Source organism: Adiantum capillus-veneris, chromosome 17, assembly GCF_014529385.1.
Source record: "Adiantum capillus-veneris isolate H3 chromosome 17, ASM1452938v2, whole genome shotgun sequence".
NCBI classification, from domain to species: Eukaryota; Viridiplantae; Streptophyta; class Polypodiopsida; order Polypodiales; family Pteridaceae; genus Adiantum; species Adiantum capillus-veneris.
This window is the reverse complement of record NC_140947.1, coordinates 64,632,394-64,704,482: the sequence shown is the minus strand read 5'-3', so window position 1 is coordinate 64,704,482 and position 72,089 is coordinate 64,632,394. Positions and strand designations below refer to the sequence as shown.

At 43.8% G+C, this 72,089-nt stretch overlaps 2 protein-coding genes and 2 pseudogenes across 2 annotated transcripts; 3 read left to right on the top strand and 1 right to left on the bottom strand.

Moving 5' to 3' along the window:
- Positions 1-16,301: 16,301 nt before the first annotated feature.
- On the top strand, positions 16,302-17,165 carry LOC147437395 (flotillin-like protein 2 pseudogene; annotated as a pseudogene).
- Positions 17,166-17,190: 25 nt separating this feature from the next.
- Positions 17,191-17,889, top strand: LOC147437394 (cell number regulator 6 pseudogene; annotated as a pseudogene).
- A 5,699-nt stretch (positions 17,890-23,588) lies between these two features.
- LOC147437393 (uncharacterized) lies at positions 23,589-26,795 on the top strand. The gene has a single exon (XM_086486936.1). It carries the CDS (start codon positions 24,718-24,720, stop codon positions 26,611-26,613), a length of 1,896 nt encoding a protein of 631 aa, XP_086343062.1. The 5' UTR covers positions 23,589-24,717; the 3' UTR covers positions 26,614-26,795.
- Positions 26,796-29,338: 2,543 nt separating this feature from the next.
- STT3B (staurosporin and temperature sensitive 3-like b) lies at positions 29,339-64,922 on the bottom strand. The gene is made up of 6 exons (XM_086486935.1): positions 63,699-64,922; positions 62,957-63,487; positions 62,413-62,867; positions 62,204-62,326; positions 30,250-30,309; positions 29,339-29,904 (listed from the first exon to the last, which is right to left on the bottom strand). Exons 1-6 carry the CDS (start codon positions 64,602-64,604, stop codon positions 29,775-29,777), a joined length of 2,205 nt encoding a protein of 734 aa, XP_086343061.1. The 5' UTR covers positions 64,605-64,922; the 3' UTR covers positions 29,339-29,774.
- Between the last annotated feature and the right edge of the window lie 7,167 nt (positions 64,923-72,089).

Here is a 72,089-nt window from a genome sequence, read left to right as displayed (position 1 = left end):
ATGGTGCAACTTTCCCATGGTAGGTGGAAATTCTAAAACAAGATCACCATTGTAAGACCTTGGAATCTCTGTAACTTGTTCCACTTGTTGTATTTGCATTAAAAGCTTTGTCAATGTGCCCTTCTTTTCAGCCTGTAGGAGTTTTTGTCTTGTACTCCTTTTGAAGCTATTTGAAAGCAAAACTCGAGGCGGGGTGCATAGATCTATTAACTCCTTTTGAGCGAATTGCACCTGTGTGACGGACTATCCACAATGGCAATGGGAGTCGTGCTAGGTGAGCCTGTATATTGTGTTTGATGGGATACGTTGACTTTGTATTTACGTGAAAGTTGTTCATCCAATACATAGATAAATTCACCCAAATTGTTGAGCGTCCTTTCAAGAGGCAAATGACTGCATCTAAGGTTGTAAATTGCATTGGAGAAATTAATTTCAAAAGAAATGATTCAGATATTATAAATTTACCATTGTAAAAGGATAAGAAAGCTCTTTACCCAGGAAAAATAAAGAGCAAGCCATAATAATATGCTAAACAAATAATTAAGCACAAGATCACATTATATAAACTAACAAATTGCTTATATACTCACGTCTAATAATATAGCCGTTATAAATTTTAAATTTAATAATATTTTATTATTTTAATAAATTTATATAAAAAATATACAAAATATTCAATTAAAAAAATATTTGTATGTGACTGTGTGACTATGTGAGCACGTGAATATTAGTCTAGTGCAATGAATAAAAGGAAAAAATTCGTCCGAATAATTCTTTAAAAAAATTATTTTGAACGTTTGTGTGTAGGGGGGGGCGTGTGAGCGGTCAGTGCTAACGACCGTGGGGGGGGGGGGGGGGGGGGGGATGTGCCGCGAGGCGGAGGCATGTGGACGGGCTACCGGGGAACGGGGGCGTGTGATCAACAGTACACCCCGCCCCCCCCCCCCCCCATGCAGGCAGCGAGGAAGGGGGGGGACGTGTGTGCGGTGCTACCGGGGGTGGGGGTGTGTGTGCGGGCACTACCGAGGGTGGGGGCCTGTGTGTGCGAGGCCCGGTAAGGGGGGAGCTATGTGCCGACGACCTGTAGGGGGGTCCTGTGTGTGCGGACAGTCACGCGTCCCTGGCCAGCACGTTGGCCATGGGCGGCCACATTCCCCCACGCAGAGACGTGTGTCCGTCCCTGGCCAACGCATTGCCAATGGCAGTCCACACACACACACACACACACACGCATGCCAGCGCGCACGCGTGTGTGTGTGTGTGTGTGTGTGAATACACGCGGTAGTCCACGTGGCCACGGAGCGACCAGGCAGACCGCCTCGTGGCCATGTGAATTTTCCACGTATATCGTTGTCAATCGACGATACACGTGGCATGCCACGTGACCAAGCGAACTGCCATGTAGACAGTGCGCAGACCACATGGGGTGCCATGTGTATCGCCATTGGGCGACAGTACACATGGCACGCCACGTGGCCTACGCATTGTCTACGTGGCAGTCCGCTTGGCTACATGGCATGCCACGTGTACCGTCGGTTTTGACGACGGTACACGTGGCAAATCCACGTGGACACGAGGTGGCCTACGTGGCTGCTCCGTGGCCATGATGACTGCCACGTGTGTGTTGTACACACACAAACATGCGCGTTGACGTGCGTGTGTGTGTGTGTACGTGTGTGTGTACCCACACGTACGTTGACGTGTGTGTGCTGTGTGTGTGTGTGTGTGTGTAAACACACACACACACACGTTGGCATGTTCGTGTGTGTGTACACACACATGCGCATGATGGCGTATGTGTGTGCATGTTGGGTGTGGCACACACACACACACGAATGCACACACGCACACACACACGCACATGCACATGTACACGCACACACATGCATGCGTACACACACAAACACATGCGTGCATGCACACACACATACACACACCCTCACCCACCTCTCTCACACACACACACATTTCAATAAAATTAAATTGAAAAATAATTTCAATTAATAAAATTTAAAAGCTTTATAAAGAGCATTGACAAACTCTTTTCATTTCTCTATCTTTCCTCAGCTCTACTTTCTTGTATTACACATATTTCTCTCTGTCAGGTTCTCTTTTGCTCACTTGGCTATAATTTCTCATAATCCATACTTATATCTATCTTCTCTAATTCTTTAGCTCAACTATGAGAACAAGAAATCAATCCTAAAATAATGGTGCCGTGGATGAGGTTTATGTTACTACGTCACAAGAAGTCCCTCCGTGATGCACTCAAGAGACCAAGCAATCTCAAGCCCTGAGTTCTCTAGATCGAATTGTGTCCATCACAACCGGTGTGGATGGAACAACTTAATCAATTGGTGGATTGAGTCATCGTGTGGAAACTACTACCACAAGTGAAGATGTAAGAGATGAAGCGTTTGGAAATGTGGCCGACAAGCACATTTCTTTGGGATGGGTGGATTCTCATAGAGCTCCATACGATGGTAAACTTCCACGCTTGCCTCTATGTCGACTTCTTTCAAACCCCGCCATCCGCACGCATGATGACAATGTGGTGGATTTGCAACTCCCCATTGCAAACAAAAGCTACCAACCAACCATGGCAAGATTTATTTTTAGTGAACGGATTCCTCGGAGGATCATAAGCAATTTTCTTGTCGTGGTCACACTTCGAGAGATCTTGCAATGTCATATGATTTGGATGAGGAGCTTCATCAAATCCCCGAGCTTAGTCACATGGTCGAGAGATGCTTTGTGGTTTGGCATGGAAATCACAGATTGGAAGCATGAATGCACTGGATGAACGAGAACGACATCCCAATTGAGAAGGCACCAAAGGTGGAGTGCGTTCTTGTTGATTTTCAACCCCAAGAGACAGCAGAGTTTTTATTGGTTTTGCGAATAATCAATAGGTAGGTCCAACTGTTTTTTTGCGAACATAAATGCATCTTACTTTTTTGACAATGTAAATTACAATCGAGTGTTAAACAGGGCCACAAGGGTTTCAGTGTCTCACACAACTGCTCATGATATATTCATGATGAGAAAGCTAGGGTTGGCGGACCCTACTTCACTTCTGCAAAAATTTTCGGAAAGAGCGCGTCTGGCAGATAGCAGAAAGGGCTTTGAAATTTAGGGGTCCAAACAATCAAAGTGGCTAAAATTGCCAATGGCTGTCCTTGCGCAACTCATTTGGAAGGTATGCTTGAAACCAATGCTAAACGAGAATATGTTTTGATTGCGAAATCTTACTGTGTGTATTTTGATTGTGTCCTTGTCAAATGATAGGAAGAGTTTGATGCTATTTGTATAGTAGTAAAACGGAAGGGCTGCAAAAGGGAGTTTTGACTATGAGTTGGCACCTGACGCATATGAGGAAAGCATCAATCTAGTGCTATCTCAAACAGAGCAATATTTCACGTGCAAAGGGCTTGAGATAGCAACCATTTCAAATCCAAAGAATGGAAACGATTTTTTCCAAAAATGTATCTCATTTATAGATTGGGGCGAGAAGACCACCAAAATGACACCCTCGAGAGTGGCAGAGGTTGCGTGTGCATACATTAGCCTGAAAGAGTAAGTAAATGTCATTTAAATCATTCGATATCTTTCTCTTTTGATTATGTAGCAATGAAAAATAAGTCTCGCTTTTCCTTTGCTAGGAAGTGCCGCGTGATTGATTCGCTCCAAGGTGGTGATGCATCCTTGAAGGAGAATGGCATAGGGTTGACGGAGAAGGCTTGGATCCAGTGGCTTCGATATCACGTGTATTGGTGGCAATTGGAAAGGTTAGATTTAGTGATTATGTGTACAAGATAGCAATTTGTTGATAATCTATTCTTGTGACCTATTATTTGCTATGCAGGAGAGTGCTTGAGATGGCCGAGAAAATGGAGGGCGAGAATCATCATGTTGCTATCCTACACGAGAAGGCTAAAGAGAGGATGGTTGCACACTTGCCCACACATTACAGACATACAGACGGGAGCACTTTGACAAAGCCTTCAAGAAGTGGAGTGCACGGATCAAGTCCACACAAGATCCCAAAGAGCAACCCCACTTTGCTTGCACGGCACGATGCTTGTTGTACAGGTTTGAAATCTTTGATTGACAAATTAAGAATGTAGTAGAATACACTAATCTTGTTCTCGGTGGCTCAAAACATTGTGGTCTGCCTTGTAGATGGTGGAGAGATGCTCTTGTCTTCCCCATTTCCGAGCATCCCAGTGATGCATGGTGCATGTCGGAGAGAGAGGAGACGGGCTTATATCCTGACGCGTGGATAGAAGACTTGCAGCCAAAGGGAGTGTGGCTCAAGTGTCCTTGGTGGTTGGATTACCCGGACAAGGAGTACCCACCCGAAGAGGAAGCTCTATACATAGGTATCATACTATGTAGTTTTTACCTTTGCCATGCAGCAATACAACATGGGCACAATAACTGTTCTTCTTTAATTAATAGTGGAGCATACGACTTCACGGAAGAAATCCATTGTGATAGAGGATGCTCTATCTCTAAACACAACAAAGAAATCGGACAAAAAGAACAGGCCTCAAAGAAATACTTGCAAGCACCATTGGCTGACCGGCAACGTGGGAAGAGAAAGTAGCCTTGGTGGTATGAGCCACAGTTTATTAACACTTTCCTTCACTCCAAGACCAGTAGGGGGCATCCATGATTCCCCTCCATGTTCACCATCACATGGCAGGGCTGCAGAGGACCTCATGGCCAAAGTGGTGGGAGGAAACCCTCCAGGTACGTGAAAATGGTTAATGTTGTGTTGTTCTCTTTAGCATTTCTTGAAAGATATATTTGATCTTATGTTGAGCATACAGATATGCATGTAGATCCATGCCACCTTGCAGTGCATGCTAGTGTCAAGTGCTTCGCAAAAGCTATTCCAGATGTGTTGTGCAATGACAGGTAAGCCACGCTAATTTACATTCAAAGTTATGTCCACAATTTTAGTGCTAGCAAAGATTGCATGCAGTTCTATGCAGTCACTACGTAGATTCTTGGGCTCTCTAGCAGGAACAAGGTAGATGAACCCCAGCTTGAGATTGGGTGGCGTACGTTTGATGTACATGGACTTTCCCTTCCACACTAGGCCACATGCAGCTAGCACGGGTGGGGTTCTTTTATGGAACCAATGGGATAGTGAGCTTGTGGATGTTGCATTCCTTCTGGAAACCGAGTTTCTTTTGGTTGATGGCATGGTTGTGGAGACATGTCGTGCAAAACATCTATCCATTGTCACGTCGAAGGCAGAGGAGCTCATTTCCAGTTGTTGAGGATATTGTACATATGGTTGTCGGAGTCTAGTTGCACGACTGTTCAGGACTATGTAGTAACTTCGATGTTCGCATTTCAAAACCTACTTTCACGGCCCCAGTTTTGGCATGGTGTGCAACTGGACCATCTCCCAGTGCATTCATTGCCTCCACATCTAAGGCCCCGCCCGGAGTTGATCCATTGCCTCTTTCACTACCTACAGCGCCCCCCCCCCCCCCCCCACATATGGTTTGTACCCTCTGCCATTTGGAGGAGTACCCGCACCATTTGGTGCATTGCCCCCATTGGCACGACCTTTGTTTCCTCCCAGATCATATGGCCCCCCACCGCCCTTCTTTCATCCACCTCACCCATGATGTATCCCCCCCCCCCCCCCCCCATTATGTATTTACCTTTGATGCAATGGAACACATAGATTTGGGATTTGCTATATGAAATAGACCATAATTGTGTGTAAGGAACTTCTGTTTGCCTTATCAATAGTGTATTGAATGCATCCATAGTGGTTTTTGTTTGAATGTAAGTTGGTCATGAACCGACAATCAAATTTTAGTTGAAAAGAGAGAGAGAGAGAGAGAGAGAGAGAGAGAGAGAGAGAGAGAGAGAGAGAGAGATAAGTAGATTATCCCTTCTTTTGGGAATTCGCTCGCCCAATTCTTAAAAAGAGCTCGCCAAAAATTGCTCGCCCAAAAATTGCACCCCATGCACACTAGGTGTTATGGGCCCTAGTGTTTAGCAAAGGCATATTTGGGATGACATTCAAATTCATGAATTTAATAGCTTCTACATCCTCTCACTCTTGAGCTTCCACTATAGAGGTTGAGTATGTTGTTGTATCATTGGAGGCTAGAAAGGGGAGACTTAATGGTTGGCACATTTAGTGCAAGGTCTGGAGAAGAATCATCAGATTCTAGTGCTGCATTTTGATATAGTTAGAGTTCCATTACCTTAACAAAGAATCAGGTGTTTTAATCCAAACAAAAAACATTGAGGTGAGGTATCACTTTATACAGGGTGTACTCGTAGAAAAACGGATTGAGCTTGTAAAAATTTATCCAGATGGCGACCCTACATATGCTCTTATAAAGAGCTTAGCCAGAGAGTGGTTTGCACATTGCATATATTTGATGGGTGTGGGTGAAGACAATTTCGTGCTTCATAGTTTTACAAGCTTCACATTGCACAAAGTTGATGGGTGTGGGTGAAGCCAATGCCATGCTTCATAGTTGTACACGCTTTGTACATAGTTTTGTTGTAGTCCACTTAGGTCACATTGGCCGGCAAGTGCGAGTCTTGCTTCTATGAAATCAACTAAAAAGTTAAAAATGGTAAATATTTTGAAAAATGGTAAGAGAAAAGAGGGACAGGCGAAGTGGGAACAATGTAACATTTAATGGTCTAGTAACTTGTGTGTAGCAGAAAATAACATTGGAGCATTTCATTAGAATAGATTCCTAATGAGCATAGCAAGAGTGCTTGGATGGAGAGAGAGCAACATAAAGCATAACACCTAGTTAGATAGGCATGAACAATACTTCAAAAAGAGAGAGAAATTAAGCTATTGACAATAGTTGAGGATCGGATTTTCATGGAGCCGCGGTCCCCCCTCCAAAAGGCTTTGTATTATAGGTTTCCCCCATCAAGGTAAACAATTTACAATACAACACTTTGTGTTACTTCAATAACTTGATGGTGCAATGAAGATGGAAGCTTCAAGCACCAAACTAACACTTGTAAACCACAACATCAATTCCCTCACGGTCTCAGACCCAAGACCTCACACACCTTCAAAGATGGTGAGAGCTAGCAAGGTATGAGAGTAGATTGAGAGGAAGAAGGAGTATTCTTACAAGAAAGAGGTATATCTCCTCACATAATCACTCATAAAAGCGTATCATAGCTTAGTAATTAGCATGGTAGAGGAGATGAGCATGCATTGGAGCTTGGCTCTTGGTTGGATTTGCATCACAAAGCCAAGAGTTGTTGGTGTAGGCCTCCCTTCTCACAAGCTTGGAGTAGGTCATGAGATTTCCATTAAAGCTTGATAAGGAGAGAGTGTCTTCTTTGCTTCACACATTAGATTGTGTGAGTGTGTGTGTGTGTGTGATAATGCCTTGCCAAAATCAGCCCCCTCTCTCTCTTGGTCGAGCCCTCTTGATTTTTACTCATGATGGCATCCCATTGGACCCTGCAAAGCTTAGCCAATGATAATTAAGAAGCATAAGTGATAGCCTTGTGACATGTGTTCTCTATTTCCCTTTTGTGAGAGCTTTAGGTAATTAATTAATGTGATTAAACTCTCATTGGACCACTTAGTCTTCTAGCCAATAGGAATCAGGCAAGCCATTGGGCTGTTGAATGCTCATTGGACCACTTGGGAGATTGTCCAATAGTCTTCTAGAGAGATTAATTTCTATTGGTTTTTTATCAAGTGTTTTAAAATGAATTAAACTAAATGTACTCTAGCCCAGTTCTCATTGGTCCACCTCTATAGCCATCCAATAGCAGCAGCCTTTTTCCTTTGCTATGAGGTAGAGATAGCATCCTTAATCTTTTGGAAAGATTCTTGTAGGTCTCGGCTATACTCATCTATGGGCGAGAATCTTCCCGTGTACCTTAAGTAGCAGGGGACTTTTGGATCTTCCTTCAATTACCTGGAAAGGTGCTTTTCCCATGGAAGTATGTACAGTGTTATTGTAGGCATACTCCACTAAGGGTAAGTACTTCTCCCATTGGGACCTTTGATCTACTTCCGTTACATAGTCTTTTAGTAGATCAAGAATTTTTAGGTTAGCTATTTCACTTTGGCCATCCGTTTTGTGGGTGATAGGCCGAAGAGAAGTTTAGCCTTGTCCCTAAATTCTCAAAGAAACCCTTCCAGAAATTACTGGTCATTCTAGGATCTCTATCCGACACTATAGACTTTGGCAAGCAATGGTATTTGAAAATTTGTGATATGAAGAGGGTTTCCATTTGATGGGCTTTGATAGTCTTTTTGACAAGTATAAAATGAGCTTGTTTGTTGAACCTGTCTACTATCGTCTATATTCCCGTATTCCCATTATGGATAGACTTGGGTAATCCAAAGATAAAATCCATGGATATGCTCTCCCATGGTGAATTAGGGATTGGAAAAGGTTGAAGCAATCCAGGTTGCTTCCCTCTATCAAACTTCATCTTTTGGCATACCACACATTTAGAAACATACTTGTATGTTTGCTTTCATGGCAGGCCAATAGAAATATGTTTCAATCCCTTTTAAGGTGGATTGAATCCCTCTATGCCCGCATAAGGAGGAGCATGAGATTCATACATTAGTTTCTCACGTAGTGAGTTAGTAACGCATAGTCTATTTCCATAGAGAAGATAACCATCTTGTAAAGTAAATGGTTCATCTTTCTTCCCTAGTGCAAGGGATGAAATCACATCTCTAAAATCACTATCAATAGCGTACTCATCTATCATAGAAGATAGATCATTGTGAGTTGCTTTGGAAACCGCATTCACTCTCGGCCACCTTGAGAGTGCATCGGCTACTTGGTTATGCTTGCCAGCAATGTGACCAATATGAAAATGAAATTGCGAAAGTAAATTTGCCCACCTCATTTGTTTGTCAGAGAGCTTGGTCTGCGTCATGAAGTACTTAAGGCTTTGGTGATCCGTCTGCCGCAGAATGAAAAGAGTCCCCAATAAATAGAGGTTCCACGAGTCTAAGGCGTGTAGAACTGCGTGTAGTTCCTTTTCATATATGCCTAGAGCTTGCTCAACAGGGTTGAGCCTTCGACATTCATAGGCTATGGCGTGCCCTTCTTGGAGCAAAATAGCTCCAAGGCAATCCCCACAAGCATCACATTGGACCTCAAATGGCTTTGAGAGATCCGGCAGTGTAAGCACAGGATGAGAGATAAACTTTTTGAAAGCATTTTTCTCCTTGGTAGACCATGTATACCTAGCATTTTTCTTTGTTAGGTCATGTAATGGTCCCGCGATTTGTGAGAACTTTTCTATGAAGCATCTATAGTATGCACACATACCTATAAAGCTTCTTAGTTCATGAAGATTCCTTGGATTAGGCCATACTTTTATTACCTCTAGCTTTGATGGATCCATTTGGATGCCATCTTGAGAGATAATGTGACCTAAATATTGAATCTCTTGTAAGAAAAACTCACTTTTCTTTCGATTAATATAAAGTTTATTCTCTCCATAAGACTTGAAATATTACCTGGAGGTGTTGCTTGTGTTCGTCTCGTGAATTAGAGTAGATGATTATATTCATCAAAGAACACTCCAGTAAAGGTTCGGTGAGGCTTGAATAGCTTCTTCATCAAGCGCTTAAATGTGGCTGGTGCATTGGTCAAGCCAAAAGGCATGACAATGTATTCATAAAGACCACACGTAGTGCGAAATGCGGTCTTTACAATGTCTTAATCAACTATCTTATTTGATGGTAGCCACTTTTTAGGTCAATCCTACTGAAGTAGGTTGACCCTTGCAACTTATTAAATAGGTCTTCTACCCGTGGAACGGGAAACCTATTTTTGTTAGTGATCCTATCTAGTGCTCTATAGTCGACACACATATGATACGTGTCGTCTTTATTTTGCACTAATAACATGGGTGGAGATGAGCTAGGCCTAACCATGCCCTATTCAACTAACTCATGCACTTGCTGCATAATCTCCTCTTGTTGAGCTTGAGAAACTCTATAAGGAGGTTTATTAGGCGGTGAACTTCCTGGACCTTGGTCAAAATACAAGAAGAGGAAGCTCACCACAAAGGATCTCCTCTATGCCATGCTTTGGGAAAGGTAAGAGAACATGATGCCTTTATTCTCTTTGACCCTGGTTCTACTCACAATTTTATATCCACAGAGTTGGCCACCAAGCTAGGCATCCAAGCCTATGAGATGGGAGATGTCCTACCCGGCGATGGTGCTTTCAAGGGACAAGAATCTTCAGTCACTCCCTTAATTGGGAAATTGAGGCTCCATGTCCAAAGCTATGTGGACAAAGAGGACTTCTTTATCTTAAGCACGAGGATGTAATCCTAGGGGCACCATGGTTTGATTGCATGGCTGCCAATGTTAATTCACTGAAACAAAAATCTACTTTAGGTTTTGGAAAAAAGATATAGATGCTAAGGAATTGGGTAACACCATACCCATTGTACATATGGAAGATTTCAATAAGTCAATAAATAGCTCTATTTTTGTGTACATGGTTTTGTTAAAGATTCTCAAAATGAACCTAATGCTTTAGCAAAAGAAAATATAAATAATCACAAGGAATTAGAGTTATCCAATTTTCTCAGGGGATTTCAAGATGTTTTTATTGACGACATCCCTAAACTACCTCCTAAACGAGGTCATCATTTAGGAGACTTTTGGACATTGTCCTTCCCCTTAGGCTCATTGTTACGGTCCTTGTTCTCCATGGGCTTAAGATTTTTCTTGGTCCCTTGTTGGAAATGGATTTGTGAAGCCACCATGGTATGGTGTATGACCGCAGAAATGGTGTGTGGCCTTTGGGAGTTGACATACTCTGCCATATCTTCAGTTAGACCCACACAAAATTATTGTTTTCGCTCTCCAAAATCCACCTTTTTGAAGACAGTGGCCTTGAGATGTAAGCTCCAAAACGTGTCTACATATTTGTGAATAGATTTGTAGGGAGAGAGCTTCAAGCTTCGCCATTCAATGAGTACTTTGTCTTTGGCATCGGTAGCCAAAAACTGCTTCATGATGGAAGCTCTTAAAGCTTTCCATGTCCGTGGGGCTTCACCATTTGCCCGTAGGCTAGACCACCATTGCCTGGCAGACTTTTGAAAGTGCATAGCTACATGGTGTAGCTTAGAGGACTCGCTGAAGCCCTCATCTGCAAACGCCGCATCGAATTGTTCAATGAAGTCCAAGACTTTGTCCGTAGCACCAAAGATGCCATCGTAGGTAAGGAAAGAGATGTTCTTTCCTCCCTCTTTCAACTTTTTGAGCTTGAACAACCTCTTCCACGGGGCATAGGATTTCCTATGGCCTCTTCTTTTTGGTGGTTCAAAAGTTGCACCATCGCTTTCTTCCGAAGATGAAGAATTTGAGGAAGATGGAGAAGAGAGTGACCTCTTTCTCGCCTTTCCTTGCCTTGTTCCTCCTTGTCCGCACCATCACTTTCTTCATAAGAGGAAGAGGATGAAGAAGATGGAGAAGAGGGTGACCTATTTCTCGCCTTTTTCTTCTCTTGTTTTCTGTCATCCTCTTTGAATTATGATGTGGAGAAGTAAAGGATGGTCTTCTCCGTTTAGGATGTGATGGAGAGCGTTTTGCCACCATCTTCGTGGAGCCATCTCCTCCGAGGTGGCAGGAGACTCACTTCTTTCTTGTTCTTTTGGTGGGGACTCTTGAGTTCTCCTTTGGGAAGGAGATGCGTTGTCAAGTAGTAGATTTTTGAGCCCTTCATACAGATTCTATTCTTCTTCCCGGATCAAAGAGAGGCCTATTTTGGAGGTCTTACAAGGAGGCTTCCTAGGTATTCTCTCTTCTTGGTGGGGAGTTTGGAGAAAACCATGAGCATGTAGCTGCCATTCCACTTCGCTTTGGAGGGATGGATTGCACATGGCTTGGTGAAGCCTAGAAACAAGGTAATTAACAAGCATAGGGGCATCATTAGTAGCCTGCTCATTAGCAAAATCAAAGCTATCAACATTAATTTCACTCTCTTTACTATTGTCAGCCATTTTAACAACTTTTAGATGTAATATTTTTAGGTGTACTCTGGTGCTTCAAGCCCTAGTTGCTGCTCCTCTTAGCCCCTTAGAAAAGCACTCAAGCTCATGAACCCGTGGCTCGAATATCATTAATTGCAAGGAATAGAAGAGAGGTTCTTTCAACAACAAAACAATACCGGCTCCTGTCAACAAGATTCTAATAGCTCAATAGTGGTTAAGCCGTAGGCAAGCCCCGTAGGACTCCACTATTAAGACCATAGCTCTCGACGAGGATGCCCCTTTATCTGCACGAAGCAGGCACACTGCAAGGCTGAAAAACCCCATTCTACTTACTCAATTGCAATTAATAATACCAACCATTTATAGTTATCTTGAGGACCTCCCTTCTTGAGCAAGAAAAGAGAAACCTTGTGCTCTGATACCAGTGTAACATTTAATGGTCTAGTAACTTGTGTGTAGCGGAAAATAACATTGACATAGTGAGCATTTCATTAGACTAGATTCCTAATGAGCATAGCAAGAGTGCTTGGATGGAGACAGAGCAACATAAATCATAACACCTAGTTAGATAGGCATGAACAATACTTCAAAAAGAGAGAGAAATTAAGCTATTGACAACAGTTGAGGACTGAATTTTCATGGAGCCGCCGGTCCCCCCTCCAAAAGGCTTTGTATTATAGGTTTCTCCCATCAAGGGAGACATTTAAACAATACAATACTTTGTGCTCCTTCAATAACTTGCTAGTGCAATGAAGATGGAAGCTTCAAGCACCAAGCTAACACTTGTAAAACACAACATCAATTCCCTCACGGTCTTAGACCCAAGACCTCACACACCTTTGAAGATGATGAGAGCTAGCGGGGTATGAGAGTAGATTAAGAGGAAGAAGGAGTATTCTTACGAGAAAGAAGTATATCTTCTCACATAATCACTCATAAAATATTAGCATAGCTTAGTAATTAGCATGGTAGAGGAGATGAGCATGCATTGGAGCTTGGCTCTTGGTTGGATTTGCATCACAAAACCAAGAGTTGTTGGTGTAGGCCTCCCGTCTCACAAGCTTGGAGTAGGTGATGAGCTTTGCAGAAAGTTGTGAAAAATACTTATTCTCTTGTAGTCACTTATTCATGATGCATCATCGTCATACACGCTCATGGGTTGTGTGGACATCAAGATCCTTTCAAGTACTTTTCATTAGAAAATCTTAATACCACTTAGTCCAAAGTTCATCAAGGAAAGGCTAACATAATATTTCCTTCTTCTTTCTTTTCTAGTATCCTATAGCACATTAGAAACTACTCTCCTATGGATTGAGTTTTCAGACGAGGAGTAGCGTTCCATTTGGAATTTAGTCTTGTTGGCAAATGGACCAAACGGGCACCCTCCTAGTCAACCCCTTCTTCATGAGCCCTAAAATTTTGATGCCCCATCATTATATTTCTGGGAAAGCTTTGTAATCATATAAAGTCTCTAATTTTAGTCAGGACAATGTCTGAGCCAATTTATGCCAAATCTGAGTTGTAAAGTCTATAAATGAGTCTGAGTCTTGTAAAGCCAGTCACTGGCCAAGAAAGCCCTAGGTATAAAACCTATTTTTTGTAAGTGGGAAAAGACACACATTATCATTTTAACAAGAGGGTTTATGAGTTTTGGAGCGAACGATTGAGAGTGAATACTCTTACATGCTTTGTTATCAATCTATCTTGAGCTCTGGTAATCTGATTTCAATTCCAAAACTTACATTGTGTTCCTTGTCTACTATTCTTTAATTAAAGTTTAATCATTGTCAATTATGATATGGCTCACAACTACACACTAGCAAGCTAAATCAGCACGGCTATTTTGAGTGCTTTGATGGTTGTTTTTTGACGTTTCGACCATTGGAGACTATTCTTAGACCATAGGGTAACCTTTTTGGTATGTTCTATTGCAATTTTCAGGACCTTGATCATGATGGATCTTGATTTTGGTACCTTGTTAGATTGTGACCAAAGTTGGTAGGATAGTGCCTTTAGGTGTCTTAGACCTCCTCCTAAAGCTTTGTTGCATTTGGACTTTGTTTGAGTGCCGAAATGCCATGACAATCGAGTGCTCTATTACAGGTGTGATGAATCCAACGTGAGAGAGTTAACGGAGCAAAAATTCTTGTATGTGTTCACATATGAAGTGGAAAGAGATACACGAATAATCATGTTAGACAAGTATGGTCAAAGATATTCTGCAACAATAAACCACACGGAGCTTGAGGGATAGACGTACTTCCGAGGACCACTCCACCAATACTATGTCACCTCTGCACACAAAGACCAACTGTCTCTGAAACAAGGCCAGAAATTACAAAGAGTGAGTCCGTCGAGAACCAAAGTGGAAGATCCTTTTAGTCGACCACATTTTTTTGAGCCAGGATCGACAGGATCTTTGAGTTCAAGGGTTCCTATGTCCATGCATTGAGGTAATGATATTCCATACACAATTTTCAGCACAAGGGTTCCTGATACTAGAACCAATAATAGAGACATGCAACATGATGAGAGATTAACTGACCAAACTCCCTCCAGAGCACCTACTAGTGGATATGAGGCAAGAGATGTAGTTGTAAGAGAGCTTAGAATGATGAGAATGGTAGTGAAAACTAGAAGGATGCGACCTTCCCAAGTGGCAAAGTGCGTTCCCAAGAAGTACAACTAATCGAGATATCCATATGCACATGTTTTCATATTTAAGCAAGTCTTAAGGACGAAACAAGTCACGGATTTCCATACATAGTACGAAGGATTTGGGTTGACATTGGAAGAAACGACGTTGACTTGGCTCGAGTCCTACCAAACCCCGAGCGAAAACGTTCGAGAAAACCAAAAACCGAGCAAAATGATAGTGATGATCCTCTTATAGTGCTACTCGATTACCTCCACCTTGGTAAGCAGGAAGTAGCATAAACCATTGGCTAGTGTTCAAAAAAATTAGGGTTGTAGCCGGCTAAAAATTGTGACTTTGTTGAATCTGTGACAAACATTGTTTACATAAGGAACACTTTAGAAACTATGACTTTGCCGAATTTGTGACAAATGTTGTTTACATAAGATACACTTCAAAATTTTTCATATAGCTGTTGGCAGTTCCTAAATTGCTACTCAATAGATGAAATTGCTAGATCTAGGACTCCATGTTAGTGTCGATTGCTAGAGTGAGAGAAACAAAAAGGGAAAATTAGTGAAGGACTTAGAAGAAAAAGAAGAGAATTTTTAGCGTTGTGGGAAATGTGTGTGTGTGTGTGTGTGTGTGTGTGAGAGAGAGAGAGAGAGAGAGAGAGAGAGAGAGGGGAAGGGAGTGTCAAAATGCGATGGCAAGAGGAGAGGTTTTCTTATAGAATAAGGGTCCTTGTTGTTGGGAAGCTCATCTAAAGACTGAAGTAGGAGAGCTCAACGGTGCTGCATCTTGTCCTTCACCAGCTGAAACTGGTTTTGATACAGAAGGCTTCTGTTGTTGTTCTCAAATTGTTAACGTACACAAATAACGTAAGTCAATTCCTCTCTTCTGTAACATATATACACTCCAGAGTTGTGGTCTTAAGTTATTTTGTTTAATTACATCGATGCTCAGCAAACTCCTACCTGGATCTATATTCACCCATTAGATAGAATCTTATAAGATTCCTCTGCACTTTACCTTTCTTTGCTCACAACAACGACTGGTAAAAACCCCACAACCCAGGTAGAGCTCACGACATCAACTAAATGCGCTCTATTCTGCTCGGCTAACCAACTCAACCAAGAGTCATCGCTGCATACATAGCCCAGCGTGCATGTATTAAAAAAAAAAGAAAAGCAGTTTACAAGTGAGCAGCACGTTCTTCCCTTGTCCTATCCCACCCCTCCTTGCTTGTCTTTCCACCTGCGCCTCGCCACCGCTTGGTCGTCATTCCTGTGTTGAGAGCTATCTCACCCTTGCGACATCTCCGCGCAGCGCTTGTCGCTTGTCAATTCACCTTTCAGCAACTCGCTCACCCTTCAGTTTCCCTTTTGATGATGAAGGCATCTCCCTGGATTCGCCTCAAAGAAACGCTTCCATGATCGTAACTACATACTGGAATGCAGAAAAAACGCTACAAAAACCCCTAACAGCATGTTGATCTCAAGCGCACTTGACCTCAATAAACTTTTTACTGTGCGGTCCAATTTTACATTGTTTTGAGTCACTAGAATATGGTGCAACAGATTTAATTAATCTAGTGACAAAATTGCCGCCGGAACTGGGCCGGTCGTGCTGCATGTGGGCAGGCTGACGGCCCATGGTGTCTGGTGATGCTGCAGCAACCGGTGCACGTGCGCAAAGACGTCAATACAACCGGTGGGGATTTCGTCAAACTTTGAACAGTCGGCAGCAGGAATATGCGCAGTCTCTCTCTCTCAAGGAGCGCGCACCAGCGCACACTCCGAGAGAGAGAGAGAGAGAGAGAGAGAGAGAGAGAGAGAGAGACAAAGAGACAGACAGAGACCAAGTTGGCCAAGAAAACCTTCCTACGACTTCGACATTCAAACCATGAGCACCGAAAAGCTTCCCTAGCTTCGTCTTCCCCGCCGTCTTCCCCATCGGCCCCAAAGCCGCCCTCATCAAATACGCCCGCCTCATCGCCCCCCATGAACAAAACTACAACCATGTCAATGACCTTGTCAAGGGCATCATCGAAGGCGAAACCCGCGTCCTCGCCGCCCGCCATGACCATGGAGGACATTTTCAAAGGCACCAAACAGTTCAAGCTCGCCGTGTTCGAGAAAGCGCAACTTGAGCTCAATGAATTTGGCCTCCTCATATACAATGCCAATGTCAAGCAGATCATCGATGTCCCTGGCCATGAGTACTTGTCCTTCCTCGGTCAAAAGACGTGGCCATTAGCGCCAAGATCACCATCGTTGATGCCAAGTATAAGGGTGATGTCGGCACCAAGGAGCGGCAGGGTCTCACGCAACGTCAGAATGCTGCAAAAGCTGATACCAAGATCAAGGTATGTCCCTCCAGTAGGTCCAGATTGCAAAACAGAAGGAGTTTCTTGCTCAAGCAAAGACCAAGATCTTTGAGAACACTAGGAAGGCTGAGATGACTCAAGCACATGCAGAGCTAGCCAAGAAATATATGTTGTGGTCACAAGAAGTAGAGCTTGCCAAAATACAAAGCAAAAATGTGGTGGCCATACGAGAAGCCGAGCTGAATATACGGGCATCTATGGTTGTGCCGACCACTTTGATTCTTGTTGGTAATTAGGCTTGATTTTCTCATGTGTCTTGTTTGAGAGGAATATCAAAATACTGAAGTACCTGGGGCAACACTGTGCACATGCCATGCCATATTTGTGGAGGGTGGATTGGAACTTGCCGCTACCACTTTAGCCTTTTGTACAGTCAATCCTCATGCGGCCTTTTCTATTGGGGAAGGACAAGTCTTTACGTGGTGGATGTGTGGCATATACAGAGGACTGTTCTGGCAAGCCTTGCAAAAGAATGTTATCTGCAGAATTCTCCTTGTGATCTTTGCTTAGTCCACTGTTATCTGCATTATGCCAAGAGCATCGAGAGATGTAGGGCAAGCTTTCTAATGATATTGTTATGCCTATGACAATCATAAACCCACCTCCTTCATAGGAAATGCATATTCCTGAAGGCCCAAAGACTCTTTCAGCTAATGGTAATGATGAGAGTGTAAGTGTTGTACAAGTACAAGCTCCATGTTCTATTCTTTGTCTTCACCAACTATTTTGTAAGAAAAGTTGTCAAGCCCTAGTAGTTGGAATTGCAAATTTTAAACCTCTATTGCCTTGGGAGGCTTGGCTATGTGGTTCCATTGTGTTCTTGAGAGGCTCCAAACACACAAACCTATACTAATGTACAGAAGTGTTGGATTCTTGAGGGTAGAGACAGATAAAGAGAGAGAGAAGGCTCAAGCTATGGAGGCTTTACCCGCCTTGTGATGGTGGTGGTGGTGGTAATGTTGGCCACCTTTGTGTCTTGGACGGCGCTGGCTACCGAGGCTGATTGTTCGAGCACTCGGGCACTCTACAACCAATGTAGCAAGTACATGCTAGGCTACAGTCAATGTAGCGAGTATGTGCTAGGCTCCAATCCCCCATCCCTAGTGCTAACAATGGATGTTGCAACCTCCTCAAATCATCTAGCTCTTTGTGCCTTTGCAGTTCTATCCCTGATAGTTTCAAAAACGTCATCAAGCAATAGGGTATTCCAACATCAAATCCGTCTACAAGATTTCAGGTTCCTTCTGCGTTCAAGTTAAGGTGTAATAATTATCAAGGCCCACATGTTCGCCCTTAATACCAATATGCCCATCTTGGACAATAAAATATGTCGTTTATCTATTTCACTCAAAAATAGAATGATATGCTATGAAGCTTCCAACTTGTATGGCATGCATCATCACAAAAACCTTATTATGATGAGAATGCCATTTTGTGAATAGTATGCATAACCTCTTTACCACACAAAGAGAGAGAGAGAGAGAGAGAGAGAGAGAGAGAGAGAGATCATTAAGAAAAAGATGATGGAGGATTGTATCAATGTCTCTAATGGAAATTTCAGTGAGAGATGTTTGCAATTTATGGCACATTTATGACATAACAAAGACCAAGATGACATGATGTAATACAATGTACATAATTTTCGCAGAGAGAGAGAGAGAGAGAGAGAGAGAGAGAGAGAGAGAGAGAGAGCAAGAAGGGAGCAGTTTGAGCAATGCAAGACACACCTCCAATCATAGTGTAGTATTACAAAAGAAGCTGCCATAAGGTTTCGTCTACGACAAGGGCATACAATATGTCTGATGACACTTGTTAACAAAAAGTGGTATGAAATGTATTGTTTGGTCTTTAGTGCCTAATTGGTTGTCCCAAATTTGAACCAAGTGAACAATGTGCAAAGATATGTGCAAGAACTAACACTTCCACATGGTCTAAGCTCTCATGTGAATATGGCTATGATCGTACTGTAAAGAGCACATTGGCATTGAGCTTAAGAGGCCAATTTATTTCTCCTTCTAAATCATAAGAGATACTCTAAGATGAGAATTTCAACTTTGTAACTTCTTTCTTACCTCATCTTCCTTCACCCTCATTATTCCTAAGTTTGATTATGACTTCCTACGTATTATTTTTTCTATTTTGCTCAATTTCTAGGACAGCTCGTGATAACTCGCTTGGGTTTTGGGATTCCTCGTTCTGTTATTTGAAAAAATTTAAGATATGACCGGTTCATTTTGCTACTCTATGTTCAATATCTAAACTATTGCAATGTTGATGTGCTCTTTTCTCTTGTACATATTCGCTCGGTCTCTTGTTCGCTCGAAAGTATTTTCTCGGGGTTAGAGATTCCTCACTTGGCTCTAGCCATTGAACAACCAAGATTGTTTTAATATTGGTCAACTCTTGCGAGAGTTTGTCTAGAAATTCTCTAAGAGAGGAATCAAGCACAACTTGATTTTCCAAATCTATGCTTTTAAGTAGAAGGAGAATGAAAAAGTGAAGGAATCTTTACCTCGCTTCAAATAATATATTGAAAGATATCTAGTGCGAGAGTTATCGCAAGTTGATCGCTTATCAGTTCTCTTCATAGAGGGCTTGAGAAACGCAACTCTAAAAATTGACTTACACTTGAATACATGCACCACATTCAAACAAGTCACTAGAGAAGCGTTGTATCTAGTTGACAATTGTAAGACATACGAAGAGGTAACGGAGGACGTAGATACAAACACTAGTATTGCTTCGTCTACAACCAGCAAGTCATCTATAAAACAAAGTGCTCCTGCTTCAATCACACAAACATGGACCAAGTGGTTGAAGAAGTGATTTGTAGAATGAACCAAGCATACATACAGAATCCTAATCTGAGATCACAGTAGCCACAAGTAGTTAATGCTCTAAGAGTGTTGAAGTGGTGTGCCATCGAGCAAAAATACATCAATCACGATACGATTGAGTGATTTTACAATCAAAATTATGTGAGGGAAAGGCCCAATGGATCTCCAATGGTGCAACAATTTCCACCACCTCCGAGATACCAAATTGGACCCAATAACGTAGCACAAGGAGGAGATAAACCACAACCTGTGTTGGGCCAACAATTGTCTTTGCCTCATGACAATTGAGCTATTGTTTGATACGCACAGTCGAGCGAGCCACTCATGAGTCAATCAATGATTCCATCAACTGTTTACTACAAGAAACCTATAGAAACCCATGTGAGAGAACCCGAGGGTGTAACATATGGTACTAGGATAGTCCATTTTGGGCCAGTGCCAACGAAGCCACAAAACCTTCATATGTTGCTCAAACAACTAGAAACCAATTCACAATGGATGAAAATACGCTCATGTTCATAGAAAATCAAAATTACAAGCTTGGAGAATATCCGCCTAGGATAGGACAGCCAATGGGAGCGCCACCAGCTACCCGGTGGAAAGATCCATGCTATGAATGTGGAGGTGACCATTGGGCACGAGGTTGTTTACACAAGGGTCAATGAACAAAAATCTTTGGATTCTGTGATGATTGTGGGATCACCTACTCCATCATTGTGCTAAGAATCCAGGCAACACGAAAAAAGAGATTGTGAATGTTATTGAAGTTTTACCTTGTTTTGAGCGGATCAGACTCAAAATCGACAGTTCCTGTCGCAGTGGTGACTAGAGCTCAAGCTCAGAAAGCAACCAAAAATAAATCAGTGAGACGGATGAGTTGAAACCTCTAGAATAAACCGAATTTGAAAGTGGGTCAGTGAGGACTCAACGAAAATCGTGGAAAGCAAAAAGAAACAGAATGAAAGCGAAGAGGCTAAGGGAAAAGACAACCTTAGAAACTGAATGAAACCAAACAAAGGAACAATTCACACATGAACAAGAGAACAAAGAAAATTCCAAGGGAGTGAAAGAGTCAAAGACTTTATCAAGCGGATCAATCTTAGTCAAAAAGGCGAACAAGTATTTAGATGCTATGTTGCAAGCCTATGAGGCAAGGTTGAAGAGCAATCAAACAATGGAACAAAGATTGCTTACCTACCCACATCCGAGAAAGGAAACCAAACAAATGGAAATGTGCAAAAGACTCATAGAGATGGCTCAAGATCTAATGCAGTCAGAAAAATTGAAAACCCCTGAGCAGGTAAAGCATGTGCTAGAAAAGGAAAACGCAAGCGCACTCAAAGAAAACAACAGTCCAAGAAATTTTTTTTCATTGATTATGGAGAAGCGAACTGTGGGTATCGACTATGGGACTTGAGGATGGTAAAATTTTAGGAGTAAAGATGTTATTTCAATAAACATAATATGTACAAAGATTACTTGGAAAAAAATAAAACAAAGAATGCAAGTGATGTGTACATGGAGCTTGAGGACAATGAAGACTCACAACTTGAGACAACACAATAAGATGAGAACCCTCGATTTATATCCCGAAGGTCTATGAGAGTTAGTAGACCTCTAGAGAGATTCATTCCTTGCTTCAACCATCTCTTGGTCACAAATTCTAGCGAGCCAGAGTCATATGAAGACCTCTTGGTCACAGATTCTAGAGAGCCAGAGTCATATGAAGAAGCTATGCAACATGGACCCGAAGAGGAGTGGATAAAGGGCATGCAAGCAGAGATGGATTCATTGTAGTAAAATCAAACCTGGGAATTGGTTGATTTGCCCAAAGGTAAACAGGCACTACAAAATCATTGGGTGTACAAAATGAAGGAGGAAGAAAGCATGAAAAAGAGATACAAGTTTAGGCTTGTGGTAAAGGGGTTTTCTCAAAAGAAAGGTGTCAATTTTAATGAAATATTTTCTCTTGTTGTAAAAATGAAATTAAACTTTTTTTAGGTATTGTGGTTGTTGAAGACTTGAATCTTGAGCAAGGGATATAAACACGGCATTCCTTCATGGAGACTTGGAGGAGGAGATTTACATGCTTCAACCAAAGGGGTATTAAAAAAAGGGTAAGGAGAAAATGGTATGCATATTAAAAAGGATCTTGTATGGTTTAAACAAGCATCAAGACAGTGGTACCAAAAATTCCACCAATGGAGGTTAGATCGTAGATTCACATGAAGACTTTGAGAGATGGGAAATACATCATTCTAATGTTATATGTTGATGAAATCCTAATTGTATGTGCTAACATGCAAGATATAAGGGAGCTAAAAGAGGAGTTGTCTAAATCTTTTTCAACTAAAGATTTAGGTGATGCAAAACAAATACTTGGTATGAAAATACCAAGAGACGTGTTGAAGAAGACATTAACACTATCTCAAGAGGATTACATCAAGAAGGTATTGGAAAGGTTTGAAATGCAAAATGCGAAAGCAGATACATGGCAGGTGGATGGTAATCAATGGCCGGTGGTCGATGGTCCATGGCCAGTGGCCAGCGTTCTAATGACTAGTGGCCGACTGTTGGGTGGACTCATCTACACATGAACGGCTGCTACACATGAAAATAGAGTTAAAAAAGAAAAAGCAAGAAGTGCAAGGTAGAGAGAGAATCGGGCAAGATGACCATTAAGGGTTTATAATCCCTTTTAAACTACTTTGAAGTGTAAAGTTATTCAGTAACTGCTTTTCCGTGGACATAGCCCACACTTGGGTGAATCACGTACATCTTGTGCGTTCTCTCTCTCTCTCTCTCTCTCTCTCTCTCTCTCTCTCTCTCTCTCTCTCTCTCTCTCTCTCTCTCTCTCTCGTGAATGTTTTATCTCTCTCCATTAAGTACACCACTCTAGCCGCTACTTAGTAATTCATTAATCCTAACACTTTATAACCAAGACGAGCCTCTCAAATTGCTTGCAGCTAGTTTCATACAATGGGATGTGAAGGTTGAGGAGGGTGAGGTATGGGGCTCCAATATTGCCCCTAACTAACCCCTCTACTTTTAGAGGCCCTTCTCAACAAACAAAAAAACATTTCTACTCTATGCAGAGGGTGGAGTTATAATCCATAAATTAGGAAACTTCTCTCTACAAGAAATAACTAAGGTAGTGCACATGAGTGTGAGATCTCACTCACTTCTTTCCACTCACTCAGTGCATATGGATGTCTCAGTATTCCCCCTTATAGCTTTTATGGTGGTCTTCTAGCTTCTCCCTCGACATCAAACCCACTCTCTTTGGCTGGAGCTTCCAAATCTCCGTCTCTAATACGACCACTTCCTCGTTCTATCGTTTCCTCCTTAGGAAGTGTTGGGAATAGTTATCTAATTGTCTGCAACAATAATGGACCCTCCATAAAATTAGGAGCAATTGTCAAGTATGTGTACGATGGACTACATAAGATGACGCCAAGTTAATGCCCCTCTTACAAGGAAGAAAGTATGCATCATTAATCAAACGGCCCAAAATTGCTCCCAAGAGTTCACTGCTTTACAAAGGCATTATGTAGGCCAAAAAAGATTTGACGCTGCCACGTAACCTTTCAATAATCTTTTTTTAAAAGTGCTCAATTGAGCTTGAATCACATAATGTTACAAGCATCCTTGGCATATCCTTTGCAGAGGGATCTCCAAAAAAAAAAATACATCAAAGGTGGGACGCACCTCTACCCTTTCTTGTAAGTAATCTTTCAATAATCTTAATCCATCGGTCTACAAGTGCTCCCAGCAAGCTTAATCCAACGGTTCCCGATTGCTCCCGGACCAAGTCTTCTAGCCCGGGCCCCGAGCCTTAGGGCCTCCAATAATTAAGAGTTTTCCTCTTGACTTGACCGCGATCAAACTTTCCATGATCTCTCTCTCTCTCTGTCCTGAGTCCCGAGTCCCGACTCCTGAGCTGCCGAGCAGAAGACCGCACCTTTGTCATCATCCATGATCTCTCTCTTTGTCCTGAGTCCCGAGTCCCGACTCCTGAGCTGCGAGCAGAAGACCGCACCTTTGTCATCATCCAACGAAAGAAGCGCATTTTTCATTTATTCCTGCTGCACGAAGAGGGATCCTGCCCATTCCTCTACTCCTCTGGCGGCAGTCCGAAGTACGCCCTTCCTTCATCGCGCTCGTTAAATGGCACATGTAGCTTCTACTTACTGGGAGTTACAGAAAGCATGAATTCTGTTCCTAGCTCAGCTACAGAAGCACTCTCTAGGGTTTCGTCTTCGCAAGCCCTCCATCACCATCTGCATCACGTATAAGCTCAATCAGCTGTTGCATCATCTGTATATCCCTTCCTCTCCACTGACAAGATGGGTTATGTCCACATCTCTTTATCAGTTGAACGGATTCTTCAATTGGGGTTCTTGCCATCTGCGTCTTCAAATGCCCCTCAAATATCTTCTCCATCAGATTACCCAGACCCGTTCTTGAGGGCGTCAGCGTAAAAGCCCCATCTTTCTAAGGTATCTGAGTTCCAGCTTGATTTAAGTTTCAGACGGGGGCAGCATCATATCGATCAGTTGAGTTACACTGTAAACATGCCACCCATCAGTTGGCATTTCTGCGAAGGCACCTCCACTCTGTAGCGATCCTTGTCCTGCCTGCTTCCTTTTTGTTTGGGATAACTTCTTTTTTGTTTGAGAAGTTATCCGCAAAGGTAACGTTACAGTATAAAATCATCGTTCAACATTTTTGAACTCGGTGTGTCGATTGCTGACTCTGTCGACCTCTTCATGAATGCAAGTTAAGCAATGCATAACAGACCAGCTCAACTAGCAATTTCTTTTCCTTCCAAATAACCTACCTGCATGGAAGAAAGCCCCCTTGAGGCATTATTTCGGCAGCCACTTAGGCTTGTTGAAGACATCAAATTTGCCGCACCAGAAGTAGATGTCTATCAACAAGAGTGCCGGGAACTTTGCGGTCATGTGGATACTCTAGCATCATGCCTGCGGACAGCTGTCCGCATGGTTAGGCAGGACAATCCTCGCTTTTGTGAGCACCCAACTCGACGCATCGTTGATGAGACATCCTCCATTCTGGAACATTGCTGCTTTCTCATAAGAAAATGCAGGAAAGGCGGGCTCTTGAGAAGACTGGTTACAATCACAACTGCCACAGAGTTCAGAAAAGCTAAATCTTCTCTGGATGATGCCATTGCCAATGTCAATTGGCTTCTCAATTCTGTGACTGATGAGGAAGCGGTCAGCGTAATTGGCATGCCACCCATCACGAGCACATTCCCCAATCTGTCTTTTGTGTGGACCCTCCTTTCTAAGCTCCAAGGAGGCTCCCAAGAGTTGCGGGAGGCAGCAGCGATCGATCTTGCATTAATGGCATCAGCCAGCGAGCAAAATGGCCAGTTCATTATTGAGGAGGGCGGTGTTCCACTGATTATTAAGGCCCTTCATGATGGTACACTTCAATGCAAAGTCATGGCTGCAACTGCTTTGCGAAATCTTGCCATAAACCAGGCAAGGGTACATAATTTGGTGCAGCAAGGTGTCATTCCAGCATGTGTTCATGTCCTGGAGCAAGGTGCAAGGCAGGCGCAAGTTAAAGTTATCTGGGCATTTGCAGAAATGATCATCCAAGATCGAGAAACTCAGATAATCTTGGGTAATACTAAGGCTATTATGCATTTGGTGGCCCTCATGCTGGAGACCATGAATGATAACAACAGATCTCTAAAAGTAGCACCTTTAGAAGTGCTTGTGAATGGGAGCTCTTTGCGGGAGGTAACAAATTCAGAAGATAAAGGAAGCTCTGATGCCTCATCCAGTGATAACCAAACTGGTGACACAGTTGAAGGGCTGCATTGCAATGCAAATACTAGTGAAGCACCCCATGATCTATATGGATCCAGTCATGTGCCTTATAAGGAAAAAGCGGAAATGGACGAGCTCACGACTGACCTACAGCTTCAGGTGACAAGAGCACTTTGGTTGCTATCTGCAAGTAATCTTGACAACAGCAGGAAGATTGCTCAAACAAGGGCAATGCTTGGTTTAGCAAAGCTGGTTGAACTTGCACACGGTGAGGTGCAAAAAAACGCAGTTATGACCATAATGGAGCTGGCTGCAGTTGCAGAAGGAAACACAGATTTTCGCAAATTTGCATTCAAGTTGACCTCTCCGGCAGCAAGAGCCACTGTAGACCAGCTTCATCGGATTATTCTTGATAATTCTGTTGACCCTCAGCTTCAAGTCTGCTGCATCAGGGCAGTGGGAAGCCTTGCCAAAGCATTTTCGTTAAAGGGAAATAAAATGATCAAAGCTTTGGTTTTACAGCTTTCCAATGTAGATAAACAGCGCTCACCCGTTGTGGTTGAAGCAGTCAATGCATTGCTGAAGTTTACAGATAAAGAGAATTTTCTGTGCCAAAAGCACTCTGTGGCTATATTGGAGGTTCCAGGCCTTCCATTTTTGGTTCAAATGGTAGCATTGGATACTGAGAAAAGCGTCCAATTTCCGGCCATTCGTCTCCTGGCGCAATTGGCTTTGCATGTGGGTCAGACAAAGGGCGAGGCCTTCCAAGAAGCAGCAGCTTTGAGCGTGTTAAAGTCTGTGGCATCCTCTGCTACTGTGAGGCAGTATGCAGAATTTTCTTCAGAGGATGACATTTTTCAAGCCATTTACAATCTAGAATTTTGTCAAGCAGGTAATTCAAATGTACAGTCTTCTCATAAAACACAATCTGAGTAAGTCACCAAAAGCGCTCTGTCTGAACCTTCTTTTCTTGCTTTTTCACCCCTGTTAAAACAAAAAAGGGTTTTGAGTGATTATGGTGTAGCCCGAAGCTGCATTACTATCAGACTCTGAAGACTCAATTACTATAATTTAAACTTTTTTTTATGTCTGTTGATCAAAATCAAGAAGTTTTCTCACACTTGGGCAACGATGATGGATCGGAAATTTCGACTTTGCACTTGCCACTATGTTTTTTACATTGTATTCGTCGGCTCAAAACTGTTTCTTGTTTGTCCTTTAATAGCTGAGATCTTGTCTTGTATTAAGCAGATTTTGGGGGCTGCTGCTTTTTTGCAGAGTTAAGACTGGCAAGCTGCTGCATCAATATATGTCATGAAAGCATGTTTAACTTTGAATTTAGGTCAAAAGAAAACCTTAGAAATTGACGGGACATGAGACGGCAGTGCAGATATCACAGTGGATCGCTTTCATGCAAATTGGGCTTCAAAATGACGGATGCCCCAAAGCCAATTGGGTAATGGCTGGTAACATGCTGAGGTGAGGACCATGTGCATTAGGTATGGTGTGCACTAAATTGCGAGTTGTCTCAATCGGCGGTCAACAGATTCAGTAAAGAGAGCTTATAGATATCCAGTATAATTCAATTGGTAATAACACATTTTTTTCAGGACAATATGACTTGAGGATGAGATCTTCACTACTCATTGGTATAAAAAACGGGCAGAGATAGGGAGCACATCACCTTCACATACAAGACTAATCCTTAACGAAAATTGATCACTATTTGTACCACCTTTCAGTTCAACACAAGTATCACTTAATGCAACGAGCACCATAAGCACTGCTTCTGAAAAATACTGTTGAACCAACTAAAGAATTGACTGACTGACAAGCAGCACAAATAATAGATTCTAAGTGTCTTGAAAATGGCTTATTAATGCAGAGAGGGCACACAACAGAGATTGTGTGTGTGTGTGTGTGTGTGTGTGAGTGTGAGAGAGAGAGAGAGAGAGAGAGAGAGAGAGAGAGACTTTGCATTGCAAATAACAAATTATATAAAGTGTGCACTATCTAATATATATGCCCCATGCCATACGTCCCACCACTAGGAAAATATGTACAAGTATGATAGCCAGCTATAAAGGGTTGTTGGAACATTGTGTGCAGTTATGATGTAAGACCAGGTTGTGGATACAAATTCTTTGGACAGTGGGGTAGGTTCTAGCAATTCTCATACTGAGTTGTTTTGCCTACTACTAAGAAGGCACGTCGAGATGTTGAGGATCCGCAAGCTCATGCGTTGATTGCTCTTTCCGTTAAGTGCTCCATTACAAACAACAAAACTAGCATGGGACAAACTAGTTTCTTTTTGTATGCAAGTCCTAATTTGGCAAAAATTGCTTATATGTGCAAGGAGCTAAAGTCTAAGGTTGTGAACGAGGATGATGATATGGAGGTATCTCAACGAGTAGTTAACGGCCATTGGCAAGGTCATCCCTTACAATAGTACCATATTGTGGCTCTGATACCAATTGTTGGGAAGGTTGATTAGATTAGCGTTCATGGTAATAAAGTATTTCAAAGATAACCCAATAACTAGACATGTGTTACTAACCAACACTTGAAAGTGGTTACGAAAAGTGCTCTTCAGTAGAAAAGTGGGTAGGACAACCAGGTAGTACAAGAATGTAAGCTCACAAATTAGCCCCTACAAGAGGGAGCCCTGAAGGTAGGGGAGTCCTTTGGCGTGTACACCTAATGATCATTGAGCCCATCTAGAGAATGTTAGGGTGCAAGATACCACATTTTTTATACAAAGATAATCGGATACTTAGTGTCTCGCTAGGATCTCGAATTGTGTGTTCACGTTCACACATGAACTAGCCACGCGCACACACACACACACACACACACACGCACGCACACACACACACACAGAGAGAGAGAGAGAGAGAGAGAGAGAGAGAGAGAGAGAGAGAGAGAGAGAGATGCAAAACAAAGAAAAAAAAAGCAGTTAAAGGAGAGAGCCCACTAACAGAGGAAGGGTACCAACGAAAGATAAGGAACTCCAGATGTTGATAGCTGGACACGCCAACTAAGGTGTGGATAATGGAAAGGGTCATCCCGCTTTACTCGCCAAACTAATAAAACCCCTTCACAATTTTCCTAGAGAGGGTTTTAGATTAACAGTACATCCTTTCGCAACAACTACAGCTCCAAGCAACACAAAGGGCACTTCAATGAGTGAGACTAACCCAGAAAAGCATTCAATAGATCAAATAATTTGAACACGTCAAAAGATGTGAGTGCCCTGGCCTTGAAAGTGAGGAGAGTAAGGAATGAATGTATGGGGTGGGTGAAGAACCCTCCAATTCAGCAGCTGATAATACTGCATTGAATGTGGGCCTGTGAAACGCATGGAAATGGCAAGCATGGGAAGCCCTCTTTTAAGTTCTCACTCAGTGTGGTAGATTGGTTATCTTATTGAAACGCATGGAAATGGCTTCAAGTTCTCACCCAGTGTGGTAAATGGTTATCTTATTTCCCTCTTGAATAACAGATCTCGAGTTCAAGACCAGTCCGATACATCTTTCGTGCTCTTGAAATTGTTACTACGACATCAAAATTTTGCTTCTATTCCTCCCCATTCGCCAGATAACAAAATGCTGATTTTTGCTATTACATACCAGAAAAAACTTATACCTTCAAAACCAACAGGTAACAAAAACTGTTTCGATTGGTAACTACAGTCTCAAAATCGAAGTGGCACAACATGCGCCTTCCATGATGCAAATGCTGCAGCGTGAAGAAAAAACAGGTCTTCATAGTAATTCCAGCCGTTACAAAGCCAACATGGGACAAACTACAAGTCCACAAAAACACAAGCTCGTTCTCTCATGTTCAAGATATGTGCAACGGTTGCATGCACCCAACAACCTTATAGAGCACTCATACAAGGCATCGACAGCACTATTACCATGATAATACGTCTATTTGCCCCTGGAATTGCCACTTCCACAAAAGCCAAGGTGACCGGTCACTCATACACCTACTTTATGACATATTGCCATGTATCTATTTTGTGAAACTTTCCAGAATGAGACAGCCTTCTCGACAAAACTTCTATCCATTCTGCTATTAGCTTCCAAAGCCAATCATGCCCTATTTTTAGGGGGCTTTACTTTATAGATTCTGACAATCCAGTTTGAAGTTGTCAATGCCTCTTCCAAGTGATGTAAAACAATGTCCTTGTTCCCAATTTCGACACCCCTGGCTCGATCCCACCTACAGTACAGAAAGCAACACAACTCGTGCATAAATGCAATCCAGGCAAATTATTTTTGAGCAAATTCTAGGCCACAATGTATCAAGCAGATGCTACATGGAGCAATCATAAAAAATGAGCCCAAATGCATGGTCCCCAATGAAGTAGGTCTTGCAGCCAAAAAATGTAGCTAAAAATTCTATTAGTCTTTAATCGTGACACAAATGCAAGAGCTTCATAGAATACCGACACTTTTCCTTTTTTGATAACCCCTTAACAATCTTTAACAATCTTCTCCAACTCAATACTTGCCCGCATGCCAAAATGAGCACAAAACATATGAAATTGATGATGTTAAGGCCTACCCAGGTGGTCTGCCATATTCAGTCATCAACTCTCCAAATCTGTAGTAGCACAGTTTATACCTGCAAGAAAAGGGAGAGGAAAGGTTATGAAAGCTGAGAATCGAAATGACCCAAAACATTTACAAGCAAAAATACCCATAGACCATGCCACCATACTCCCTATCCCTTATTACGTTTGCCAGACTATAATACAAAGTGAACTGAGGGAATATAAACTATCACCTCCCAACTAAATGGCAGTCCGAGTATTCTCTCCTCAAAAGGGAGATGTGGATCATGTCAGAAGTGCACTCACAGCGGAAGAAGGAATGAGAGAGAGAGAGAGAGAGAAATGAAATGAACTGAAATGTTATATTAACGTCTTCAAAAGGCCATAGTGACCTATGAGACCAGAAAGTTACAAGGTGGTGGATCTGATACAAAGTCAGAGTAACAAAATAACCTAACAACATTACAAAACAAAGATATATATTATGGGATTCTAGATTGGTCGATGTGAGCTAAGCCGAAAACTAAGCAAAAAAGGGCAGCTAGTTTGGATAGCTGAATCACAAAAGATCTAGCATCGGTCGTTGGCGAATCTCCTCAATTTCCTCCATGGTTAGTAGTCGGACCGAGCGTCGTGCATGCCTCGCCAGCGTGCTCTGAATCTTTTGACGTAGCCTCCGTCGATGCTGTATAGTCCTGCGCAGTCATGGGCGCATGGATTTCCCCAGTTCAATCGCTCGGTCAATCAGTGTGCCTCTGGTGTGAGACGGGGGGGAAGCTCTGCTGTGGGAGTGGCTCTTGCGGATGTCCCGTGTCTGCTCTGAAGAAGTCTGTAATCCGTCTTTGAGACTGGTTAGCCTCGCCATTCATCAGGCTCTCTCTGTGTCTGCGCAGCTCGAGCAAGAACAAACCCAGGCATCTTTGATCTTCGTATCCCATTAATCTTGAGAGTGGTCCAAAACCCTCTCTGAACAAGCAATGGAAGCCGCCTCGAATCTCGTAGTAGACGGGGCAGCAGCATGTATAATGCAGCTCTGTCTCAGATTCCATGTCACATAAGGGGCATGTACTGGCCTCTGCTGGTACTCCGCTGTATCTCCCAGTTTCAATCCGCAGCTGGTGAGACAATGTGCGTAATTGGCCAATAGCACACCGTATCCCATGAGACAGGTGGGTATCCATGTATCTGGGTCTCATCACAAAACCATCTTCCGTAAGCTGGAGAAGGTGGTCTCTGTAGAAAGCCATCTTCGTGCCCAGTTCTTGTGCTGGTTGTATCCATGTCCTCCTGGTGTCTAGCTGGGTCAGGTCTTGGCGGATGAGCTTGGTGATCTCCGACTGTGTAAGAATGAGAGATGGTGCATCCAATGAGTACTGGAATGGTGGCAGCCTGTCTATGCTGAACCCATGCGCCTGAAACCATGATGTCATCTCCCCATACCAGCATGTTGTATCTCCTTGTATGGCTAACTGTCGAGAGGACTCAAGTGCTATGCGAGCATATCTGTCTCTGGGAAGTTCCCATGTGCGGTTTATGAAGGAGACTGATCTGGTGAGCGCCTCTACCACTAGTGGGGGGGGCCGCTAGCTCTGCTCGGATAATGGCCCATGGTACTGATGCCTTGGCTCTAATGAGCCGCGAGATCATAGAGACGAGAGGTTTCTCCATGTTCCCCCATCCGTCTGAGCGACCTGGCCTCCCGTTGTGATCCAGTGAAGGTCCCCAAATCTCAGCCCCATAGAGCAATGCTGAAGCCACCAAAGTGTCAAAGAGCCAGAGCTTCGTCCGGGGCTCCTGAAACTGAACCTGCGAACACATCTTCTCCAATCTACCCAATGCTGCGTGGGCTCTAGTCAGTCTGGTCTCTGCTGCTCTTCTGAGTGAGAATGCAGGTCCGCTAAAAACCACTCCAAGGTAAGTGTAAGCATCTGTGTACTCCACAGTCTCCTGGCCGTATGTGAATGTAGGTGCTGACCTCCTGATCCACCGTGGGGTGGTATTAAACACCATAACCTTGGTTTTACCCAGGTTGACAGACAAACCACTTTCGTGGGCAAACGTATGCAAAGCATCCAATTGACGTTGCATTCCTTCTGGGGATTCGGAGATCAACACTATGTCATCAGCATATAACAAAAGTGGAATCCATGTCCCTGCCAACTGAGCACCTTTATCCCCATCGCTGTCAATGTAGTCAGAAACCTCATCCACATACATACCGAAAAGAGTAGGAGAGAGCAGGCAGCCCTGCTTCACCCCAATAGTGGAGTGAACCGGTGTAGAAAGTCCCTCCGGGGTGCGTACATGCCCTACTACTGATCTGTACAATGCCATGATCCCCCAAATGAGTTCTGTGGGTACTCCCATTTTCTGTAGTCTGCGCATCAGTCTAGCTCTGGGTACCGTGTCGAAAGCTTTACGGAAGTCCACAAAGCTACAATAGATCCGTCTCCCATGAGATCTGCCTTCTTCGATGATGGCCCTGAGTGTTAGGATATGGTCAAGAGTAGAGAAGCCTCTCCTGAATCCTGCCTGCCCAGTTGCACGTATTCCTTCCCTCTCTGCCCATCTACTCAGCTGTTGCTCCAGAATGGATGCATACAACCGTGCCAGTGTGTGCCCAATCATAATAGTGCGATAACTCCTAGGCTCCATGGGGTCTCTTGATTTGAAGATAGGTACGATCGTAGATAGGCTCCAAGAGTCTGGTAGGCCCTCACACATGGCCCGGTTAAACATAACTGCTAGAAGCTCTGCTAGTAGGTCTTTGGCATGCATGAAATGCTCAGTGACTAGGCCATCATGATCATATGCTCTCCCAGTCTTCATCTTGTCAATAGCTTTCTTCACCATCTCAGCGGTGAAAAAGACACATGCGTGTGGGCATGGATCGGGGGGGTTGGGAAGGGCCGGCTGTCCAGGCACTGTGTACAAAGATCATGCGTATTGCCCCCAGGTCTCTGTGGAGGAAATAGCAAGGGGGGGGGGGGCTGCTCATGAAAGAGCCGCCACGCCTCACACGAGTCCTGACTCAAGAATAGCTGATATAGATCCTGCTCGAGTCGAGCCAAAAAAACCCTCTTCTTCCGCTGCACCAAGCGTCGGAAGTCAATCTGTGAGTGTTTGTGAGTGACGTCCCCCAACAGCACCTCCCTCTGAAGTCTGGCTCTAGTCTGGCGGCACTCCTCATCGTACCAGTTGTTCTGAGGCATGCTCCCTGATCGGCGGCTATGCTCAGGCTGGGTGTGTGGGTATGCTTCTGCTGCTGCCTCATGTAATGTCTATGTCAGTATAGTAGTTAGCTCTTCCAGAGGTCGCCCCGGGTCCTCCGTGCATAGGCGTCTGTAGATTCCGTCCATGTATACAGAATCCGTCTCCCGTGTGAATGTGTAGCGAGTAGGGGCTGCTACTCGTGGCCTGTGTGCTACACTGAACTGGAAGGAGATGGTCATCGACACCAGAGCATGAGAGAGAGAGAGAGAGAGAGAGAGAGAGAGAGAGAGAGAGAGAGAGAGAGAGAGAGAGAGAGAGAAATGAAATGAAATGAAATGAAATGTTATACTAACGTCTTCAAAAAGGCCAAAGTGACCTATGAGACCAGAAAGTTACAATGTGGCGGATCTGATACAAAGTCAGAGTAACAAGATGACAAAATGACAAAATAAAATACTATGGAATCCTAAACTGCTAGGTGTGAACTAAGCAGCTAGCTGGGATAGCTGAATCACAGGAGATCTAGCATCGGTCGTTGGCGGATCTCATCAATCTCCTCCATGGTTAGTAGTCTGACCGCGCGTCGTGCATGCCTGGCCAGAGTGCTCCGAATCTTCTGATGTAGCCTCCATCGATGCTCTGTAGTCCTCCGCAGTCGTGGGCGCCTGGATTTCCCCAGTTCAGTCGCTCGGTCGATCAATGTGCCTCTGGTGTGAGACGAGGGGGAGCTCTGCTGTGGGAGTGGCTCTTGCGGCTGTCCCGTGGCTCTTCTAAAGAAGTCTGTGATCTGTCTTTGAGACTGGCTAGCCTTGCCACTCATCAGGCTGTCTCTGTGTCTGTGCAGCTCGAGCAAGAACAAACCCAGGCATCTCTGATCCTCATATCCCATGACTCTTGAGAGTGATCCAAAACCCTCTCTGAACAAGCAATGGAAGCGGCCTCGTATCTCGTAGTAGACGGGGCAGCAGCATGTATAATGCAACTCTGTCTCAGGCTCCATGTCACACAAGGGGCATATCCTGGCCTTTGCTGGTACTCCGCTGTATCTCCGAGTCTCAATCCGCAGCTGGTGAGAAGATGTGCGTAACTGGCCAATAGCACATTGTATCCCATGAGACAAGTGGGTGTCCATGTATCTAGGTCTCGTCACAAAACCATCCTCCGTAAGCTGGAGAAGGTGGTCTTTGTAGAAAGCCATCTTCGTGCCCAATTCCTGTGCTGGCTGTATCCAATGTCCATGTCCTCCTGGTGTCTAGCTGGGTCAGGTCTTGGCCGATGAGCTTGGTGATCTCTGATTGTGTAAGAGTGAGGGATGGTGCATCCAATGAGTATTGGAATGGTGGCAGCCTGTCTATGCTGAACCCATGCGCCTCAAACCATGATGCCATCTCCCCATACCAGCATGTTGTATCTCCTTGCATGGCTAACTGTCGAGAGGACTCAAGTGCAATGCCAGCATATCTGTCTCTAGGAAGTTCCCATGTGCGGTTTATGAAGGAGACTGATCTGGTGAGCGCCTCAACTACTAGTGGGGGAGCCGCTAGCTCTGCTCGGATAATGGCCCGTGGTACTGATGCCTTGGCTCTAATGAGCCGCGAGATCATAGAGACGAGAGGTTTCTCCATGTTCCCCCATCCATCTATGCGACCCGGTCTCCAGTGGTGATCTAATGAAGGTCCCCATATCTCAGCTCCATAGAGCAATGCTGAAGCCACCAAAGTGTCAAAGAGCCAGAGCTTCGTCCGGGGCTCCTGAAACTGAACCTGCGAACACATCTTCTCCAATCTACCCAATGCTGCGTGGGCTCTAGTCAGTCTGGTCTCTGCTGCTCTTCTGAGTGAGAATGCAGGTCCGCTAAAAACCACTCCAAGGTAAGTGTAAGCATCTGTGTACTCCACAGTCTCCTGGCCGTATGTGAATGTAGGTGCTGACCTCCTGATCCATTGTGGGGTGGTATTAAACACCATAACTTTGGTTTTACCAAGGTTGACAGACAAACCACTTTCGTGGGCAAACCTATGCAAAGCATCCAATTGACGTTGCATTCCCTCTGGGGATTTGGAGATCAACACTATATCATCGGCATATAACAAAAGTGGAATCCATGTCCCTGCCAACTGTGCACCTCTATCACCATCGCTCTCAATGTAGACAGAAACCTCATCCACATACATACCGAAAAGAGTAGGAGAGAGCGGGCAGCCATGCTTCACCCCAATAGTGGAGTGAACCGGTGTAGAAAGTCCCTCAGGGGTGCGTACATGCCCTACTACTGATCTGTACAATGCCATGATCCCCCAAATGAGCTCTGTGGGTACTCCCATTTCCTGTAATCTGCGCATCAATCTAGCTCTGGGTACTGTGTCAAAAGCTTTGCGGAAATCCACAAAGCTACAATAGATCTGTCTCCCATGAGATCTGCCCTCCTCGATGATGGCCCTGAGTGTCAGGATATGATCAAGAGTAGAGAAGTCTCTCCTAAACCCTGCCTGCAGCTGCACGCATTCCTTCCCTCTCTGCCCATCTACTCAGCTGTTGCTCAAGAATGGATGCATATAACCGTGCCAGTGTGTGTCCAATCATGATAGTGCGATAATTCCCAGGCTCCATGGGGTCTCCTGACTTGAAGATAGGTATAATCGCAGATAGGCTCCAAGTGTCCGGTAGACCCTCACACATGCCACGGTTAAACATAACAACTAGAAGCTCTGCTAGCAGGTCTTTGGCATGCATGAAATGCTCAGCGACTAAGCCATCATGATCATATGCCCTTCCAGTCCTCATCTTGTCAATGGCTTTCTTCACCATCTCAGCGGTGAAAAAAGCACATGTCTGTGGGCATGGATCGGGGGGGTTGGGAAGGGGCGATTGTCCAGGTACTGTGTACAAAGATGATGCGTACTGACCCCAAGTCTCTGTGGAGGAAATAGCAGGGGGGGGGGGGGGGGGGGGGGGGGGTGACTGCTCATGAAAGAGCCGTCACGCCTCACGCGAGTCCTGACTCAAGAATAGCTGGTATAGATCCTGCTCGAGTCAAGCCAATAAAGCCCTCTTCTTCCGTCGCACCAAGCGTCGGAAGTCAATCTGTGACTGTCTGGGAGTGACGTCCCCCAAAAGCACCTCCCTCTAAAGTCTAGCTCTAGTCTGGCGGCACTCCTCATCGTACCAGCTGTTTTGAGGCATGCTCCCTGATCGGCGTCTCTGCTCTGGCTGGGTGTGTGGGTATGCCTCTGCTGCTGCATCGTGTAATGTCTGTGTCAGTATAGTATGTAGCTCCTCCAGAGGTCGCCTCGGGTCCTCAGTGCATAGGCGTCTGTAGATCCCGTCCATGTATACAGAATCTGTCTCCCGTGTGACGGTGTACCGAGTAGGGGCTGCTACCCGTGGCCTATGTGCTACACTGAACTGGAAGGAGATGGTCATCGACACCAAAGCATGATCCATTGCCACTCCGACCGGTCTGGGCCCAACTATGAGATCCTGGATACTAGAGATGAGATTCGACTGTGCCATAACATAGTCCACTGTGCTGGCTCCATGTCTGTGTGGAAAGCATGTAAAACCTCCCGCAGCAGGTAATCTCTATAGGCCATTCAAGATGGCCAATCCATGTGCGGTGCCCATGTCTATCAGGTGTCGCCCATACTCAGTATATTCCACATCGTGTGATAGTCTGGACAGGCCCGTCTCTACAACATCTAGCTCTCTCAGCGTCTCCTCTGAAGTATCATAAAACACTGTCTGGTGATGGGCATTCCTAGCATTGAAGTCCCCTAGAATGATAATGTCACCATCTCTAGAGAACTCCCATATGTCATTATCCAAAATAGAAAAAGGGGAGTGTCCTTTGGGTGATGCATAGACTGATGTACTCGGGGGAAAGTAGCAAATAGCAATGTAAAGATATCTATCTGACTCTGCTTTCAGTCTCACCCACATGTACCTAGCCTGCTCATCCCTACGGGCTATATGTATCAATGGCTGCAGATCTTCTTTAAATAACACCGCCACTCCCCCCGAGCCCCGTCCTCTATGCTCTGAGCGTGTCTCCTGTCTGTAGGCTGTCTCCCACCTGTATCCACTGATGTGAGGCATGGATTGCCCGGGGGCCTGGTGTGTCCCAGAGTAAAAGATGATGTCTCTTCCAGTAAAGCTATCCTCAAAAGCACCCACATCAAGACCCATAGATCCATTACAGTTCCAGGCAGCCACTTTGAGTGTGGTCCCATAAGTCTCGCACCGTCATATGGAGCGTCGTTCTAGTATTACTACGCTTCCATCTCGGTAAAAGGCAATCTTGCCTTTTCTCCTTGCCACTCTAATCTCCGGCATCACTTCCTGCATATGAGCGATCTGCGAGAGGGTGAGATCATCCCCGAGAAAGATGCCCCTCTCTTTAAGAGTTGGTCTTTTCTTCAAGAAGGACTTCTTCGCTTCCATGGAGGGAAAACGAAGGATGAGTGCTCTTTCTTTTGAGGTTTCCCCGCTGCTTCCATTTTTCTTTATGTTGCCCACTCGCCATGCTCTTGTGTGCATCGGCTCATGAACCCCCATTAAGGCCATGAGTTCTTTTACCTCTTCGTCCACATTGCTTTTGTCTTTAAGACCGCAAATTCTCACATGTAACGCGCGCACCCGTCTTCTTTGCTCCTTCTCTAGTGTCTGATTAATGATGGTGGGTGTGGATGTCACGGGGACGTGGCAACTGTTAACTATGTCACGAGGACGTGGCAACTGCTAACTTTAGTTGTTGGTTTCTTTCCAAGGGGTTTTGTTTTATTTTTGAGACCCTCTTCTTGAAGTAGCAAACGGTCGGACATTGCATGGCCAATGTGAACGGTAGTTTCACCCGCAGATGGGTAGTGGTTGGCACTAGAATTCGTATGGTAAGAGGATGTCTAAGCTCAGAGCAAGATCATATAGGTTCCTCCGTCGCACTTAGCAAGTTGGTGGATACTAGGAAGTGAACTCAATTAAGGCGTAAAGTCAAGGTGGGACTACCAACAAAAAGTATCCGACAGTTGGGCCACATTGCACTTTTGGATGCGGTCCCAATGAGGATAGATGGTCAGAAGACCAGTGGGAGCCCAACGGAAGCATCTCCTAAAATTTAGGGAACGGCTATTTTGGGCCGTGAAATGTGTTCGCGTCATTACCTCCGGTATGACTAGGGGAACATTTTACAACTCTGCCGCGAAGTCAACTGGGCAACCGGTCAGGATATTTTTAAGCAGTGAACCAGAAACGGGAAAATGCTTGTAAATGCGCCAAGTGTCACATTTTCATGGACTTTCCTCTTGCAGAAGAATTGGCGCTGAATTTAGAGAAGGGAGAGGCTTCATTTGCAATTTGTCACAGGTTAAGAGCTATGGAGTGCTTCCTTTCCCTCTCATGTACAGTGTGGTGCTAGGAGTGATGCCCTGCACACTACACACTGCTCTCTCTCTCCCCTGCGTGCAGTTATGTGATGCCCCACAAGAGGGCTACTCATTTGACTGATGTACAGTTGTGTGGGTTCATGCTTTTGTGCTAAGGCAAGAGCCTCCTTGAGCAGGAACAGGGGTAGCTAGCTGCTGCTCCAAAGCAGGCACTGGTGAGGGTCATAACCTCACCATACAGGTGCAAAATCAGCGTTGTGTATGCGCTGTAATTTTACTGTTTTTCAGCCATACGGACGCCAAGACCATTGGGAATCGTGCCCCACTGGCAGAGGACAGCTAGGGGACTGTTTGGGGCTGAAAATAGGGCAAAAACCAGTAAATACAGCGTGCTGAATTTACTGTTTTTGGGCAGGAATAGAGGGTATACGCCAGTAGAAGTGAGTTCTAGCAGGGGAATTGGTTTCGCGCAAGTTTTGGGGCTGTTATGCTGCCAAAATTTGGCCAAAACAAGCGGTATCTAGTGGGATACAGTCAAAGGATTCCCAGGACTCTTCTTTGTACTTTACCCTCCTAAAGAATAAAGAAATACCGAAAGGGGCGCCAATTTTGGGGCCTACAGGTTGTCGGCGTCTACTCGGAGAATTCTAGCTTTCGAGCCGTGTGTGTGATTAAGTGTTAATTCCCGTTACAGGTCTCCTTTGCAAAGTGCTCTGTGTGTGTGTCTAAAGTGAAGAATTTCGGGTGAAAGCCAACGCCTACCGCCCTACGGGCTGGGGTTTCATGGTTCCGTCGCCAAGATATCAATCACTTTTTCCTTAAAGAGTGAGCTTGGATTGTTTAGGGTAAAGACATAGAGTGCAGGAACGCGGGGATTACACTATGGCCGACAAGGGGAAGGGAATTATGGAAGAGGGTTCCTCTTCAAAGGACAGGCAGGAGATTCCTATGGTTTTTGAGATTGGCGAGAGCTCACGGCCACGTCAGTCTGTACCTCCTGTCAATGTGAATGTCCCTCCAGTAGTACAGGGCTTTAGGACTGGGCAACTTGAGGATGATGCGTTCAAGACTCGGTTAGTTGCCGCCGTGAATGTCTTTTAGCGGCTGGTGCAAAATCCGAGGTTTATGGAATTCTTGCAAGCGCCACCAGTGCAACAACAAAATAGGCAACCTGCTCCGTACGCAGCTGGTGCAGAATCCGAGGTTTATGGAATTCTTGCAAGCGCCACCAGTGCAACAGCAAAATAGGCAACCTACGCCGTGTACGGAGCTTGTTGATGCTCAAGCCCAGGTACTTCATGTGGCGCAGGAGGAAAGGGAACACTCGCATGTTGCGGAGTCGGGGGCTCCAAAGCAGGTTCCTCCCGTGCTTGAACAAGTGGCTAGAACGCCTATTCCACAGGTTATGCCAGTTCAGCCCGCCACCTTTCAGAGCCAGCATGCTGTCTTGAATGGACAGGGAGCTGGATATCAGGCAATGCACTCAGTTTTTCCACCACCCACGGTACATCCTGGGTATTTCGGAGGTGGATCAGTGTTCCAAAGTATGGCTGGTTATGCGCCTGGAAGTGAGCCGTACATGCCACGAACAGTGTTCGGGGGTATGCAAGGCATCATGCCAAACCCCATGTATGGTAGTATCGGCATGCAGCAAGGTTTCCACTGCAACCAGGGCGAGTTTGGGGTGCCACAGGGTCATTTTGGCATGGCTGGTTTTTCTGGACAGCAGCCAGCTATCGCACCTCTGACGCAAAATGTGAATGGCCAAGACGTGCCGATCATGCCTACTACAGTGCCCATGTTGCAGACCATTCCGTATGACAACTTGGGGGCACTAGAGAAGCCGAAGGCTTACAAAGAAGGTGGTGCAACGGTAAAGTTCAGTACCTTCAGTGGTTTCGAGGATAAGACAAAGGCCCTCACTTTCCTCCAACAGTTTGATACAACTTATGCGGGAGGGAACTTTACAGAGGCCTCGAAGGTCAGGAAAGCTGCCACTTTCTTAAAGGACAATGCGCTTACATGGTGGACGACATTGTTAATGCAAGGACAGGCACCCGCCACTTGGGTTTACTTCAAGCAAATGTTTGCATCTGCTTGGCTGTCAAATGAATTTGAAGCCGACGTCATGACAGATTGGCACCAGCTTACTTCAGCTTCGTGCAAGAGCTTGCTGGAGTACAATAGGAGGTTTTGTAAAGCGTTACTCTCAATGACCTCATACAGATTTGTGCCACTGACAGAGCAGATAGAAAAGTACTGTTGTGGGCTGCCTAAAGGGCTTTGCGATTACTGTACAAAGAACAGAGTGGCTACCCTTACTCAACTTATGGAAGTTGCGAACACTGGTCTTGCCTTGTTGAAAGGAGAGGACAGTGGATTTCCGAGCAGTGACAAAGGAGGGCACCAAAAGAAAAATTCAGCGAAGAAGCCCTTTGTGAAAACGGCTCCTGACGCATCACAGGGGTTAGAAAAGGCCACCAAAGACAAGGATTCAGCCGGGACTTCTGGAGCACAGGCAAAGAAACAGAAAAGGAAGCCTTTTGTGCGCAAGTCGCTCGAGGAAAAGAAGGTCCTAATGGCTTAGAACAAATGCTTTATATGCGAGCAACCTGGTCACTTTTCTATCAATTGTCCACAAAGGAAAAGGCCAACTGACTCAGAGGATAAAGAAGATCAGAAAGGCAAGAAGCCAAAACCCACGGCAGGTTTAATGCCAGACATGGTGGGTGACAGGCCCAGCACAGATGCCAGTGAGTTATGCAGGGCATGGGGTAAAGTTAGGGATCAGACGACACTCATCTTCTTTGATCCAGGTGCCAAAGCCAACTTTATCTCACCAGAGTTAGCTATGAAGCTGGGCATCAGAGCCGAAGAGATGGGGTACACAGCAGAGGCAGGGTTAGCATGTCCTGGCTACTCAGAGTGTGTTACTCCCATCATTGGAAAGTTGCGTCTGCATATTCAGTCGTATGTGGACACAGAAGAGTTTTGCATTATGCTGCCGAAATTTGGCCAAAACAGGCGGTATCTAGTGGGATACAGTCAAAGGATTCCCAGGACTCTTCTTTGTACTTCACCCTCCTAAAGGATAAAGAAATACCGAAACGGGCGCCAATTTTGGGGCCTACAGGTTGTCGGCGTCTGCTCAAAGCATTCTAGCTTCCGAGCCGTGTGTGTGATTAAGTGTTAATTCCTGTTACAGGTCTCCTTTGCAAAGTGCTCTGTGTGTGTCTAAAGTAAAGAATTTCGGGTGAAAGCCAACGCCTACCGCCCTATGGGCCGGTTTCAGTGGACGTGGGCGTTATCTCCTTGCCTTTTCCTTTCTTGGCCACCTTGATCCATTTCTCGGCTTCATCCGCCTTCTGTTGAGTTTTGATAAGAACATCCACCCAAGAAGTCGTCATCTCTTTGTGTTGCTCTTCTCCCTCTTTGATGGCCCGTACTTGCTCCTTGATCGTGTTGATTTCTTCGAACACTGAGGGTTGCAGTTCGCCCTCTTCCAGTGTGTTTCTTGATCGTGCTTCGGCGAGGTCTTTCTTTAGTGACGCAATCTCTTCATCCTGAGTCGTCACTCGGTCTTCCAGCGTATTTATCTTGCTCTCTTGGATCAGCACGCGTCCTTCGAGCATGTTTATTGTGCCCAAGAGATTGCCGTTCATCTTGGTAATGGTCTTCGTCATTTCCTCTGCACTTTTGAATGGCATCCTCTAGGGGGTCGGCTTTATCGTTCCGCTTCCTCATGCTTGATCGTCGTCCGACAAAGAGCCACTAAGCTCACGTGGCGTGGTAGCTGGGCGGGTGGGGGAACGCGAAGAGGTATGGCAAGGGAGGGGCAGCGATAGAGTACGGACGAGAGAGAGAGAGAGAGAGAGAGAGAGAGAGAGAGGGGGGGGGAGGGGGGGGCGCACGGGGGAGAGAGAGAGAGAGAGAGAGAGAGAGAGAGAGAGAGAGAGAGAGAGAGGCAGCACGATAGACTTCAAACTTAAAGTTAAGAAACGATAGACTTAAAAAATGGGGGTTAAAAAGTTAGTACGTTAAAAAAATTAATAGCGCGATATATATATATATATATATATATATATATAGAGAGAGAGAGAGAGAGAGAGAGAGAGAGAGAGAGATCGCGATAGACCTAGCGCGATAGAGAGAGAGAGACATCGCGATAGACACAACTCTGCAAGCAGGGGGCGGGTGCAAGGGTAGCGCGCGAGCAGAGGGCGGGGGTGCAGGGGGCAGCGCGTGAGCAGAGGACGGGAGCAGGGGGCGGGGGTGCAGGGTCAGCGTGCGAGCGGGGGGCACGTGCAGGGGGAGCAGGAGAGCAGGGGGCGGGGGTGTAGGGACCGCGCGCGAGCGAGGGGGGGGGGGGGGGGGGGGAGAGAGAGAGAGAGAGAGAGAGAGAGAGAGAGAGAGAGAGAGAGAGAGAGAGAGAGAGAGAGAGCGCTCTCCTTGATGCCCTTGCCTTCTCCTCCCTTTGCTTAGACCGAACTGAGAGAGAGAGAGAGAGAGAGAGAGAGAGAGAGAGAGAGAGAGACCCCTCAACTGAATTGCCCGACCCACTTCATCTTGTCAAATATGTAAAAAACGAATAAATACATAGGACCACATACGACATTCACTTGAGATGCATAACTTCAACACCTCCATGGATACTCCGACAGTGGCCAACTATTGGACACACCTCGGAAATTGCAACCACTAGCTTCTCACCATGATGATTATTCCATCTTGAACACCAATCGCCTCATTGACCACAGCACCTCCAAGAATCCCCGTTCGTGTGACATCACATTCATGATTCTTCAAGACAATGAACTCTCGAACACGTCCTGTCCATTATTGTGCCAACAACAATGACTTGTCTCCATAGTGTTTTCTATAAGTCATGTTGGTTCCTTGGCAGATACAATGTGCTTTGACCTGCAACAAACGGGTCCGAACACCGATGACTTGAACTCCGACTTATGGGTTCAGATAAGGTATTGGGAGCACCACTTGCCCGTCTTTGCCGCTCACGTGCCTCCCTCTGGCTAAAGCATGTTGCGGCACCTACCACAGGACTAGAAAGCTTGAGCTTTTGCCAATGTGGTCTGCACCACACCAACAAGCTCCGTTGCCTTCAAGCCATAGCAGCTATGATACGAGACGGGATGTTTAATACAGGGCATATAATATGCGTACTAGATGTATTTTTCACGGATAAAAATAAATACATTGGTTTTTTTTTTAAGTATTCCTTACAATTATTAAGTCCACGTGACCCACTTGAAGATCTAGTTTTGCACGTAATTTGATTGACAATTGAAATGTACAAAGATTAAAGTACACTTAAAACACAATGCTCAAGACGAGAGAGAGAGAGAGAGAGAGAGAGAGACTTTCACAAGAAAGACTCTTTGCCATTCACAACCATCCAAAAAAAGTCGAGCCTCTCGAAAGGTCACAAAACATGAATCTATAACAAAGATCCAAACCCAACAAACAACATGGTATCTATCGCCATGACTCGTCACTCATGAGTCAAAATCTGGGATCCCCCAATTTTAAAAGGTTCTGCATCTTTTATCGGTAGTACGTACAAAACGTTTCAAAACGCAGAGTATTGTACTTTAAATAAAATATGCGTATTTAAGCTACTATGCTTCAAGCTCGCCTTGCCTTTGTCCTTTTGAGAGCTCTTGCCTTTGCCTTTGGATGCGCAATCCCAAGACAAATGACCACGATTTCCACAATTGTAAAGCCAGATTCAAGACTTCTTTTTAATTTCTGATGTAGCATGTGTTGACTCATCACCTGTAAAAACTCGAACCATGTCTTGGAAGAATAAGACGACTTTCTCCTCAATAATAAAGGATTGAGATTGTCAAAACTCAGCTTTTATTTCGTAATTGGAAGTGTAATGCATTTGCAGCCATCTCATACTCCTCACCCAACTTTGTAAATACCAAGGCAACTAACTCAATACTAGTCAATACACTTTCCATAGCGGAGTACTGACCATGGATAACCTTTGCCTTCAAAAAGAATGATTGCATGGAAGTCCAGGCTTAAAGCTTGTATGGGAAAACAACCTCCAAGAAGGGTGATCTCTCGCATAGTAGAGTCTCGATCGAAAATATTTTCGAGCTTTGACCACATCTCACCTGCAATTTCCAAGGCCTATACAGCAGGGAAGATCTCATTTGTGAGTGCCTAAACAATGCAGACAGGACCTTCACATTACTCGAGTCCCAATCAATATGAGATTGAAGATAACTCATTATCTTGAACTTGAGTCCACCTATTGCTATCAGACCACACAAGTCTCGTCTTAGTGTCCGTCAACATTGTCCCACAAGCAGTGTATGCACCCCGTACCAACAAAGAGTGCTTATTTCTTATGCATCATAAAACTTAGAATATATAACAAACACCAAAGAGAGAGAAGAGAGACAATGAGGGTTGAAGATGGGTAAACCACCCCCCCCCCCCCCCCCCCCCCGGTCACAAGACGGGCACCACGTGCCAATAGAAAAGAACAGACTTGAACAGACTTTTAGCACTTCAATAACAATTGAACTGAGAGAGAGAGAGAGACGACACGTGACACAGAGTGGCGAAATTCCACCCCAGAGAGTATTGGCCCCAAACCTTGGCGCCCCCTTCGGTATTTCTTTATACTGCATCAACACAATACAAGCCGGTACTCCAGACTCTGCACCTTCTCCAGGAAGCATGCCAGGGAATGAGCCCTAACCTCATATTTAAAGGCCCTTGGCCTGAAAAGCAGTTACAGTAAAAAGCCTTCAAACTTAAAAACATCTGGTCCAAAAACAAAGTCAAAAAGCTGCCAGCGTAAATCATGGCAATCGTACAGCTTGCCACGTCATCAACCAATGCAAAACGCGGAAATCCGTACAACCTGCCATGTCATCATGTCAGCGCAATTTTCGGAATTCTGCCACGTCATCAGTTTCTGTGTGTGTGAGGGTCCTGCTTTAATTTAATCCTTTTGTCACTTGGGCCCCATCGAACGGGGTCCCCATAAGTTGGTAGGACTACTTCTTCTGTTACTTGTTCTTCTTAGGGTTTAGGCCCCTTGGCCGACATCTGCAAGTTGACTCCATTCTTCAGGGCTTTGACACGTCAACAGTTTTTTACATCTCCCCTTCTTGAAAGAGAGTAATTGTCCGCAATTACAACATATTTGCAAAACAACTCAAGTTAGCTAAAAAATTCCGAGGGACAACCAGTTTGCTCTTTTTATGAAGGAGTTAGCTTCTCCTTTATGCTCTTTTGATCAAGGAGTTAGCTTCTCCTTTCGGCTGTTTTGATCAAGGGGTTAGCTTCTTCTTTCTCCAGATCGGAACTCTTGATATTTCGGCGTAGTAAAATTCGCCATCACACCCAGACCATACTGATCTTCTACGGGTGTCTTGATGCACTAAAAATACATACCCAGGCAATCTCATCCAATTAGGAATATTCAGTGGTTGGCACATCACAATGCAACACAAATGCTCACATATGCTAGAAGCATAAAACCTAACAAGATCCGGGCCGGGAGATATTCAACGACTCCCTCATCACTCCTCCCGCATAACCTAAAAAGGTCCGAGCCGGGAGATATAGAGGCCTTTTACAACCAAACGCCCCCCAGACAGCAGCCTGCGTCGTTTGGAGGTGTTGAGAGTAACCACTGCTCAGACTTCTTAATACTCCTCCCCCATAACCATCCAGGTCCGGGCCGGGAGTCACAACAACAATACCCCCCCCCCCCCCCCCCCCCCCCCCCCCCCGTAAATAACCACAAGGGTCCGGGTCATGAGTAAAAAAACAGCACTTTTCAATCATTCAATACTCCCCGCAAATAACCACAAGGGTCCGGGCCATAAGTAAAAAAACAGCACTTTTCAATCATTCAATACTCCCCCCGCAAATAACCACAAGGGTCCGGGCCATGAGTATGAACAAGCATTCTCAAACATAATTTCTCACCACTCCACCCGGGAGTAAAATCACCAATCATTGAAACCAGTATTAAAACCAGAGTCAAACAATTCAAATCGGCACCAAGACAAGTTCAAAACAGATACCATCCACTTCAAACAAATTCCAAACAAGATCATCAAACAAGTTCTCAAACAGATTTCAAACTTTAAAAGCAATCTCGACATCAATCGAGCTCGAAAAGTCGACTAACTTTCCATCCTGAAACCTACATTAAAAATTAGGGTTAGGTTCCTTCCATAAGGTCGTAGCCGAGCACAGCATGGTCCATCAGCTCTTGGACAGACAGTGTTTCTTTGGCGGCGATGGTAGTCCCAAGATAGCAATCGCACTAGACCTCCAAGGTCATCTGATCGTGAAGAGACATCTATTGAGAGATGTCGAGAAATTTCAAGATATAATCTGCTAGGGTTTCCATGGCAAGCATTTCAGGATACCCCACTCTGCCAGAAGTTGCACTCCGAAGGAAGATGTCAGAAACCATATAACATCGGGCAAATTTTTTTCTTGAAAGCTTGCCAAGTACTTGGAGTATGCTGCTTGGTAGTTGTAGACATCAACATCTGCATGGCACTGCTTCTGAGAAAAATAGTGACTTGAAACAAATCTGGATCCTTCTCTTGCAAGTGATCTTAATTGGCTTATGCTCTGTAAGACATGAGCGGTGAAGACGGGAGCGTGCCCGATGCGCGATGAAGTAAGGGTGGGAGTGGCTACTAAGTCTGGGTTGGAGCCCGGAGATACCTCGAATAAATTCCAGCCAAAAGTGGCTACTAAGTCTGCCGGAGATACCTCGAATAAATTCCAGCCAGAAGTCTATGGAATGCTCTGTCTACTCTTTTGTGGGACCGGTATGCTTTCAGAAAAGCACACGCCTAATGCTCTGATACCACTGTCACAAGACGGGCACCACGTGCCAATAGAAAAGAACAGACTTGAACAGACTTTTAGCACTTCAATAACAATTGAACTGAGAGAGAGAGAGAGAGAGAGAGAGAGAGAGAGAGAGAGAGAGACGACACGTGACACAAGGTGGTGGAATTCCACCCCAGAGAGTATTGACCCCAAACCTTGGCGCCCCTTTCAGTATTTCTTTATATTGCATCAACACAGTACAAGCCGGTACTCCAGACTCTGCACCTTCTCCAGGAAGCATGCCAGAGAATGAGCCCTAACCTCATATTTAAAGGCCCTTGGCCTGAAAAGCAGTTACAGTGAAAAACCTTCAAACTTAAAAGCATATGGTCCAAAAGCAAAGTGCAAAAGCTGCCAACTTAAATCACGGAAATCGTACAGCCTACCACGTCATCAACCAACGCAAAACGCGGAAATCCTACAGCTTGCCACGTCATCATGACAGCAACTTGTCAGGATGGAAACTCTTGTCGTGGCACTTCTTCGCAATAGAACTTGCGCACTGGGTCTTGGCCATAGTGGCAACCCGAAACGGAAACGACAGAAACGAAAACGGAAAACAAGAGTTCTCAAAATGGTTAAGAAAGGAGGTTTTTTATTTTTTTAAAAAAACCAATATAATACTTAAAACATGAAGCTTAAAAAGATAATTCATTGATCATCTTATGCAAAACTTCAAAATTTATATGAAAAAAACTTAGAACCTTCAACCTAAGGTCTACCAATGACCACTTTGAACTTTGAAGAAGGTTTGCAACGTTCAAACCAAGACTCCAGACAATCAATTTAAAGACAATTCTCAATGTCATAAAAAGATAGTTGTACATGATATTGCTCAATGTCAAAAAACTAAGCAAAAAGTAAATGAGTCATAAGTGAAGACTCAAGAGCCATAACATGTCTAGATTCCAAACCCATGAATCACCACAATACAAAAAGATAGGGTTCATAAACATAAAGATAAGCAATCCATTGAGCCAAGCCCAACATAGTCATTCCATGGAACTATTGTCCTCAAGAATCTGAGTCCTGGAACGTTAGACATGGGCCCTCAACTTTTTTTGGGATTTTTTTTTCCACTCAAGAAACTCCCGTTTCTTCCGGTCCGAAACTCCCAAGAAACTCCGTTCCGTTTCTTGGGCAAGGAACAGTGTTTCGTGTCATTGGCGACATCTGGTACACTCGGGGCAGCCATGGGACTCACCGGCGGTATCATCTTTGGGGCTGAAAATCAGTGGCAACATCCCCTTGTAGCTAGCGCTGGCTGTTTTTCCAGACACGGGAGTGAGAGTGAGTGAGTCTGCTTTTATAGCTCCTGGTAGCCCGGTACGAATAGGGAGTTCCTCCCGCTTTTTCTCAGCAGAAATAGGGCAGGTGGGGCGCCTTAATCAAGGAGAGGGAGAAGTATTGCTTTCCTGCCACAGAGAGAGAGAGAGAGAGAGATCGCTGGCTGTTTTTGCTGCTAGATGGCTGCCCACTTATTAAGAGGGCGGCCGTTCACTTTTTAAAATGGTATGAACCTGCCCAAAAACTCAATAAAACCTTATAAGCTGAAAACAATGCTTACACAGCACTTCCCAGGCGTCCGTGGATGCAACCACATGCACAGATGCAACGCACACATAGACTTCCTCGCAGAAAAGCATCTGCTTTCTCAGAAAGCAACTGTATTTCCTCAAAGTTTCGTCTAAACCCATCTTCATTCAAGTGCTTGCTCATCCTTGTGCACAATTCTAGCACAGTTCGGAATTTCCTCCTCACTATGGATATTCCCTTTCCGATGCACCCGTCACCCACCTTGTGACGCATCAGGAATACCCATCACCTAGTCCTTTCCTACCGAACTTACAGACACTTCTTCCCGATGCTCCCTTCACCCATCCGATGTGACGCATCAGAAGTACCCATTCTTGGTGGCCTTACAGATATTCCCTTTCACAATGCTCTCGTCATCACTCTGAATGACGCACTAGAAATATCTGTACTCGGATGTCTCCAGTGAGAAAAACCCTCCCACTTAAAATTCCAATAATTCATTAAAATTATTTTTCCTGGTGTTCCAAGCGAGAAAACCCTCTCACTTATTAATCCAATAATTCATTTAGAATTTTTTTCTGTCAAATAAAGCCAATTTAGCAACATCCCTCTCACTTATAAACAATTGTCCTCAACTGTAGAGGTCCAACTGAACTGCCGGGGAGAAACCGGAAAGATTCAAAATCTTGCTCAATGGTGAGTTGAGCTAGTGCTTTCTCAAAAGAGAACTTAAAAATTAAATTAAACAAAAATTCAATAATTCAATACTGACCTTACCGGTTCATGTGCTTCCTCTAGTACCTCGAGGATATCCTTCACCAATCATCAAACTTACGAGTCATGTAAGAACTCGTCATTCGCGTCTTTCCAACAGATCGGAAGTTTCCTCATCCAAGAATTTGTTAACTCACTTTCGCCTTCTCAACCTCGAGAAGAATAATCCTCCTAGAAATCAATCTAGGTATCTCTCCTTGCGCATAATCTTGTGTTAGTCCTGAGGGTATTAAACCTCTTGTGTCCTTCTACATAGGGAATGCCCAAATCATAGAGCATTAATCTCGATGTCTTTCTTTCACAAACAAAGTCTGCGATCACATTAAAGAAGGTTCTTGTTCCGAGCCTTTGCTTTGAGTAGGCCAATTGTGATGATCCGAAGATCCCTTGTGCATTGCCGCACGTCTTTTTGCGTTTTTCTCCAACGGGTTGTTACCATTTGCACTGTTTTCTTTACACGTACTATTTCTTGCAGAAATCATCAAGAATTTTTCACTTAGCAAGCATCTAGGACTACTCACAAAATCTTAGGCAGATAAAATTCTAGCCAGACCAATCTGTGAACATAAGTTCAAACTCGGCCCACTTAAGGGCGAACCCGCTTTAGATCTCAATGATGTTTTCCCATATGTGGTTAAGGTAATTCTTACCATTTTGAAACGGTTGGTGAATTATACTCTTACAAACATAATAGTTCGAATTTATTCCAGCAGCGTGTAAATGCTACTAGACCTGCTCGTGGAGAAACATATACTGCAACCAAAAGTTGTTATTGTAATGGTAAAAGCACATAGATACTCAATGATCAACGACCATCAGAAAACCTCTTCTCTGTAGAGAAACTCAAATTTCTTCTACTGAACACATCTCAAATAGAGATTCTCGCGTCGGAATATCCTTGCGCGTAAAAAGGCGCTCAAGAGAGTACAACAAACCCCCTTCCAATTCCTGAAAAGGAAGTTGGTTCATCTAATTCCGTTCAGCACAAAAAAATTCGACTGGTAGATGACCCACCTTGGCATAGGTGTAACAAACTAGGACACTCCAAGTCAATACCGCGATAGCACCAAATAACCAAATAACCAGAGTCAAAACAATTCAAATCAGCACCAAAACAAGTTCAAAACAGATACCATCCATTTCAAACAAATTCCAAACAGGATCACCAAACAAGTTCAAACAGAACTCAAACTTAAAAAGCAATCTCGACATCAATCGAGCTCAAAAAGTCGACTGACTTTCCATCTTGAAACCTGCACCAAAAATTTGGGTTAGGTTCATTCCATAAGGTCGTAGCCGAGCACAGCATGGTCCATCAGCTCTTGGACAGACAGTGTTTCTTTGGCGGCGATGGTAGTCCCAAGAGATAGCAATCACACCGAACCTCCAAGGTTATCAACTCGAGAAGAGACATCTACTAAGAGATGTCGAGAAATTTTAAGATATAATCTGCTAGGGTTTCCATGGCAAGCATTTCAGGATACCCCACTCTGCCAGAAGTTGCATTCCGAAGAGAGATGTCAAAAGCCATATAACTTCGGGCAAAAATTTTCTTGAGAGCTTGCCAAGTCCTTGGAAGTGTGCGGCTCGGTAGCTATAGACATCAACATTTGCATGGCACTGTTTCTGAGAAAAACAGTGACTCGAATCAAATCTGGGATCCTTCTTTTGCAAGTGATCTTAATGGCTTATGCCCTGTAAGACATGAGCGGTGAAGATGGGAGCGCGCCGGATGCGCGATGAAGTAAGGATGGGAGTCGCTAATAAGTCCGGATTGGGGGCTAATAAGTCCGGGTTGGAGGCCGAAGATACCTCGAATAATAATTCCAATAGCTCTGTCTGCTCTTTTGTAGGACCGGTATGCTTTCAGAAAAGCACACGCCTGATGCTCTGATACCACTGTCACTAGACGGGCACCACGTGCCAACAGAAAAGAACAGACTGAACAAACTTTTAGCACTTCATTAACAACTGAACTGAAAGAGAGAGACGACACGCGACACGGAGTGGCGGAATTCCACCCCAAAGAGTATTGGCCCCAAACCTTGACGCCCCTTTTGATATTTCTTTATATTGCATCAACACAGTACAAGCCGGTACTCCAAACTCTGCACCTTCTCCAAGAAGCATGCAAGAGAATGAGCCCTAACCTCATATTTAAAGGCCCTTGGCCTAAAAAGCAATTGCAGTGAAAAGCCATTAAAACTCAAAAGCTTCTGGTCCAAAAGCAAAGCCAAAAACTGCCAACGGAAATCACGGAAATCCGTACAACCTGCCACGTCATCAACCAACGCAAAAAGCGAAAATCTGCCCTTAGGGTTAGGGTTAGGGTTTTTGCAGTTTTAGGGTTTTTGGCAACAAAATTAGGGTTTGCAGGTTTTAGGGTTAGGGTTTCCAAAATTAGGGTTTCAACAGTTAGGGTTTCTAGCAGAAATTAGGGTTAGGGTTTCTTCTCTCGAGCAACCACGTCATCACTTTGTGACACTTCTTCCGTTACTTGTTCTTCTTAGGGTTTAGGCCCCTCGGCCGGTAGCTCCATTCTTCAGTAGGTCGACACGTAAGCAGTTTGTTACAAGTGTTTTGTATCACTCAAGGAAAGAACCACAAGAATCACAAGAATTTTTTTGCTTGTTACGGTCGCACGAACCCAAGTTCGCTTGGGCTTGTCGATTCCTAATCGTGTTTTTGAAGAGTGACAAGAATCCGAGAAAAGAAGGGCCTCTTTTCACTCATTAGTGCGGTCCATGCACTTAGCGGCCGGCCAATCAACCTGAGGTGGGAAAAAGCAACCTTGGTGTGAGCGCAATGCTGCCAAGGTGTGCGCCCGCGAAAAAGAGCAGAACTCGGGTGAAGAGAAGATCCTTCTCAAACACAGAATGCAAGCGAAAGAAGACCCTCAAGAACCTCAAGAACTCAAGCACAGCAAGAACCAAGACCCCCAAGAATCCAAGTTCCTTGTGAATTAAGAACCAAGACCACAAGAACCCACAACCCAAGACTTCAGTGGATGGTCATCACTCGAAGTGGAATAGATACTTCGCTTGGAGGTGATGAGCATGAGAGAGGCGAAGAAGAATTTTCCCACCAGGAGGTTTTTCTGACCCTCCCCCTTCCCCATCTACGCCAAGGATTGCACTAACTCCTATAAAGAAGTTGGAGCAATTGTTTATGGAAAGATGGTTAGAACGCGATGAAAGAAAAGCAGAAAGAGAAGCAGAAAGAAAGGCCTACGAAGAACGAAGGGCAGCCATATCGTGAATACAAAAAGGAATGGTAGCCATAGAGCGTGAGCACGAGCAAGCACGCTTGGAAGCCAAAGAAAGACGAGCAAAATTTGATCGCGAGAACAATGAAAGACAAGCAGAATATGATCCGAGAACAAAGCAAGACAAGCGAAGGGCGACCAACACATGAAAGAGTTGTGGCGACTTTTTTCTCAAGTGCAGGCGTACTTTGCACAGAATCAAGAAAAGGAGCCTCTCACTCCCTTCTTCTTCCAAGCATGACACACAGGATATGCATGATTATGAGAAGCATGATGAACTAATGATTATGGTGAGCATGATGATTTGAATGCCAATGATTTGCATGATGACTTGGATGACAATGACAAGCATGATGATTTGCATGATCAAGATGTGATTTCTCACGAGCATGATGATTTGCATGATCAAGATGTGATTTCTCACAAGCATGATGATTTGCATGAAGATGACGTGATTGTTCACAAGGATGATGAGTTAGTTGATGCTTTTTCTAGCGAAGCTAACCTCGTTGCAGATTCGATCAATCACGAAGGATCGATCTTGGCTCTCGAGCCTAGGTCCAAAGCACCCCCTCGGGAAGAACCGATCTTGGCTCTCGAGCCTAGGTCCAAAGAACCCTTACAGGAAGTACTATGTGTTCGCATGATTGGTCAACACGCATTGTACGAGTGTTTCATTCATGATCGTTTCCTGTATTTTAGTCAGCGTCTTTATGTGATCCCTTTTCCTAGGCATGACATATTGCATGTTGAGCACGTTTCGCTCATGAATGAGCACAAATGTCTGCGGATTTTTCGTGAAAAGCTGCAAAGTATGCATTCACGAAAGACACATTCCATGTCTCTTCCTTGGCACGACACAATTGTTGAGAGAGCACATGAAAGTATGAGCACCAAGCATGGGCATTTCCGTTGTGAATTGCCACAGTTGATTGATTTAGATCGGAAACACAAGATTCGATCTCATTGTTTGCGTGTGTGTGGTGAACGGTTTAGCACTCCATCTCTTTGTTCATCTACATTGCATGCACAGTCTTTGAGGAACACAAGATTTTTTCCCATCACTTTACATGGAATAGGTATGTTCATGGTTTTGTGTGGAAATGGTTTCAGGAATTTTCAGCCATGGAGATTCTTGAAGAAGAAAGAAGCATGACTCTCGACGAAGTTGAAGCATCGAAGGAGCCTCAGAAGACTTTGTGTCGCTTTTGGCGCAGCCCAAAGAAGCAAGCGTTGCAGACTTTTATGAAGTTCAAGTACCGCACGACCCACACATCAGTGGACCGGCAAAGAGTCCCTTCCAGGATTCCGGATGCTATTGGCGATCTCCCTCGATGCCATACAGTTCGGTACCAATACCTCACTTTGAAAAGGAGGGGATGTCACGTGACACATCCAACCCTATGTATCCATGGACAAGCTACAGCATGATCAGGGTTCAGTTCAGTCGAGTCTAAAATAGGAAGTAATCTGGCACTTTTGTGAGTCTGTTCGCAAACCGTGCATGACAGTCACTTAGATTAGATGCATATCCTCCAGTTGCACACAACATGATCATAAGCATTCCCACCAAAATCCATCAGAATCCATTAGGAGAATTTTCCAGTGCATTTAACCTATTTTCCCTATTTTTGACATTTTTCACTTATTTATTAAGTGACTTTTGTTGGAAAGTAGGTAGGGCAATTTTGCTAAGTTAATATATAAGCAAACCAGAATTAGCACTTTCTAGTAGAAGAGGCAGCAGAAGCACCTTGCTCAACAGGCAACTTCTCAACAAGACCAACCCCCACGACAACCCTGGCGTTTTCTCTCAACAGAAGGCCTAGCGTTTTTGCACCAAATCAGCCAGTGTTTTTGCACTTGCAGATTCTCGGAGACAGTAGACAGCAAATCAGCACTAGCGTTAGCAGATTCCCACAGCAACACAACAGATTTCCTAGCATTAGCAAATTTCTCCGCAAGGTCAAATTTCAGCCCTAGCGTTTTTGGTTTGCAGATCAACCTCAGCGTTCTTGCAGATCATCGCGACAGAATCAGCCATGGGCAGCGTTTTCAGTTTTCAGCCTTTAGCACTCGCAGAACAAGTCCCGAACCTCGCAGATCTCACCTTCCCGTAGCAGTTCCTCGCCGCACGGTGGGATCCATCGAAGTTTGCAGTTTCAGCCCGGAAAACGCAGATTTCAGCATCTACGTTTTCAGTGCGTCGTCGTCGCAACATCGCCATCGACATCGTCCCCGACCTAGAGTCAGAATTCAGCAGATAAAGATTTGCAGATTTCAGCCGAGTTGTCAGATTTCAGCCTGTCTTGTCGTCGTCCTCATCGTCGCCGACTTCGTCGGCAAGTCCAAGCATTGTAGAGATTTGTGCAATCATAAGTAGACCGCTCTCGCCATAGAGAGTGGGGCCTTCGGAGGAGGGTTTTACGTCGTCTCTGGTGTCGTATTCTCTTCTCTACCTCTCAGTCTCATACACCTTCATTCACTGTGTCCATTCACTTTGTTTGTGTCCATTGCACTCTCTCACTAAAGGAACGGAAGGCTCTCCCTTCCATAAGTAAAAGGAACCTTGAGCACAGTTCGGAGCACTCATCTTGAGCAAAGTTCAACATTCATTCTGCTGCACCTTACAAGTAGCAAGTGGAATGCCTATAGTTCACCTCTTCATAGTGCAGCTTTTGTGTGGGACCTAGAGTTCCAGGGTGCAGGGCAGGAGCATGATTCGGAGGTAAACACACATTGGAACACCATCTTGAAGAAGCTTCACCCTGATCGCGACATGCAACGTAAAATCAAGGATCAGCTTGCATTTCACACGGATATGCGAGGATCATTCGGGATAGCCGATGCCCAAATTGATCACTCCAAGATTTCCTCCGTCTTGTGGTGGCAAGAAAATGGTTCAGATGGTCCCGATCTTCAGCGACTTGCCGTCCACATTCTCAGCCAAGCGGTTAGCTCCTTTTGCTTGGAGCAATTTTGGAGTGTATATAGCCACATTGCATCTAGAAAGAGGAACCGACTTGGAGTGGAGAAAGCAAATGACCTTGTTTTTTTCAGTGCACACCTAAGAATGCTTTGCAAGTCAGCATCCAAATTGGGATGATATTCACAACGTCCAGGACTCCACTACAGAATGGGAGGTGGGATGCTCTTCAACCCCTACCCAGAGGTGAACATCAGGCATGAGTCATGACTCATTGCTCATTGGTTTTTGATATTTGTTTCCTTTGTGGCCGCCGGCTTTGCCCCCTTTTTGTATTGCACTATCATATGAGTGATTGAGTCTTGACATGTCACCTAGTGACTCTTACAGTTGTTATTTAGCACTCTAGCCTCTACATGTCTTTTTGTAGCGCCTTGGCTGGCCTTGTAAGCCATCTTTATAATCTATGCTCTATCATCTTTTTGCTCCAAGCTTTTGTGTGGAGTCTGAACTCTATTCTTGAACTTTGAGTTAATGTTCTTTCTACGAAGAATCAAGATGCTTTTGTAAAGGATGATCCCAATTCATGTATTGTGTATTGCACAATCGCGTGTAAGCCTTAAGAATGAAGAATTATTGCAGAGCATGCCTAAATAGGATTCTACTTTGACTAATGGGTGTGTATGGCTCTCTATTAACATATAGGTTAAATCCAACCTAATTTAAGCATATTTTAAAAATACCGTTCCGACCCCCGTTCCCGTTTCGCTTTTTTTTTTTTTTGGGGGGGGGGGGGGGAGGGAAGGCGTTCTGGAAACGTTCCGGAGGCCCCTATTCCCGTTCCCGTTCCGGGTAACTTTGCATTCCACAACCGCTTGAATCTTATCAGGGTCCATTCTCACCTGGTTGTGAGATACTATATGGCCAAGTAGTGAATTTCTTTTAGAAAGAACTCACTCTTCTTAGCATTCACAAATAATGTGTGTTTGCGTAATTCTTCAAACACTAATGCAAGATGCTTCTAGTGTTCTTCTTCCGTCTCTAAGAAGATTAAGACGTCATCGAAGAAGACTCCTGTAAATCTTCTATATGAATGGAAGATTCTATCCATCATTTTGTATCATTCTGTTCAATGTGGCTGGTGCATTAGTGAGTCCAAAAGGCATCACTAAGAATTCATACAACCCGAAGGTTGTTCTAAATGAAATCTTATGCACATTCTGAGGAGCTATGCGGATTTGATGATACCCGCTCTTTAAGTCTATACGACTAAAGACACTTGCTCCTTGTAGCTTATCAAGAATGTCATCAATCCGAAGGATTGGGAACCGATTCTTGATTGTGATCTTGTTTAAAGATCTATAGTCTATGCACATACGGAATGTGCCATCCTTTTTCTGTACTAACAAGACAGGTGAACAATATGGAGAAGTACTAGGCCTTATTAAGCCATTCTCCAAAAGTTTGTTAACCTGCTTGAGGAGCTCCTCTTGCTGCATTAAACTGACTCTATAAGGGGGCTGATTTGGAGGAGCACTTCTTGGGATCAAATCAATTGTATGATCCTCACGTCGAGAAGGTGGAAGTTCATTTGGAAGTTCATCTGCAAACAATCTTCAAAACTTTCTAGTAACTTAATTCTATTTTTCTCTAAAAGAGAAAGAAAGTTGTGAAGAAGACACCTCTCTCTCTCTCGCAATACCAAGGGACAATCTTTACAAGCACAAGACGGGGTAAACACCTGTCCTTTATTTCTTTCGTTGTTCTGTTCTGACTCCTAACTGAGAGAGCGTTTCCACTCTCTGTCTGCTAAGAGGACTTCCCCTCTTCTACAAGCTTTGTTGGAAGCTCTCACCAAGAGAGTATCGTCCAAAAAGCTTGTCGGAAGCTCTCACAATGAAGAGTCTATCTTCCGCTATGTGTGGCCCTTCATGCGCAATCATTCATGCATCGAACTCGAGAGAAACAAACAAAATGCACACAAACATGCTTGTTGTAATTTTCTGCACATAACCTGAAATTCTTACTTGTGCGCACTCCTACGCCGAAAAGAGGCCGCCTTCGCAATGGAATCGCAACAAAACTTGCGTAGGCGTAAGATAATGTAACAAACTGCTGACGTGTTGACCTATTGAAGAACGGAGCTATCGGCTGAGGGGCCTAAACCCTAAAAGAAGCAGAAGCAACAGAAGAAGCAACACCAGATTTTCGAAAATTACGTAGCTGCTGATGACGTGGCAGATTTTCGAAAATCACGCTGGTTGATGACGTGGCAGGCCGTACCGATTTCCGTAAATTACGCTGGCACCTTTTGGCATCGCTTTTGGGACAAGAAGCTTTTGAGTTTGAAGGCTTTTCACTGTGAACTGCTTTTGGGGCCTAGGGCCTTTAAATATGTGCTAAGGGCTCATTCTCTGGCATGCTTCCTGCCGAAGATGCAGAGTCGCGAGTACCGGCTTGTACTGTGTTGATGCAATATAAAGAAATACCGAAAGGGGCGCCAAGGTTTGGGGCCAATACTCTCTGGGGTGAAATTCCGCCACTCCGTGTCACGTGTCGTCTCTCTCTCTCGGCTCAGTTGTTAATGAAGTGCAAAAAGTATGTTCAGTTTGTTCTTCTCTATTGGCACGTGGTGTCCGTCTTGTGACAGATAAGAAGAGTGGAGTGAAATTCTATGAGTGCTCCGCTGAGAACAGCCTAATCACCTTGATTAGGGGTAAAAAAAAGAGAATTTGCAACAGCCAAGCGTGAGAGGAAGAGAGTTTTCTACTACTTTTCGCGATGAATCTTCCCCCACAGACGACAGCCTATGATCAAGGGAAGCCTTGTTGTAACCGGCTTGGACACTCCAAGCCAGAAATCAATAGCAACACACAAACAGAAACTTCATAATCACTGAACTTTAATGGGGAGAGAGAGAGAGAGAGTCGACACAGACCGACGGAGTTCCCTACCCAAAGGTATTGGCCTCAAAGACTGGCACCCCTTCGGGTATTTCTTTTTATATTAATTTTTGAGCGAAGTACAACTCCCGCGAGTGCTCGCTCACACTCTGCATCTAGATGCTCTGAGGAGTGAGCCCCTTGGGTCCAATATAAAGGTTACAAGGGATGCTAAAAGCAGAGTCCCAAAAGCATTGAACTCAAAAGCAAGCTTCGCAGAAGCAAGCTTCCCAAAAGCAACTTGCTAAAATCTGCCAGCAAAAGCAATCATCGGAAATCGGGGAATTCCGTACAATCAAACCACGTCAGCAGCAAGCGCGTTTTCCGAGCGTTCGTACAACAGTCAACGTAATTTGCGGCCGTTCGTACAACAGCCACGTCAGCATGCTCTTCGCTTAATGGCACCAAGGCCCCTCGATAAAGGTCCATAAGTTGGACATGCAACGTCATCAATATGTGACACTTGTTCTAGGTGATGGGAGCTCCAAGACTCCACATACACCACAAGGGATGATTCTCAAGCTTCAATGGAGAGCTCTGGTGCGAAGAGCATTGGGGGGGGGGGGGGGGGGTAGATGCACTACCAATCTGTGAAGAGGGGGAGAGGGTGCTCTTATAAAGCCAGTCAGAGAGGGAGGTGCTAGCAGGTGAGGGAGGGTGAGAGTGAGAGTGAGAGAGAGAGAGTCACTTTGCATGGGTAAGTGTGCCACTAGGCACACTTACTTTATAACTTAAAAACCATTCAACTTTTGACTTTAAAAGTTCCTAGGCTATTAATGAAATGTGCAATTTAACTCACAACCGCACACATGAATGCTACTTATGAAAACGTTACCTGCTCCCCGGCACAATGTCGTACCGACACTGCTCCGGCATCACCTATTTGCACTTGTCCAGCCATTTGATCCAGCACAAACAATTAAAATTAGTTTTACTAACTTATCCTAAGGCCTTAAAAATAATCCAGACCTTAGGATTATTGTTCCAAGGACCCCATCTCATTCCTGTGCTCGCACTGACGCGCGCTGAGCTTGAAATCTGAGGCTACTGTCTACCCCTTATTAAAGACCCGATTTCCCAATCACTAGGGCTTCAGGGTATTTTAATTTTTTCTGCTAGGGCCCCCCAGAGGTGCTCTCGCCCAAGTTTGGGGGCACTTGAGGCCCTAGAACTGCTCGTTCTATTCTGACACAATTAATAACTATTTTCTCGCAAATAAATTAATTATTTACAAAGTCTGACATTGTTACAGTTTTCATTGAGGAGAGCAGCAGAGACTAGACTGACCAGAGCTTATGCAGCCTTGGGAGGACTGGAAAGGATGTCTTTGCAGGTTCAGTTTCAATTACCTCCGGTAAAGCTTTGGCTTTTTAACACTCTAGTGGCTTCAGCTATGCTTTACGGAGTTCAGATATGGGGACCCTCGGTGAATCACCATGGCAAATCTGGTAGCAGTGATGGATGGAGATGTATGAAGAGGCCTTTAGTCTCTATGATTTCTCGGATGATTCGGGCTAAGGCCTCAGTGCCACGTGATATTATTCGAGCCAAGCTAGCTGACCCCTCTCTCATGATCAAGACACTTACTAGATCAGTATCCTTCAAGCATAGTTTATGGAACCTCCCTAGAGACAGATATGCTCAACTAGCGCTTGAGTCATCCCAACAGCTAGCGCTACAGGGGGATACAACATGCTAGTATGGGCAGATGACATCATGGTTTGTCGCATGGTTTCAGCATGGATAGCAGATGACATCATGGTTTCAGTCACATGGTTTCAGCATGGATAGACTGCCTCCGTTCCGATACTCCTTGGATGCACCCTCCCTATCTCTCACCCAGAGAGAGATCACTAGACTCATACATCAGGATCTGATTCAGCTAAATATCAGGAGCACATGGATACAACCGACACAGGAGTTTGGCACGAAGATGGCTTTCTATAGAGAGCATCTTCTCCAACTCACACAGGATGGATATGTGATCATACCTGCTTATCTAGACACTCATTTATCCCATGGGATATGATGTGCTATTGGTCAGATGTGCACATCATCGCATCGGTTAGAGATTGAGACTAGCAGATTTAGGAGGGTACAAGCAGAGGCCAAGATTTGTCAGTTGTGTCATATAGAGCCAGCGACAGAGTTACATCACATGTCATTGTCCGGTATACTATGAGATACGAGGCCGCTTTCATTGTTTATTTAGAGAGGGCTTTGGACCACTGGCTAGAGTCATGAGATATCAGGATCAAAGATGCCTGGATTGTTTTTGCTAGAGCTGCGCAAACACAGGGGGAGTCTCTTGAGAAGATCAGGCAGTGGGAGACATTCACAAGAGGGAGATCACTGACTTCTTTAGAGCAGAGACTCGGCAGTCAGATGAGCAAGGTTCACAGTAGACTTTAGAGCCCACCTATACCAGAGGTATATTAGTTGACAGAGCCATTGAGCTCAGGAGAGCTAGACGCCCACGTCTACGAGGGCAACTACGACATCGACGGAGGCTCCATCAAAGGATGAGGACTATTCTAGCACGACAAGGGAAACATACAATACAACTATTTCCAGAGGTGGACATTGACGATGCTCTTCAGCGACCGATGCAATACATTCTCGGACAACGCCCGATGCCGGGCATCCTTGGACATTGATGATGATGATTTTAGTTTTTACTTTACTTCATTTTTACTTTGTACCCAGACTTTGTATTAGATCCACCAAGATTGTATCAGTTTGATCTCATAGGTCATTTGGCCTTTTGAAGACGTTTAATAGAACATTTCATTTCATTCTCTCTGTGCATATCCACAAAGCCTAGAAACAACGTGCTCCTAAAAAGTGAATGGTCTCGTTGCCAACTGCTAACATTCAGCCTATGCTTATGCATGACCACTTCTACAACACAGTAAGATCTAAGCAAGAACTGTGTCACATGCCAAAAACTAACCAGATACCAAACAGCCACAAATATGTTAGCGATTAACAAACGACCAAACGCGAAAACTAGTTCAAATAACATACATGAGACACTGCAACATTTTTGGAGCAGCTCCTTTATCAACCCGATAATCCCCATTGACAAGGTAATCAGGTTCCTTAATCACTGGAAACACTCCACCTCCAATGCGAACCATCCAAAGAAACCTGTTCAAGCAGTCAAGGATAAAAATAAATGCAAGCTACCTCAGGCACTCATGCAGACACTAGCGATCAACAGGTAAGAGCTTAACTTGTTGATATCATCTGATGAATAGCCAGTCACCCCTCCAAAAACCACCAGCACATAAGTTACATCAAGCTCTTGCATGATTTCATAAGCTTCATCTTCATAAGAAGACATGGCCCTCCCCACGGTAGCAATGTGTGTATTATTCCACGTATTGTTGTCCACTATCACTGTTCTATTTCCCATAGCCGTGATTTGATAACCATAGTCCCACCATGACATTACTTTGGCATCCTCAGGTGTATTATGGCGAAGCCAATAATATGCTTCCCGAAAATCATCAAATATCACTTTATCACCATTTGCTTGCCTTGCAGCTAGAACAATGGAAGGGGAAGAATATGCCTCTGAGGTTACCCATGTACAGTGAATAACATAGCTCATTAGCAGATAGAACACTCCCAAGACTAAAACCAAGGCCCCCTTTTTTTGCAGAGGCAAAGACTGGTCGATTGCACCCTGCAATATCCACACCGAAACTTGTAAATAAGTGATAAACGCATAAGATGCAGTTCAAAAAAGTGATACAAATGCAGCTGCAATGTCACCTTGCTTGATCCCTTGGCTGAGCCAGAGGCCTTTGTTGTCACTGCTGCCTGTGCTTTAGAGCGCAACAATCCAAACAAATTCTTCAAAGTAGCAGACACTGCAATAGCACTAATAAGGCACATTGCTGGGGCTGCCACCAATATAAGACGGACCATTACACCAGCAAAATAAAGGCTAGTCATTCCATATATGATAAGAAAAATTGTTGCATCATTGAGTCGCTTGAAGCAGTAATAAAGACCAGCTGGAAAGAGGATAAGGAGGACATGAAAGTCAAACATGAAAGAAGACCAGGCAGTTGGCTGATGCTCAGACACAGACGCTATGATAGGTATATGGTCCTTCGCATACGTCGGGTCCAACAGCGAGTAGAATCTGCCTGTCCAAGGGGATATATAGCCTGTTGCCATGCCAAGCGCAAGTGCCAATCCACCAACTGCTACGGCAGATAGTACAGTCATTCTTAGAAAGGTTCGAAATAGCTTGGGGTTATCCAGCTGATCTTTGACCCAGTTCACCATGTAGAACACCTAAAACATAAACACAAAAAGCAACAAGCTCACTTTAAAAGATGATTGTTTTTGAAACTGTCTCCAATCACCAAGAAACCTCAGCTGCACATCTCAAGTAAACATGCATTTCTTCTCATTTATTGAAAGTCTGGATTTGTTGCAAGCACATGTACAGACAGACACCAACAATGCTGCTGGTGGAACATCAGAACAGTAAAAATAAAGTTACCTGTGTCAACAAAAAGACACCCATAGCTGCCATATGCTCTCCAGACTGAACATGCTGGAAGCCCACAAAACGAATTTGCATTGCAAGTAGCATTCCCAAAATGTACATGGTATTATATGCTATATAAAGCCGTAGGGAATACCGCCCAGTCACCAGCAACGCAAGGACATACAGGGGAATGAGATTAATTATAAATATGTAGCCTCCCCATGCTGAGACCATATAGAAGTATGCAAAAGCTGATGCAACAGACCAAGCCAAGGAGCCTGTCTTGACTGCCTTGACAAAAAGATAAAATGTGAAAAGCAGGGCAAAAATGGCTACTCCTTCATTATCATAGGAACCTGCAACAGATCTTGAGATGTAACCAGGACAGATGGCAATCAAAGCGGCAGCAACAATGCCAGCTCCTGAGTCCCATATCTCTTTTCCAAAGAAATAAGCCACTAATGTGGTATTTGAGGCAAAGAAGGGGGCCGTTAATACACATACATCCCGAATGTGTACAGCAAAGCTGAGTAATCTGAGTGCCCAATACATTAAAGCAGCTGTTACCATGAGACCTGGGTAAAGAGTCCCTCCAATGATGCGGCCAAGTGGATACCAAGTTTCATAATCAAACCAGTTCCAGAACTCGTAGAATCCTTTCTGAGTGAGATACAAGGTCGTACGGTAGTTGAAATAAGGATCAAACTCATGAATCATACTCTCATAGCGCAGCACACTGAAGAGGCGAGTGGCGAATGCCAGCACATAGATTAACATAAGGGCACTGACCCTGAGCAGCATTTCATGCTGCTTTGTTTTGATCCTGAAGTTTCTGAGAGAAGTGGGCAGCGAATTCTGCACTGAAAGCAAGGAAGCCATGGCTGAAGGGGTGAAACCTGAGTCGCTTTTTGCGCCCATTATGCTTGCGTTTTGATAATGTGAGCTCGATCGACCGCTCCTTCAAGTTCTCTTAGTCGGTTACCAACAATAAGCAAGGCAGGTAGATTTGACCATAAAAACGATCTGCTTCTACCATCCGTAAGCTTTCAGAAGGGACGTCGTAGCTTATCGTACAGTATTACTTACAGTAGTCTGCCATTCCGCTCTGCAATTCCAATAATCTGCAAATCGGGTACCCTTGAATCGAGATATAGATTCATTTTCATGTTTTTCATTCTCCTGCGTGTTCCATCGTTACTTAAAACCCTTCCTAGCTAATTTTATTGAGCTAAGTGAAATGTTTCTGGGTGTCTGTTTGTGGTTTCAAGACTTACCCCTCTCTCTCTCTCTCTCTCTCTCTCTCTCTCTCTCTCTCTCTCTCTATCTATCTATCTATCTATCTATGTGTGTGTGTGTGTACCCAGACCTGGTATTAGATTCACCACATGTAACCTTTTGGTCTTATAGGTCATTTTGGCCTTTTGAAGACGTTAATATTACATTTCATTTCATTTTTCCTCTCTCTCTCTCTCTCTCTCTCTCTCTCTCTCTCTCTCTCTCCTGTGTGTGTGTGCGCGCGCGCGCACACAAAGAGGAGTATTTGTTATTAGAAAATCCCCTCAAGTCACCCAAATGGCCAATCAAGAGGGGCAGGTAATACCATAGTACAAAGCTAGCCCATAAAATTGTAAAGCATGATAGAAATAGCTACAAGGGATTTGAATAACAAAAAAAAACTTCCAATTGAGAAAACCTCTACTATAGAGAGTAAAAACCCGATACTCAATGATCTTCAAGGGCAACAATGACAACATACAGGTCAGTAGTAGTGGATGAAGGTGGTAACAGATGTCTCGAAGAAACATATTCCATAGTCTAGGCAAAAGCCTCCAACGAGCATCTACTATCATGAACAGCAAAAGGCCAAACAAAGATGACAAAGAGATGGTGTCAGAGGATCAGCATGAAGAAGCTATAGGGAGACGCTAAGAACTCTCCTCCAATCTCCAAAGGATGAAGCTCTAATATCTTTAGCTTGAACAATGTAGAGGATTTCTCAAATTTTAGAGAGACCTGCTAAAGGTGGTTGTTGAAAACCACATAATCAAGCATATCTCAATGACGAAGGTAAAAGAGGGAACCGACACCGACTCGAGTGGAGAAGTAGTTGTAAGAGTAACTTGGCATAGAAGATAGAAAGAGCCCCCCGACACACACAGCTCACTCAATCCAAACACCCAACACACACACACACACACATAGCTCACTCAATGCAACCCAACATACACACATGTACCCAACATATACACACAAGGGACAAACAAGGCAAACCCCATTCATAGACACAACACGACACACCCTTACAAATACTGACACGCCCAAGAGCTTGTACGAGTAGATCATCACATGCAAACATTGTAATGCACACCCATACCTTGGGGGTGCACCTTTAAGAAACTATTCATATAACGTGTGCTCAAAGGGTTTTTTTTTTAAAAAAAACCTTTACTTATATGCTTAAGGTGATAAAATGATATAATCCTATTAAAATCTTTAAATTTTGGCAATTAAAATACCCATTCATTTGAACTCACGTGGTAACTTACATGTCTAAGAGGTGAACCCCTCGAGACCCATACACCCTCCTGATCAATCAAGTACACACATACATCCTAGCACACAAAGACAGTGACACTCAACCATACGCACGTTGTGACACCAAGGGCTCGAGCACAACCCAATGGGAACCGGCACGGGTACCCTAATATGAAAATAGAAGGGGATGGTTGGGTGGAGCATAGGGTTCCCAAGCCTCAAGGCCTCTCACTAGTATCATAGCAAGGTCTTAGAGTTTCTTTTAGCTTTGCTTTTCGCATGCATGCACAAGGGGCATGGAGACAACGAAGGGAGGGAAAGCTCGACTGCATGGGCACGTGGGTACAAACCCTAGCACAAACACACACACACCCTTGCAGTGGCACGTGCTCCAAATCGTGCACAATTGGGCTCTTTATATTTGAGCAGTCAAGAGTTTCCTCTTACGTTTCTTTAGCGGTGGAAAACGAAGCACTCCATGCAAAGCTCTCTCTCTCTCTCTCTCATCAAATTGTTCTGCACTATGCTATAGCCTTGGAGCTTTGATTTCACACCCAAGGTCACCCCCGAATTTAATTTTTGGCATTTGGGTGGTCAAGGGCGGGTCCCCCCTTCCTCCCTTAGGCACTTGCCACAAGCCTTGGGGGGGGGGGGGGGGGGGGGGGGGGGCACTTCTAGACCTCACGGCACTCACAAGTGGCCGCTTCCAACACCCTGATCTTTAATACAACTTGCAGTTCGGCAAACGTCAAGGCACTCACAAGTGGCCGCTTCCAATACCCCGATCTTTAAGACAGCTTGTAGTTCGGAAAGTTGTCCAAGGTTCGACAACATAAATCGGCCCTCTCACGACTTCTGCAAAGAGCAGGTGGCAAGGTAGTGCAGCATCACAATTGACCTTGACAAGTTCTTTTGGCATAGGAAATTGATTTAGCAAGGCCCATTAAATTACATGGCTTGTCTTTCCCACATTGGCAAGCAATCCAAAGGCTTTGCATACCTTCAAATCCCTCAAGTTATAAGTGGATGCTTCAACGCATTAAGAATCTCCAAGCCCGCAAAATGGAAGCGAGCTATTTGCAACAAAGATTCTCTAGCTATCAACTAGGAACTTACAATTTTGAAGGCGTTCTTTTTTACAAGGTACTTTTTTCTTGTTACAATCGCATTGCACTATGAATTCAGACATAAACATGCATCATAATTTTGATTTTGAGCATCCATGGACACGGTTGCCTTGTAGCAAGATACTCTCATGGAGAATATCCACACGGCAACTTGCACAGCTGATCAAATAGAGGTGATTGACTTTCAAGAATTTAGAGCACTATCATGCATGTTTGTGTTAGAAGCAAACTTACGCATTTGAACAATAACGTCACTATTGTATGATCTAGTAGTGCAATTCATGAATCAGCAGGCCAAGGGCATAGTAAGTGAGTCGCCTCAAAAAATTTATGCCCCACGACCTGAAAATTCTACCTGTGGCGCACTGAAGCAAGGCTCCAATTGGATCCACTAAAAAATCTTCCTCAGAAAGAGGTGGATGAGCTACTAAAAAACACAAACCACCAGTCTTTCAGGGGGAGGAGAAAGAAAGAAAGAAGTTATGGTAAATATCCTCCTTAGTAAATGGGACGGTATTCACTAGCTTCTAGAACCTATTATTTTCTTAGCTTTTGTTCCTTGGTTAAATGTAATTTGTTGACCATGTCATTGATAAGTGGTCAATGATGATTATTTAGCCTATAACCACTAATCCAATTTGCCATAACGTCATTGTCAATATTGAAAAACTTAATTGCCCCAATTGGTTGCCTTTTTCTAGAATTTTGGGATATGCTATTTGAGGGAGTACACTAGCACTAAATCCCCTTGCTTGAACTCTTTGGTGACCAATTTGAGTCAAAGAATTGCCTCTTTTTTGTGAATCAGCTTGCAAGTAATTGATATGTTGTTGATTATTCAATTATTTTAGGGTTTAATGGAATGGATTTTAGCATTCAATTGTGCTACGGTCATCATAGTCACAATTTCTTCGGACCATTTATTTCTAGATGGAAAAGGTAAGCATAAGCATTTGGCACATCATCATCTACCCCTTTAGGTGCTTCTCTTGATGTAACCTTAAACAGGTGATCAATCCTAGTATGTATGATACCTTTATTACGACAACAATAATTTTAAATTCCAACAATATTACAAACCACTCACAATTCTATTCATGTTACATGGTTTGTTCACAAAAAAGAGCAGAGCCTGGTGGTCTACAATGAATGTAAAGTTGTTGGCCAATAGATAGTGCCAAAATTTCATTACAAAATATATCATCCCCCAAACCTTGTCTTTTAGTGGTGGTGATGTAATTTTTCTTTGCATTGTTCAACTATCTACTAGCATAATAGATTGGAAAATCCAATGTGTCCTCATCAAGCTGAGTTGGAACACATCAATAACAAAGTTTGATGCATCTATATGCACATAAAAAATTTGATTCTAATTAGGTGCCCTTACGAAAATGTGCTATGAATGCCTTCACTTCTTAAATTGTTATTACAGTAGGTCTTGACAATTAGATATACCTTTGATCTTTTAAAGATCCATTGCTATATGATTCTTGGAACTATATGTCCCAAAATTTTACAATGTCGTACCATAAATATACACTTTTCAAGATTCAAACAAATCCTATACAAGCGATAGCTTTCAAAGACCTTTTTCAAATGGTCAAAATGATCTCTTGATAGAGAAGAACGAACATAGAGGTCATCCATATAAACTTCTAAGAAAATTCTTAGGTATTCTTTAAAGGCATGACTCATTAGTCTTTAAAAAGTGGTTGGAGCATTGGTCAACCCAAATGGCATGAATCTGTAAGCAAAGATGTCTCATTCAGTAGAAAAAGTTGTTTTTTGTTGATCTTCAAGATGTATAGCCAATTGGTTATACCCCAACAAACCATCAAAGAAGCTATATGCTTCTTTGCCTACTACAAAAATCTGCTCTTTGATTGGAAGAAGTAATTATTTCTAATGGTAGCTGTATTTGCTTTTTTGAGATTCACACATCTTCAAAGTTTGCCATTTTTCTAGAGAGAGAGAGAGAGAGAGAAGAGGAGAGGACAGAGATTTGGTGGAGAGCAAGCACAACAATTGTGCATATATTTATTTTTTATTATCTACATAGTATATAATAATGTGTTAATGATGGGTGTTAGTAAGGGTATGGGCGGTCGACCATGTCCAAGTGCTCAACCATAGTGGCAATTATCCCAAAAACCTCCCACTTAAAGGCCAATGTGTCTCTAAGTGTCCAAAAACCAAGTGATATGTACAAACTATTACAAGTGTAAAGCATGTCATTGGCTTCATCCTAATCTCATCAATTCAATGCAATGTGTAGACCCCTCCAATGCTAGGCTCTTTGTAAGAGCATCAATAGGTTTTTCATTGGTATGAACTTTGACTAGTTCAATCCACTTGTCTGTCATTCATCCTAAATGAAGTGATACCTCCCATCATTGTATTTTGTTTTTATATGAACACTACATTTTTGGCCAATGCAAAGGCACTCTGGCTATCACAATGTAGCACTGGAGGCTTAGCTTTGATGTCCAAATCTCCCACTAAATGTGCCAACCATATTACTTTCTTGCTCGCATCTGGTGTTGCAACATACTCAATCTTTGTAGTGGAAAAGGATGCACAAGCTTAACAATAGTTTGGTAACCTACACGACATAAAAGCATCCTTTTAGGGTTTTGGAAATAAAATCAAATAATCCTATCTTATGTATGTGTTTGTAGAAGTCCTTATCTCAACTCAAAGCTAACACCACACTTTACTTTGAAAAATTATGAAACACTCACAACTCTTGATTGTATGGTCATGAGGAGCTCTTAGAGCCAATGGAGTGCTCAATTTGATAAAAAATAGCATATTTGCTAAGTGGACCCCATTTTACACAAGGTACAAAAATCTCCAAATAACGAGCCTATTTTTCTCGTAAACATCAATGAGTCATTGAACAAAGTCTATGGTTGTTGTAGGCCCAAATTTTTTCCATTGAACATATAATTAAGTACAAAAAAGTGCATTTTTTGTATTTTGATGACATATCATCAATGTTTCTATGTGTATGCCTATCATTGCCTTTATACATTCTTCCACTTTACACATTTGGTTCTCTAGTTTTACGTTCAAATAAAAAAAGCATCAAAACATGTCTCCTTTAAGACAATTTGGAACACACCTATTAAGTACAAAAATGACATGGATGAAAAAACTGGCTTTCACAATGTGGCCTTTCGTATGGCATATGCACCTATCAACTTGACACCAAATTGGAGTTGTGCGCTTATATTTGGACCTAAGCTTGAAATGTACCATGTTTTTGGAGTGAAATTTAGCAATTTGAAGGTAACATACTATTAACTCATTTTTGAGTCCAATCATGGTAAAATGAAAAATTACTCCCGCCTTTGTGTTTTTTATTATGTATTGTAATAGAAGCCCCAAAACTCAAGGAAGAAGAGTTACATAGTGTGGACTCCATAACCACACTCAAAGTTTCCTTTTGATTACAAAGACCCTTCCAAAATATTCATCAAAATGTAAATTTTACTAGCAAATCAGCATAGAGAATTTCCATAAATGGGCCATAGCTTCCAACACATAGGGTCTCCATTTTTTAGAAGCATAACAACACCTTTAGAACTACCTATGCTAGCTATGTAGCACTTTAGAGGCCACTAAGCTATGTTTTAGGTGATCTAATGCCAATTTCATGAAAATTGGGCAAAAATAGCACATTTTTCTTCTCAAGCTAGGTTAAAAAATGTTATTCCTAAATTTGAAGGCGAAATGAGTAGCCAAAAAAAAAAAAGGTTATAAGCTAGCTTTGTGGATGCACTTTAGAATCTCCTTGGTATCTTAAGTAATAACTAGGAAGTTGCTAAGTTAAGAGGATACAAAAGTGCCTTAAGGACATAAAAGTGTCATGTTACCAATCTAATGTTAAAGGCATGAACCCCAAGAAATAGCTTCTATGGCAAACATGAAGACATAGCCAAATGTAGACCTCTTGTTTTCTACATTCCCTGCATAATCCACATCCGTGTATCCAACAATAGATACATCATTGTTCCCAACCGGTAAGCACTTTCTTTGCTATAACTTTCAAGTATATAAGAATATACTTCACTGCTTTTCAATGTTTCTTGCTAGGATTTTCTATATAAAGACTCACCACTCTAATTTCAAATGCAATATTCAGGCCTGTTGCCACTGTCACATACATAAGATTGCCAATTGTTGAGGAAGATGGCACCATTTCCATCTCTTCCTTCTCAACATGCAACTTAGGAGAATCTTCTTTGCTAAGTTTCACATATGTCAGAAGTGGGGTAGTTAATGCCTCCCCCCTACATATTGAAACAATGCAAAACCTTCTCAATATACGGTTCTTGTGACAATGTACGAATATTTTTCGTGTTGTCTTGTTTAATGTGCATACCAAGAAAGTGGATAGCTTCTCCCAGATCCTTCATAGCAAAGCTTTCACTCAATGTCTACTACAAATTGGCAATTTTGTGAGTGGATTTCCCATCAATAAACATGTCATCAACATAGAAATGAGAATAAGAAATGAACCATCGCTAAATTGTCTGTGTATGAGCAGTCTTATAACCATGAGATTGCATGAATATATCAAACCTTCAGTACCATTGCCTAGATCCTTGCCTCAAGCCATAAAGAGTCTTCTTTAATTTTACATACCAAGTGTTCCCTACCTTATTTGAAAACACATTAACCTGCTGCATATATATGTAATCATGGAGATCTCCATAAAGGAAATCCGTCTTGACAT

Bases quoted from the DNA above. Each gene is read 5' to 3' on its own strand.
- LOC147437393 (XM_086486936.1), top strand. From the start codon at position 24,718: ATGGAAGAAAGCCCCCTTGAGGCATTATTTCGGCAGCCACTTAGGCTT.
- STT3B (XM_086486935.1), bottom strand. From the start codon at position 64,604: ATGGGCGCAAAAAGCGACTCAGGTTTCACCCCTTCAGCCATGGCTTCC. The intron at 62,868-62,956 runs GTGACATTGCAG...TGGATATTGCAG, and splicing joins CAGCCAAGGGATCAAGCAAG to GGTGCAATCGACCAGTCTTT. The intron at 30,310-62,203 runs GTATGTTATTTG...CTTTTCTTGCAG, and splicing joins AAAATGTTGCAGTGTCTCAT to GTATAAACTGTGCTACTACA.